This window comes from Pinus tabuliformis, chromosome 2_1, assembly GCF_031772625.1.
Source record: "Pinus tabuliformis cultivar Carrire ecotype Pingquan chromosome 2_1, CPIR1, whole genome shotgun sequence".
In the NCBI taxonomy this organism is placed as follows: domain Eukaryota; kingdom Viridiplantae; phylum Streptophyta; class Pinopsida; order Pinales; family Pinaceae; genus Pinus; species Pinus tabuliformis.
In genome coordinates this window covers 76,257,676-76,329,764 of record NC_142299.1, presented here as the reverse complement: position 1 = coordinate 76,329,764, position 72,089 = coordinate 76,257,676, and positions in this window count along the sequence as shown.

Sequence of the window (72,089 nt, the reverse complement as noted above, 5' to 3'; positions counted from 1 at the left end):
CCGGCATTAGGTGAACTTCGTGAGATACTAGGGCATACTGTCTCCATTCTCACACTGAATGTTTCTGAGTTTCGCTCTTGCTTTGGAATTAAATTTGAATTCCACCAGCTCAAAAAAACTCAACCACTTCCGATCTAGAATTCGTGAGAACAAAATATTTCTCGTACAGAGATTGACTGTATGGGCATTCACCGGATATCTCACCTTCCAAAGGAAGGATGAATCCAGAGGCTACCTGGCCCGATTACAAACTCTACCTAAAGAAATGGAATGTAAACACTTCTTGAATAGTAGATCTGATGATCAATCCTCGCTTGATATCCTGTAAAAATCTCTTCTACAAATCAAGCTGCTCTGATACCATGTAGAAATTTTGAATAATTTAACACATATTCACAGAGATTATCCTGATCATACAATTATAAGCAGAACATGTATAATACATAATCTCCTCTACATTGATCATCAATTTACAGAAGCAGAAACATTCACAGGCGCACATAGAAGCATCAATCAAACTCATTAACACAGTATGTATCCCGGGGAAAGCATCTCGCTAAAAACCCCAACTATCTGTATATTATATTGATTGAATCATGTAACATTACAAAGTACAATGCTTATCACAAGCAATCCAGTACCAACTAAACCTGTTACACACAATACAGCTCAGATCTGATCTCCAAATCTCCCCCGCTGCTTGCCTGCCTCCACTGCTCAATACCTGCTCAAGAACTGATGAGAATGGCTCACCAAACTCGTTTTTCACCTGCAAAATAGTCACTCACACTTTGTTGGACGTGAGCACAAGCTATAATGTGGGCAAATACGTGAGCAAACTCATTGGCATACTCAATCCCTTTATTGTGCAAGATCTAGTGCACAACTATAGTCACAACTGATAGCAATCTGATTCTCTAACACCTGTCCCTACTGAACTGAACATGCACTGACATGAAACTGAGTTAACTGATGTATTCATTAGTTGTATTATGAGTTAATAACTTGTGAATTAATTAATAACTAATTCACCCAACTCATCTCTAGTCTATTGATCAGTTAGACTAAATACAACCAGTTTAACAAAGCTAAACTGAACACAACTCCATCAACTGCACCAAACTCAATTGATTGAGTTCTAATTGAAGTCATGCATGCAAATATTAGTCATCCCATAGGTAACCACGTATTTCCCTCTGGGATTTGCATGTACCACATCTGTAGCTCATCCTGAAGTGCTCCAAGAGAATAAGATTAAGTTTATAGTCCAAATATTATTGTGAGATAATAATATTTGACTTTTCTATTTTTGACTTTGATCACTCACACTGTGATCACTCACACTGTGATCACTCACACTTTCATCAAAAATAGAAGTCCATCTATTTTTTTCCCAACTTGATCAATCATCCATAAACAGCAACCTGCAATCCATAGACATGATCCATATGTCTAAAAATAGACATAGTCTAAAAATAGACTTGTGCCAAAAATAGCCTGCGGGCCCACTTAGTGAAGGCGACTCTTTTCACTAAGCTCCATCATCTTGTTGCACTCTCAACAAGCATTTCTCTCATGGTTGAGCAAAAAGAAAACCTCAATCTCATTATCTACAACGAAAGCATAATACATTGCAGCGACAGCTTGTTGTACTCAAGTCCTTTGGATGAAACAAACTTGGCAATATCTTCAAGTACAATTCAGTGAGCCTATTCCCATCTTCTATGATAACACCAGTGCCATCAGCATCTCCAAGAATCCTGTCATGCATTCCAAAACAAAACACATTTCGATAAAATATCATTTTGTTAGAGAACAAGTCGCTGAAAAGAATATCAAACCTGAATATGTTGGTACAAAAGAAAAAATCGCTGATATCTTCACTAAACCTTTACCTCGTGAAGCATTTGAATATCTTTACCAGAAGCTTGGGATTCTCCCAAGTTCTCATTAGATTTTCCTTATTCAGAAAATAAAGGGGGAATGGAAGTGTGTGCAGGTTCGTAGGATGGTTGTGTGTCAAGGGGAGTTATCCTTTGCCATTGATGTCAAAGGGGGAGAGAAGGCAATAGGAAGAGGTGCCCTGATCGTAGGGGGAGTACTTGTGTTGCCATCAATGCCAAAGGGGGAGATTGTTGATCTAAAGATGATTTGAGGTTGTCATTGATGTCAACCCAAGTAGCACCAGGGGCTATCCTGATCTTGAAAAGTAATTTTGACTTGGAAACTTACTCTATTTTGAGTCAAGGATCTTCTAGATAGATTCTACTCGTCGAGATGTTTCCATTGATATATGGCATGCCAAGTAATTCTTCACGGTTTGAGAGATATTCATGTTTGAAGTTAGTAACCTCAGTTAGTGGGCTAAAACCCTATGTGGTTGTGGCATGGCACTCATAATTAGTTTTGGTCATTGAATAGTCAATAATTAATAATTTTTTAAGCTCCTAAAATCCCTCCAACATTCTTTATAGAAGCCCCTCTCAACTCTATAAAAAGAAATCTCATATCTCCTGCAAAAGTAGTGATCGTGGAATTTTCGCTATAACTTCATTTTTGGGAAGTCTTAGATTCTGAAATTAAAACCCATTTGATTTGAAATCCTGATGAACGTCTTGACCGAATTTCAGATCTTGGTGAACTATAATTTCAGAGATATGATCTGTGGAAGTTAGGGTTTTTGCAGGCTACCGAATTTCATCTCAAAGAAGTCACCTTGGGAAAATCACCATAACTCTCTCTCAAAGAAGAGGATTGGAATTCTGTAAAAAGTGGCAGACAACGCACAGACTTTAGGTTTCTTTGTAACAATTTCAGAGCCGAAGGAGGATGCAGTGACACGTGGTACGTCTTACAAGTTCACTCTACTGAACTAGTCCATAATTAGGTCATTGTGAGAGATTGGGCATAACTTTGTCTTGAAGAGTCCAAATCGGGTCAAACCTATGGCATTGGGAAGAAGACTCAAAGGGATTCTATAGGACCGAAGATCACATGTTGGGGATCAGAAATCACAGAGATACATCAGATTAAATAACGTGCTCCTAAAAGGCAAGAAAAACTAAATCAAGTGTTGTCAAGGGGTGAAAAGGACCAGACTTTCTAGGGCGGAAAAGAGCAAGGTGAAACAAAATGATGCAACAGAGGTAAGTTACAGGTAAGTATCTTCTGTATATGCATGCCATCTCTTAATTGCATTAGGTTATTTGTATTCTAATTTGTTGTTTTTGTTTAGCACTGACATATGCTCTGCAGGATGAGGTAAGTTTTGCTATTATCATGTCATGGGTATTTCCTTGAAGACTTTTTGCAGGTATTATATATTCATCAAGAGAAGACTCAATGCATAATCTAATGTTCTAAAGAATGAGAAAGGGTAGCATGACAAGAGAAGCAATCAAGGTGCATAACAACAGCAAGAATTTCACCACATGAAGTCTTCAAGTGGGCAGCACTGCATACAGACATTGTAAAAGTATCATTATACAGAGTCATTGTAAAAGCATCTTTGTAAAAGTTGTACAAGTGTATATCTACTAAAAGTTGAAGAGGCAGCGTCGGGAGGTCTAGGATCATCATTAGGTGGTTGTGTCATAGTTGGGGTTATGGTCTAGTGTGTTGTCTTCTTCTACATCATTCTATATCATTATAAAGTGGACCATTTTCCATGGTACGGGAGTCCATTCTTCTTTTATTCTTCTATAGGGTGGTAGGATGGTGATAGGCTGGTGCATGAAGTCACCAACAGGTTCAAGCCTGTGAAAACTTCAGGGTGGTAGGGTGGTGCTAGGGTGAGTTGTGGCTCGTTGGGTGTTGGGGCATCTGTTTAGTTGACTACTGAAGAATCTCAGGCATTGGAGCATCCATCCAGTGGGAGCTGGAGAAGAATTCTTTTCTAGATTCTCGGAAGTTGGAGCTTTATTTTCAATTGGAGTTGAAGATTAAAGAATTATTAGAAAAGCATTCAGTGGTTTTTGACCCTAAGGGGTTTTTCCACCTAAAATGTTTGTGCCTCCTATGTTCTTTTATTCACTATTGTTACTGCATAAACATTAATGATAATTGAAGATTAACTAATGCTCTGAAAAGATTTAAAAGTGCTAATTGCTAAGGAATAATGATTCACCGCCACCCCCCTCTCAGTATTTTCCAACATAGGATGTATGAGGCTTTTAATTCCACTTTCATATCTCTCATTCCTAAATCCAATGATCCAAATACATTTAATGATTACCTCCCTATATCACTATGTAAGTGTATTTACAAAGATCATAGCAAAAATAATTACTAACAAGATAAAGCCGAAATTATCACAACATATTTCAAAGGAACAAATTCCTTTCCTGGAGAATCGCTACATACATGAAGCCATTGGTGTTGCTCAAGAAGAGCTGTATAGTCTAAAGACCAGGAAAATGAAAGGTATGATTCTAAAAATTGATTTATAAAAAGCATATGATAGAGCCAGTTGGATTTATATTATAATGTTTCTTACACATTTGGGCTTTCACATTAGTTTCATTAATTGGATAATGTGTTGTATATGTTGGGATTTTTAATTAGTGATTAAATCTCTTAATGTTTAATTGTCAACCAGGACTCGTAAGCATGAGTTGTACTGCGTTTTTGGCTCAAGATTAAATTTAGAGTATGTCATTTTCATTTGATCATTAAGTACATAATGATGGAAAAGAAACAATACTAATTAAGAACTCATCTCATTCTTAGAAAACATAAGCAATATGAAAGAAATCTACTTAATTCAATCCACTCTTCTCTTTATTCTAATTCTCTACAATTGAAAGACAATCTTACTAAAACTGAAGGCTAAATGAAATTCACTCCAACTACAAATCTTAAGCAAGGATTCAGACTTCTAGCTATTAAATAAATCAAGCATCTATTTACTTGTAATGAAATATGATAAGGAGGCTAAAATATAATTATAAAATCAAATCCTGAGCTACTATCTTCAATCCATTCAAACCAAACTACCCTTACTTGGAAATGAAACACCTTCCAAACTTCACTTTGAATGATTACATAAACTAACTCTACAGAGATGAAACCTTTGACAAAGTTATCTAAGTTTGTTGCTATCAAATCCTATGCTACTGTATTTAAAATGGGAATCTAGTCTATTCTATAATTAACCATCTTCAAACAACTCAAAGCAATGTAAAAGATCAAATCACAATAGAAATATAAATCACACAGTTCAATGCTTGAAATCAACCTTTATTCTACAGTACTGGAAATGAAAATCAATCTTAATCTATTATGCGAGAATGGATCTAAATTATCCTATGATAATTTAATCACTCAAATAAATGCTCTTGAATAAATTCTTTACAATAAATCACACTATGAAAACTAAATCATAATGCCTGAAATGAATAAAAAAATTCAATGGTGGAAATGGGAAATGCAATTTCTATTGTTACTAACTCAAATTTGTTTGAAAACACAATCCAAACTCATACCATAAATCGATCTCTCAATTATACATAAGGCAATCCACACTCACACTCATACCATTCATCATAAATTTCATTAAAGGGACAAACCAGTGAAGTAAACACACAAAGACCGTGTTATATCGCTTAAAAACACAATTGATTTTCCTATCATGGATATTCCGATCGCAAATAAAAATGAATGCGCTTTCAATGAAAGAACAGAGCATGTCTCTGTATCGAAATACAAACTCAACGTTTTATGAGGAACAAAGCATAGCTTTGTGTTGATGATTTACGCACAATCTATATGAAAAATAATAGTTTATGCACTCAGAGTTCTTGATCAAGTTATCTATCAATGAATGCAAGGTTGTAATGATTATGATCAATCCAAAATCAAATGGAATTTCTCACGCATTTGTACAAGAAACCTTAGCGAATTCACACCAGAACTGGATAGAAGATGAATGTAATGAACTATCACATAATGATACACCTACGAACTAACAGTGAAGATTGTTCCTAGATGATGGTGGGCCCTGCCACACCTGGGTAAGTGTTAAACATCTTGCAGGAAAGAAATATTTAAAACATTCAAATTAAAAACTCACAATAAACCATAACTCGAAACGATTTGGGCTCAAATCACACCAATGGTATTAACTGGAATAGAGTCTTCAATTACGAATAATAATGTCTGAACAGGAACCTGATAACTCAATAGTTTTCAATAATAACCTTCTTAAATCTAATTCATTACAGTACTGGCCTTTATGGGCAATGATTCAAATTCAGAACGTCAATAAACCCATACATGGCAAACTCGGTGAATTTACTAAATCAGACTTGAGATCTGATTGCTTGAACAATTTTGCTCTCCTTGGCACAACAGATTCCAATAAATTCCAACATTGGCATGGACCTGTTTCGATGAGGATGTAGAAAATATTTGTTGTGGAAAACATCGAGCTTGGGCTCAGTCAAAATATTCAGTTGTGGTGTTCGAGCCTCTAGAAGTACGAAGTCATGGAAAGAGTCTACTAGACCTCCATGATTTTGAGTACAGATCATAGACTAAGTTGTTGAGTACAAAAATGGCAAAACAAGACTGTTGACAATAATTCCCTCCATCATTAGCTAACCTGTCCATATTGCCGCAAATATTCACACTTAAACCATAATGATTAGTCATCTTATTAGGAATATAACTTAGACTTACTCAAACTTAACCAAAAATAGAAAAATAACACTAATGTAATGCATTTACCTCATGTCAGGGCCTTAGTAGGGTTTAGGATAGTGATGGTGATAGAAAGGTAGGTGAAGGGGTACTTCCTTTGAAAAAATTGGGCAAAAATGGAGGTGATAAGTGGTAAAATTGGGGACAAAACAAGGCACCAATAGTATATTCTCTACATATTTTGCTATTCTGATAAATGGTTCAGCATCGAACTTTTTTCATTCTTGGAGGGAGGTCTGACAGGGATGTCCCCTATCCCCATTACATTTCCTATTAGTCATGGAAGGCCTTAGCAGACTTATTGTTGAGGCAAAGAGTAGAGGCTTCCTGAAAGGAGCTTTGATGCCAAGAGGCATTTATCTAACTCATATCTTGTTTGTAGATGATGTGCTTATATTTCTTGATGAATCTCGTTGAGATATTGCTTCTCTCAAACATGCTATAATTATTTTTGGGAAAGCTATGAGTATGGAAATGAATCAACATAAATCCACTCTATTCATCACAGATTGTTCTAGAAATGAGATGAATTTTTCCCTCAGTAAATTCTGTGGCGAAGTAAAATTATAAGTGCAGATACAAACAAATTCCTCTAGCCCGATAATGGGCCTAGCCACAACTGATACATCCTATGGAAGATTTCCTTAGGTTAGAACCAATTAAGAGGGCCTACCTCTTAGTACGCTTATCCTGTTAGATGATGTCCTTGCTTTCTCGCTCCAGCTATCTCTCGCTTCCTTCTTCAAACACCTGAAACAAGTAAACAACAACAAACAACAACCGTGATAATAGACAAATTGTAACTCAACTTACTTAACAAGTCAAGAAACATTAAGCCATTAATATGTAAGATGACAAATCATGTAGGAAATGAATTGATAGTTTCATATATATTGAATTAAGAAGAGATTACAACCATTGTCTTGATGTTGTCATTCTCCTCTCACAAGACAAGGTTCCCACACACTTCTGCTAGCATTCCATGATGGCATCAACAACAATAGTTTTAAGGCTCTTCCCTTTAGGCTTCACTCCAAACCAAATCAAACTTCTCCCTCACACAAATAGAGAGCTACAACTATGAATAACTTGTTGTTTTACTCCAAACTTAATTAGCACTAGCACACCAATATTAACACTCAACACTAACACTAGCTTGTGCTTGGAAAAAAGGGAGGTTTATCTAGGATGAATGAATGGGAGATGGATACTCTTCTCATGGGAGAAATTCTTATCTCTTGAGGTAGTTCAATCATTATAGGGGAAAGGAGCCCAAACTGACATCCTCGACCCCATCCGGCCAAACTATTTACCAGACTTTCGTTACGAAGCTTCTAGAGTTGGAAGCTTCAGCTCTTATTTAACAAAATTTCCATAAGAGGACCGACGCGACTGGAAAAAATCTCAGTCGCTCCAGCCGGTGCTATGGATAGTGTTAATCCCTACATATTAGTGTGAGGAGGACAAGGGCCATTAGCATTGGTCTTGTAAACCGGGAAAAACAGAGGATTTTGGAGAAATTGTGCACAAGGGAATTGTTTTGCTCATGAAGAAGGACACAATGGGAGTTTCTTCATGAAGGGTAAGCATGTAGGGTTCACTGTAGAGGTCCTCCAAGATCAAGGAATGGGGAGTATAGGAACAGTGACAAAATGATGTGTAACAGATGCCCCCTAAAGCGTCAAGGCCGAACTAGAGTGAGGGATGAAATGCTTTATGAAACAGTGCGGGGAACCATAGTCTGCCATCGAAAAACCTGCAAGAAAGTACAGATACATATACATAACTGAGAACTCTGTCAAATGATACATGAATCATGGCATGGATGCAACCATCCAAAGAATGATCATGTAAACGGATTCAGGTATGGGCGTAGCCATCTGTCAAAGAGGATCATAATGAAACCAAGGTATGGTTGCAGCCATCCAATAATGAGAAGGATCACATATGATAACTCATGATATAGTCGTAGCCATCCATCTAAAAGAGACATGTATATCAACATAGCCATGTCACATCACTTCGTAACCTGGACTTTTGTAATCTAGGCCCAGGGCCTTACGCTCCAACATGACCCGATCAAAGTACAAATTCTAACATGTGAATAGATGTGTTGACGTCGAACATGCTAGAAAGTCACTTGATTACCAGTCAATGATGTAAACTATTAACAAGCGCGAAAGAAACCACCAATAATGATAATGATCGTCAAGGTACTATCAGCACAATCCACGGAATGTGAATAGAGGAACTGAATTCGAACACTCGTGAAATCACTCGATCGAAAGCCAATGATGTGAACTTGTCATCGAGTGTGAAGAACTTTCCAGTAGGGCATGCAAGCTCTAAGGTACTGGAAGGGAGTATCTCTGTCAACTTCTCGTATAATGAGTTGAAGTCAACAGGGAGCGACTGTGTCGAAGGAGGGCCATAATGTATCCCACATCATCGACACGAGACAAAAGGATGCAAAATGATTTTGGGTGATACAGAGAATTAGGGGTAAGTGTAACTGTAGAAGGAAAAATCTTGAACATATCAGTGACACGACTGGAAGTTTGGAAGCTTTGAGATCCATAGGATCAGTAGTCATGATGACGTGGTAGAGATCAAATGGGAGGAAAAAATGAACAGCCCAACCCAGGAAGGTCGATGATACAAAGGAGGATATCCCAACCCGACATAAAGCAGAAAGTGTCATGTTCAAGAGTGAGCTGCTGACACAACTGATTAGAATTCCAAATTTTCCCCCACCATTTCTAGCAAGTACCCTAATTATTTTTTAAGCACAAGCTTGAAGGGGATAGCATATGCTTGCACTGTAAGTTCATCCTTCATATGAATCCGACCTAGTAAGTTTAACGAGCCCTAGGAAGGAGAAACTCATGTTCGTCATGACGATGAATCTGATGTCGTTTAATATTTTAACGAGTCCGACAAAGGTGTAACTCAATATCTTTTTCATGTTTAGAGAGTTTGAAAAATACATGGAAAAAAAACTCCACATCGTCCCTTTTCGTACATTTGTGTCTCTCGAGCCCGAAAAGGTAGAAAATGATACTTGAGAGAACCGCTTGACCATTTCAATCAAGGAGTACCTTTTTCATAAATAGTGCATTCCAGCTTGAAAAAGGGGTAAACTTATACTGGGCGCACAACATTTTGCATCCATTAAGGGGTTTGAAAGGACAAGGGCTCGGCTATATTTTCGCTTTTAAAGGGTTGGAAAAGAGCTTGAAAGTGGATCCCCCCTTTTATTCTTTTTTACGAGTCAAAAGGGAAAAATACTCGGCAATCTTTTCATTTGAGTTTTACGAGTCGAGAAAAGAGCTGAAACGTGACTCGGCCTGGAGGAACAAGTGGTATACAGGGTAGCAATTGGTTCCAGAAATGGTGGAACTTCTCAAAACATGTAATGGTCAAGAGGCTGGCTAACAAAACCACTCATCGTTGCATTCTCTCAGGAAAGGAAAAACAACCAGGTGAAATCATATGATCGGCCAAAGAGATGGTGGCGATGGAATGAAACAACCAAGGCACATCTACCATAAATTAGCTAAAAAAAAATGGTAATCACGAGATGTAAATTGGGCATGGGTTCATTTTTACACAAGCTGGTACCATGGAGTGTTGGCATTATGATGCATGTGTTGTACTTGATGGCAAACAACTCATAGAAGATCAACTCACTTATATATATCTAGATGAATCTACAGAAGAGATATCAGATGACAATTCTCAGTATGACAAGCCCAAAGGGGGAGATTGTTGGCATTATGAGACAAGTGTTGTCCTTGATGGCAAATCACACAAATGATAAATTATAGTGCAGCAAATTTATTTGATAAATTATAGTGCAACAAAGTTTCCTTCATGTAGAGAAAAGTTCACGCACTTTTATGCAGAGAAAAGTTTATTCCATGTAGAGAAAAGTTCACACACTTTTATGCAGAGAAAATTTTATTCCATGTAGAGAAAAGTTCACGCACTTTTATGCAGAGAAAATTTTATTTCATGTAGAGAAAAGTTCACGCACTTTTATGCAGAGAAGAGTTTATTTCATGTAGAGAAATGTTCACGCACTTTTATGCAGAGAAAAGTTTATTTCATGTAGAGAAAAGTTTACGCACTTTCATGCAAGAGAAAAGTTCACACACTTTCATGGTTGGTTCATGGTATTAGTCCGACAATTTTTGATCCTATGGTTTTGGCCCGTGGTATTGCATCCAAAAGTGTTGATCTCACGCACTTTCATGGTTGGTTCATGGTATTAGTCCAACAGTTTTTTTGATCCTATGGTTTTGGATCGTGGTATTGAGAAAGGACTAAGGCTATAAAAGAGGAAGGAGATCATTTGGCAAAGCATCATCTGAATTATTGAATATCTGATAAAGTGCTAGATCTAGAATACTGTGATTGGGTTATGGTGCAGATCTGGATCTGAGCTAAAGAGGGATCTCACCGGTTGATGGAAAACAAGATCTAAGGATAGATCGAGATCAAATGGTTTGAAATGAACTATCTCTATATATTTGATTATGCTTATTCTAGATCTGTATATTGACGCGTGTAATGATCTGAACTGGGTATAACTTGAGTTTGAAATCGCTGCAAGTCATGTTTGAATATTTATAGATCTGTACGCGGGTTGGCTTTGGTGTAAGCGCGTATGTATGCAGGTTTGGTTCATTGTAGTAGCATATACAATTTGAGCTATGATATTTGAAGTCACAGGTGGTTCTGGTTGTTGATGGGTTCTGATGACAGTTTAAAGGTGTCAGTATTCTGCATATCCTGTTTGGTTGATTGTGTTTAGCTCCAGTATTGATGGATGAGAACTAATATTGGATCAGTATCATAATGGCTAATATTTATGTGATCTGATGGACTAGATCTGGGTGCTAACACATATATTATCCTTGTATATGTATTGATCTAGTGTTTGGGTGATTCAGAAGATTGATTGATTATGTGCTTCAATGATATTAATGGGTCCAGTATGAAAATTGGATGAAACGTGGCCTTTCAGATTATGTGTTGTGCTTCAGGAGTATCCAGTATGAAAATTTATGAAACGTGGTACCTGGAGGAGAGAAGATTGTAGGCCGATGCCTACGTACTAGTATCTTAGCTAGTACAAGAGCTAAGGGGGTGGTAGCTCCCTTCCAGTAGCAGTTGAAAACTTTGGAGCATTGTAGCAGGTAGCAGCCTGCGTACTAGTAAATGGATCGGCTAGTACAAGAACTATGGGGGTTGTAGCTCCCTTCCAGGAAAGACTGGAGAACGAGAGAGGGTTGTAGCTCTCTGCAGGTAGAAGCCTGCGTACTGGTATAAGACTGCACCAGTACATAAATATTGTAAAAGGATTTTCTTATTAAGAAGAAGATTGAGATGACTTGCAGCAGGTGGTTTTCTCCCACATTGGGTTTCCACCTTATATCATGGTGTTCATGTGTGTGGCTTATGTGTGATGATCTGTTCTATTTTACTGCACCTGTTTACTGTTAATATGGTTGATAATGTTCTAATGCACTCATTAAGGATCAACTAACTGAATCATAAGAAGTTGTGGAAGTAGCATATATGAATCTGAATATGGAAATGAAAAAGTTTTATTGATGTGATAACACTGATTCACCCCCCCCCCCACCTCTCAGTATTATTTCCAACAATTGGTATCAGAGCAGGTCCTTTGGTAGAAGCTTGATCGCTTGAAGGAGATCCGTGGAACAATGGGAAAGAAGCTTAAGAAGAAAGCTCATAAGAAGAAGAAGACATCTCAGAAGAACTATGACAGTGGGAGAATCGATTGGGGATTAGGTATAAGAAGCTCTTCAGATTCAGATTCAGATTTAGAATCATTTCAGAATGAAGATGAACTATCAGGTATGAATTTGCTATCCTTTGATGTTCCAGCTATCTATCCATTTGGAAAAGATGGAAGTGATAACGAAACAACTGAATGTGCTCTTATGGGTGAGGAAGAAGGATATCAAATAGAAGCAGAATTTAACAGGCTGACAAACAAAATTAGTGAACAAGAAAGACTTCTGAACATAAAGAGTGGTGCCCTCAAAGAAGCTGTTACTAGACAAAAGGCTCAACGAGAGTTATTCAAGGAGAAATATCAAAAGTTGCAGGTTGAAGCAACATCTCTAAGAAATGAAGTCAATGAAAAGAACACAACCATCAAGAAACTCAGAGATAGATCCAGTTACTATGAAATTCTTGAAGCCACGATCCACTCTCTAAAGGAATATCTTGAAGAATCAAAGAAGCAGAATAAAGATCTAGTCCAAGATATTGAAAAACAGGGAAACGAAGTTATCAGCTTAAAATCTCAGCTAGAATGTGCCTTCATAATTCGTCAAATACAACAAGATCTGAATGAAGAACAAGAAAAGGAGATTCTCAAGCTAAAGCATCAGTTGGAAGAAGAAAGGAAAGCTGAAGAAGACATGAAGAAGCAATATCTAGAAAAAGAAGAACAACTTCAGGTTGAGGTAAATATCTTGAAAAGTAAATTAGAAGAAAAGGATAAGATCTTACGTTTTCAAGATAGTACTAAAGTCTTGGATGATATTCTTAATAGTCAAAGATCTCCTGCTATCAAAACTGGTCTTGGCTTTCATGAATCTGTTGAAGGTGAATCTAGTTCACAAGGTGAGGCAAGGAACTCTAAAGAGAAATCTAAAATGATCAACAAGGAGATAAGAGAGATGAAAGGTCAATCTCATCATCAACCAAGGAAAGAAATTCTTCAAAGAAAATCTTTTACTCCTCCTATGAATAATGTTGAATGTTATGTATGTCATAACCTTGGACATGTTGTAGCCAGACGTAGAAGAAGAAGGATTCAAGATCATCAAACAAACAGATCATCTCAGTCAAGGTACTTTAATGGATATTGCTTTGCTTGCAATATGTTTGGTCACAAAGCTGTTGATTTCTACAAAAGGAATATGAAACATGTAAGATGTTATGCATGTAACAAGCTTGGACATATAGCAAAGGAATGCAGGAACAAAGCATGGACATCACACCAAAAGGAGAAAACATCATCACACTTGAAGATATGGAAGAAAAAGGAAGTTCAGTCAGAAAGTGGCGGCACAACACATTATACAGACATAATAGAGGGAGCCGGAAGTGTAAAACTTCAATCTCCTACGCCAGATTGATAAAGGGAAGTTGCATATATACGCGAATTTGTTACTGCACAGTCGCGTATATGTTTGTTTGAAGAAAGGCAGTAGGGACAGATTCAAGAAAAGGATCAGTTTTGCTCTAATTGATAATGGTTGCATTTTGCTAATGATGTGTGGATATGATGATTAGAAGTATTTTGGTTCTAACTTGATATTGCTGATGTCTTGATACTTCTTATTAATATGCATGATCAGATCTGACAGATGGCACAGGTTTAGGGGGAGCATATGCTCTTAATGCATTGTTGGCATTATGGTTAATAGTCCTTGGTGATGATTCTTATATGGATAAATGATTCATCTTGCTGTGATATGGTTATGAGTTGTTCAGATGATTCTTGGGGTTACATAGTTGATATTTAGATTAGATTTGTGGTTGATTCTCTAATGGTGCTTACATGGTGATCTTCATAAGGATAAGGAGAAGTACATAGCTTGATTTCACATCTTCTTTACTTGATGATGAGTCACTCATATGCTGTTGTCGTCATATGCATAAAGATCATATATTATGATTGTTCTTGGCACATATATGGATGAGGATTGTTGGCTGGATACATGGATGATTATTCAAAGTTGCATTGTTGGAGACATGATGAGGATGAGTTCTTACCTATATGATAGGTTGTTTCGTACATATGTTGATTAATGCAGATATTCCCAATTGATGATACTTGGTTCATGCAGATCTGGATGGATATGGTGTTTCTCACATATGATAGAATGTGAATGATTCTGTATATACAGAATTCTGTTCAAAAGGATGAGTTGATACGGACATACATTGATGATTCATGCACTAATACAAGTTGCTGGTCTAGTTGTTGTTGACATATGCTATGGAGCAGATCATACAGTTTCGTTGCTGATGTTTATCATGATCTTATTTAGGTGTTTGGTCTCTGTTATAAATGTCATGTATATCATTCGATGTAAAGGTCATATCAAGACTCATGATGTAATAGTGTGTCTCCATCTATTGTAGTCATTTGATGAAATATTTCAGTCATATCAAGGTCATGTAACGGCCTATGTTGGTTTCCCCACTATGCCTAGGATGAATGATGTAATGTACTTGGTTGTCATTTTCTGGTATATCCCCACTTGGTTGGGAGATGGATGTATGAGTATTTGGTGCTAGGAAGGTCACGTATGATGTATAGAGTCATGTTCTTGTAGAACACCTTTTTGCAGACTTTGCTTACAGACAGGGGGAGCATGAACAGCACAATTCAGCAAGAACATAGCTTTCAACATGTAGCATGGACAGATTGGTACACCTTGGCATATACAAAGGGGGAGCTCATTCAAAGATTTCAGCAGGTACTCAGGGGGAGTATGGACAGCGGAATGTTTATCTAGGAAAGAGAATATCTTGGTTCGCCCTTTGCCCTTGATGTCAAAGGGGGAGAGTGATTTGGTGTTGTTGCCATCAAGTCCAAAGGGGGAGATTGTTGGCATTATGATGCATGTGTTGTACTTGATGGCAAACAACTCATAGAAGATCAACTCACTTATATATATCTAGATGAATCTACGGAAGAGATATCAGATGAAAATTCTCAGTATGACAAGTCCAAAGGGGGATATTGTTGGCATTATGAGACAAGTGTTGTCCTTGATGGCAAATCACACAAATGATAAATTATAGTACAGCAAATTTATTTGATAAATTATAGTGCAACAAAGTTTCCTTCATGTAGAGAAAAGTTCACGCACTTTTATGCAGAGAAAAGTTTATTCCATGTAGAGAAAAGTTCACGCACTTTTATGCAGAGAAAAGTTTATTCCATGTAGAGAAAAGTTCACGCACTTTTATGCAGAGAAAAGTTTATTTCATGTAGAGAAAAGTTCACGCACTTTTATGTAGAGAAGAGTTTATTTCATGTAGAGAAATGTTCACACACTTTTATGCAGAGAAAAGTTTATTGCATGTAGAGAAAAGTTTACGCACTTTCATGCAAGAGAAAAGTTCACACACTTTCATGGTTGGTTCATGGTATTAGTCCGACAGTTTTTGATCCTATGGTTTTGGCCCGTGGTATTGCATCCAAAAGTGTTGATCTCACGCACTTTCATGGTTGGTTCATGGTATTAGTCCAACAGTTTTTTTGATCCTATGGTTTTGGACCGTGGTATTGAGAAAGGACTAAGGCTATAAAAGAGGAAGGAGATCATTTGGCAAAGCATCATCTGAATTATTGAATATCTGATAAAGTGCTAGATCTAGAATACTGTGATTGGGTTATGGTGCAGATCTGGATCTGAGCTAAAGAGGGATCTCACCGGTTGATGGAAAACAAGATCTAAGGATAGATCAAGATCAAATGGTTTGAAATGAACTATCTCTATATATTTGATTATGCTTATTCTAGATCTGTATATTAACGCTTGTAATGATCTGAACTGGGTATAACTTGAGTTTGAAATCGCTGCAAGTCATGTTTGAATATTTATAGATCTGTACGCGGGTTGGCTTTGGTGTAAGCGCGTATGTATGCAGGTTTGGTTCATTGTAGTATCATATACAATTTGAGCTATGATATTTGAAGTCACAGGTGGTTCTGGTTGTTGATGGGTTCTGATGACAGTTTAAAGGTGTCAGTATTCTGCATATCCTGTTTGGTTGATTGTGTTTAGCTCCAGTATTGATGGATGAGAACTAATATTGGATCAGGATCATAATGGCTCATATTTATGTGATCTGATGGACTAGATCTGGGTGCTAACACATATATTATCCTTGTATATGTATTGATCTAGTGTTTGGGTGATTCAGAAGATTGATTGATTATGTGCTTCAATGATATTAATGGGTCCAGTATGAAAATTGGATGAAACGTGGCCTTTCAGATTATGTGTTGTGCTTCAGGAGTATCCAGTATGAAAATGTATGAAACGTGGTACCTGGAGGAGAGAAGATTGTAGGCTGACGCCTACGTACTAGTATCTTAGCTAGTACAAGAGCTAAGGAGGTGGCAACTCCCTTCCAGTAGCAGTTGAAAACTTTGGAGCATTGTAGCAGGTAGCAGCCTGCGTACTAGTAAATGGATCGGCTAGTACAAGAACTATGGGGGTTGTAGCTCCCTTCCAGGAAAGACTGGAGAACGAGAGAGGGTTGTAGCTCTCTGCAGGTAGAAGCCTGCGTACTGGTATAAGACTGCACCAGTACAGAAATATTGTAAAAGGATTTTCTTATTAAGAAGAAGATTGAGATGACTTGCATCAGGTGGTTTTCTCCCACATTGGGTTTCCACGTTATATCATGGTGTTCATGTGTGTGGCTTATGTGTGATGATCTGTTCTATTTTACTGCACTTGTTTACTGTTAATATGGTTGATAATGTTCTAATGCACTCATTAAGGATCAACTAACTGAATCATAAGAAGTTGTGGAAGTAGCATATATGAATCTGAATATGGAAATGAAAAAGTTTTATTGATGTGATAATACTGATTCACCCCCCCCCCCTCTCAGTATTATTTCCAACATGGAGAACTCTGCTTGGATTCAGTTTCATGTTTACACAAGATTGAAATGAAAAATTATGCTTGTTATAATTTTTCATGCCCCCAGCATAATGACTCAGTTGAGGTACGTGCCCCATGCCCCCCAAGCTTCATTTCAGTCAATTAGGTGGATGGAATGAAGGTTCACTTTTGAGATCTAGGAAAGACTCGAATGGGATTTTACGAGATCTTAATCAAAGACTCGATTTGGGAATGGGAGGTGCTTCATTTTTTAATGAGGTTGACACAGTAAAAGAACTATCCTCATGACTCCTTGCTTCATTTTTTTACGAGGTAGACACAAGACCAAGAACTATCCTCATTCATCTAATCATGGACCATATGATAACATGGCTCCCAAGAGGTCCTCATGGACCATATGATAACATGGCTCCCAAGAGGTCCTCACTACATGGAAGAACCACACTTTGGGAGGAACACAGTCAACTAGTACAAATGACAGATCAGGTTCCAATGCCCCCAATACATACTGTACTATACCATCTGTGTGATCATCAGCAGATGTGGAGATGGAACGGGTAGCCACATAATTGACTTGTGGGGGGAAAGGCACTACTTGCAAACAAGAGCCTATAAGGGACGATGGTTGCATAAGAGGCACCTAGTGACCAATGAATGAAAATTGATCAATAGTCACAATTCTCCATTCGTGTGAAAAACAAACTACATGGAAAAGCAAAGAAACAAGGGCTCCCATGATATAAACATAGTCACGTCAAGGAGAATATTGAAATCTAACGAACCTTGGACTACCATCACAGCTATACAGACGATCTCCCCTTCCAAAGTAATAGGGAACTTCGGAAGGACCCCCAAGGGTTGATAGGTTCCTCTGTTGAAAGCCAACAGATTTTGAGTGACAGGCACAAGCTGTGGGAAGCCCAAAGATTGCCAAGTTGTAGAAGACATGATGCTAACAGATACACCTTCATATAATATAGTACCATGTAATACCATAGTATAGGCTTGTACTGTGATTTGGAAAGGCACATAAGATGACAGGAGGAAAGCAGTCAATGGACCCCAATCGAAACAGATGACAAATTTACTTGGTGGGAGTATCATATGATTGCCTCCATGTTGTACAGGAATAGGAGAAGGACTCTCCTAAACAACTAGGACAGGAGGGTCACTCTTCGATTCATGAGAATATGAGGAGACGAGAAGAACATGAGCAATATGATCACTACTCTTTTCCAGAACATAGTGAGTAACTGGTGGCAGAACCAAGTCGACATTCTTTTCGACCAATGGTTGGTCAGAAACAAACACAAGAGAGTCTCGCTCAGGAAGAGTAGGATGGGAAAGAGATGAATCCAAGTCAATCTCTTTACCAACCGAGAGATGGTCAGAAGAAAGCCTCTGATAACCAACATGAAGTTGGGGTTGAGGAGCTATAAGGTTTTCCAAAACTTTGGAATCTTTATCCATAAGAGGAAAAAGGTGAAGAAGATGCTCTCCTTCACTACATGGGAATCTAATCTTCCCTTTCTTCTTACTATCGCTAGCTGAGGGTGTAGCATCGACATGATCTCCAGAGGTTGATGGGAATGGTCGATCTATATTTTGAGACCATACCTCTATGACTCTGGGAATTCCAGGACAGTTTCGAAGGAGATGGTCACCCTTACATAGCTTTCAAGGGAATCTAACCTTCCATGGAGGATCAGAAGGTTTGTCAGCAAGAAGTGCATTTACAGAAATGGCTGCATGTTTGGCCTCTCACTTATCTAACTTCTTCTTCTTCCTCTTCTTCTTCTTCTTCTTAGCCTCCTCGTTACTAGATTTCAAGCTTTCACCGGGCAAAGTAGAAGAGGAAGAGAAAGAAACAGGGGAAGAAGGGGAGAGGTAAACCTTGGAATCAATGTGACGTGATTAAAATGAAGGAGATGTTTGGATAGGAGTCGGGACACTCGGGATCACCGAGGTCGAAAACAACCAGATAGGTAGACCAATGGTTAACCCAGGGAGGGACAACATTGCCATATAAGGAGCACCAACATTTTTGAAAGAAGGAAAAGGACCAAGATTCCCATCCGAGGGGAACCATTGACTTGTAGACTCTGGGAATGTTGCCATTGGAATCAACTTTTAAAGAAACACTAGGGAATATAACTTTAACCAGGAATATTTCATGGGAAGTTAATTTTAAGACACTGAAACAAAAAATTGCCTTTTCATATTTTAAGAGTCAAGAAAAGGATGAATGGTGACTCTAGTCGCTTTCGGAATTAACAAGCTCGAAAGGACAAGTGCTCGATGATATTTTAAAATTTAAAGAGTCAAAATGATCAAAATGATTACTCAGGATGATCTGGGTAAAAGGATTACCAGGTAACCTTGAACTACAGAATACCTCCCTGCAAACCGAGAAGTACGGGCAGGAAATCTTCTCGAATGTTGTGTTCGGTGTATCACGTTTACAAGGTGACCGACTTGGCTTCCTATGGATAAATGATTGCAGCATAGAGGGGTCTCCTATTATATACTCAATGGTACGGGGAGCACAAATCTGTACTAGCACTGTCTAATGTTGAAGCTAACGACAGCTGCTAGGTTTAAAGACGCTGGAACACATCTCTAGCCTAGACCACTAAATGTGAGCGTTAAGTTTCAATGCTTCCTTAGGTTAATTCAATAAATTTTAACGATTGATATTGAATTAGGTCTCAATTACAAGGCCCTACTGATATCATCTAACAAAACTCATACATGCAGCTATATGAGAAAAGAGATCTTTGTCTTCGATGAAAGTTATCTCTAATTGAGAAATAGGGAACACAAAATCAATGCAACAATCAAGGAATGAAATCTTTCTCTAATAAATCTCATAAATGCATTGAATCTTCCTATAACAACAAAAGAAGTTTCATTTCATTTCCAATTCTTATGATGATGCAATTCTAGCTTCTCAATGATGCTACTAGTACAACATTTTCACATAAGTGAACTAGAATGATGTTCTCCTTTTCATAAAATGAAAAATTAATCTTTCACATAAAGCACTTTAATGAAAATTGAACAAACAAGCATCAATCAAATCCAAAGCATTATAAATGAAACTAAAAGAAACAATTTCCCTTCTCAATTAGTAGATTTTGATGACGATATCAAATATTTGGTTTTCCACTTAAAAATGAATGATTATAGGAAAACTGATTATATGTGGTTGATAGAAAAAAATGGAAAAAGACTTAAAGTCTAGAGATACAGGTGGTTATCTCATGCATGAAAGCTTGTCCTCATTAAATATATCATTGAATCCATTACTATCTTTTGGATGGCCCTATCATGGATATCCATAAAATATGATATGGCTATTTATGGATAGGATCAAAAGAAGGAATTTTTTTCATGGGTTAGAAGGCATTGGATCACTCTGCCCAAGAGATGGGGTGGGTGGGGCCTTAAGAATTTATTTTGTTGTTCTTAAGTCCCTGCCACAAATTTTATATAGATACTAATTACTACTAAGAGCCTTTGGACACAGGTGGTAATCAGAAATTATATCTTCCCATTCTCAGTGGAAGAGTGGGTCCGACTGGAAAATAAGAGCAAAGAAAATTTATCATTGATTTCGAAAGCATTGGTGGCTTCCTTTAACATCAATGAAACCAGTCTTGCATGGTGAATTGGTTTTGGTATGAGGGTGTGGATAGGGATTGACCCTTGGCCTAGATGTGGTGACATACATATTCTTCCTCCTGATCAAGTGACGTTTCTATCAGAACATGGTAAGAAAACTCTGAATTAGATAATGGATCCTAAAAACACAACCATTTTGGGTCAAAGGTGGTTATCAACATAGTTTTGAAATTTACCAGCTCATTGGCACGAAACTTGGATTGATTACATAAATTCCTTATCAAATTCACATGTAAGGATACTATACTATGAATATGAACTCGTATGGGTACACTAAAAAAGGGGGATTTATAATCCTAAGGAAGGTTATTTATATAATCATGCTTATAGAGAACTGGAAGAATACATATGGTGGTTGAAGCTCATTTAGAAGTTAAACGTTCCACCAAAAGGAAAGTTATTATTATGGCACAAATAAAATCCCTACAAGTGAAAATCTTCAAAATATATATTTTTTCAGGGCCCTTCATGGTGTACATTATGCAACAATGGTGAGGGATTGTTTGATCATGTATTCATGCTATGTCATGTTGCTACTCAGATTTGGAACTTGATATATCAAGCCCCAAATATACGCTTCAGATGGCAAGGTGTTTCTTTAACTAAAGCATGGCAGAATTGGTGGAAAGGGGTAAATCCAAAGAAATTGTGGAATAGCTCGGTGCTTATAGGTTGGGGCATTTGGATTGGAAGGAATAGAAAAATATTTGATGATAGACCTTGTTATCACTTAGAACTAAAATTTTTTTATGCATATAGTTGTTTGTCCTAGTCCAATTACAAAGGTCTGCGTCAAGTTGATTTCGTTTTATATGTCTTACTTAGGATTTGGAGTTTTAAAGTTTTTGATTTAAACTATACTCGAATCCTATTGGTTCTCCTCCACCCATCATTGTTCCATAGCCATGTCTTGTCTCATCCGAGTCACCGTGTCTTTTAGTGATTTCGCAGCGTCATCCCATTTGCCAGTTTCGCAGCGCAATTATGGTTAAGCAATTTCGCAGCGCGTCATGATTAGGCCGTTTCACAGCGCATCATTAGAATTTAAAACTAACAGCGCTGCGAAATCGTGGATTCGTGCATTTTGCAGCGAATCTTTCCCGAAATGTCAAGTCCGTAGGTGAGTCACCAATTGTGTCCACTCATGTCAGTTTATGTACCCCTCGTTTCACGTTTGAACGCTCATTTGCCACTACCCCACCAATAGATCTGTTAATATGCACAGAAATATCATTCCCAAGAGATTTTGCCGTGCATAGACCTTAATGATGGTCGTAAGTGCTGCATGAGTGACAAGTCTGCCTGATTATGTATTGAAGTGTTTCAATGAAACAATTTGAATTTCAAGCGAGGCTGATTTCAAGCGAGCCTGATTACAAGCGAGGCTGATTTTTAAAAAAAAAAGAGCTGAATCACCATTTCATCCAGAGCTGTTAGACTTTGTGTGTGAAGATCTCAAAGGGAAAAATGGAGAGGAAAGAACACAGATCCGGTAAATGCCAGAGGACTGAACCTGAGGGCCTGGATATAGCGTTGAGGGATGAAGGCGTGAAGAAAGCGTTCAAAGATGCCGGGTGCTGGAACTTTTGCAAAAAGCTTCAAGGAGGACATGCGCAGGTAACCAAAGAATTTGCGCTAAACTTCACTGGTTTAAATTCAAAGATAGCTATGCTAGAAGTACAAGTTTCTCCAGAAGCAATATCCGCTGTGACAGAGATCCCAAGAGGACGAGAAGAATGGTTTAAAAATTTTAAGTTTGATATGAATCCTTGTAAAGAGTTTTTAAAGGAGGCATATGTAAACGAAGACTTAACAAAAGCAGTGCCCAGAAATTATGTCAAGGAACATTATGCTCTTCTTCTCACCTGCATACAGAAATATTTGACCTGTGAAGGAAGGTACAATAAGGTCTATTCTTACCATTTCAAACTGCTTTTGCATTTCACTGGGAAAGTCTCCATAGACATTCCTTTTTATTTATTTCGCAGTTTGAGTAAGATGTGTGATAAGGTGCAGCTGAGGAAAGAGGACTGTGAAACCTCTTTGTTTCATCATGGTTTAATCAAGTTGCTAGTTTTAGATGGCCTCCAAAAGATAGGCAGAGACTGGAATTCGTTTATTTTCATGGCTGGATTCCAAAGCAAGACTGGCCTTACTCCACAGCCAGCCAGAGAACTCACAATAGCTGAGCTTCAAAAAGAAGCAAGAGTTAAAAAGCAAAACAAGTCACAGCTAAGAAAACCAGTGAAGCCACTAATCATTCAAGAACAACCTCAGCAATCAACAAAGGAAAAATCTCAGGATAAGAAGACTGTACCTGAAACAAGCAGATCTGAAGCAGTCTCAAGGGTAAGGACAAGAAGCCAAATAAATAAGGAAAAAGGTAAAGCCATAGCTGTTGAAGAGAGCCCAGTGTCTAAGGCAAGCTTGAGTGATTTATTACAGGCCATTGAATTCGAGCAATCTGAACCAGTCCATATTGATTTAACACAGTCATCACCAGAAGGTACCAAGAAGTCTAAGGCCTCAAAAAGGCTTAAATTCGATGAACCAGGTGAAGAATTTATTTTTAAACCCAGAAGACCTATTACAAGGAATCAAGTAAAGGAAGCGCTGCCCAGAACAGAGGAAACCGAGAAAGTTAGGCAAAAGGATACAAGCAGAACAGTCATCACATCTCAAGGAGACAATATAGCAGCCATAAAGAGCCAATTAGAAGCAGCTAAATATGAGATTGCCAAACTGAAGAAAGCCGCTAGGGAGTATGCAGTCGTGTATGCAAATTATCGTAAAGCTGTGTGGAAAGGAACTGAAACCTATGAAAACCAGTTGAATTCAGTAGTTGATGGCCATGCACAATTTCACACATGGACAGTACCAGCAATTAAAGAGGCCAAATTCATTAGAAAGATAAATATGCACCTAAGAGCTGAGAATAAAGCTATGAAGAAGAAAATTGAAGACTTGAAGGCACAGCTAGGCCAGTTAGCTGCTAAATGAATTTTCTTTTCAAAGAAAGGTTTTGTTCCAAATTTTTGTCAAATTTGCTTAGTCTTATTGTTTTTGAAGACATGTAAATCCCTGCTATATATATGAAAAGTCGAAGGGAGTTTTTGGCAATCAAATGTTTCGGTGATAAAGGTCTCGGGTTAAAGGCAAGCTGTTTTAAATAATTCAGCAGTTTCGAACACAGACAGGCAGTTTGGTATTATGAGCGGGAATTTTGAAAAGGAGACACCTAAAGGATATGTAAGACATCAGATGGAGCTACCATAGCCATTCAGATCAAGACAGGTGTACGTTTAAAAAGGTGGAATATTTTAACCCAAGTTCAAATTTCTGTTGTAAAGCCCCTTTATCACCGTTCAAAGGGTATTTAATGATTTGCATACAAGGAACTTTTGCCTGCACACCTGCTCATCGATGCAGCCTACAACACATCAAAAACGTGGCAGTGTTCCATATTTTGGGTCATTAAAGGCTAGAAGACATGCTGCTGTACATTCGAGCAATTTGAGGAAAACTGGAACCGAGAAGCAAGGGACATCTCCTAACACTACTGAGCAGTTAAAGATTCAGCGTTCAAGGTCGATATGGAGTATTAAACATCCAGCTCAGCCAAATTGAAAAAGAGACCAGGTGTCAAAGAACAAGGAGAAGTCATTATGCATAGAAAATAGAGTTAGAGTCATAGTTAATTTAGAACTCTTTAAAACTCCAGTCAGCACTTTATTGTATTTAATAGTTAGTTGCATAGCTGATAGGTGTCATTAGAGGTAGTTATCGAATTCCCCTCATGCTGGAGGAGGAAGCTCGAATTAGTTAGAATAAGGATTCTATATATAGCTGAAACAGCAATGTAATGAGGGTTGGATATTTTATAAAACAGAGTACTGTTTTGGCTTATGTAAAGACAGAGTTCAGTAATATAAGTTGGCTGCTTTTCTTCTCAGGATTCATAAAGGATTTCCATGTTCAGAATGGTGATTTATTTCTTTCTTAATGTCTTTTACAGTTGTATAAATGCATAATCACTCAGAATTCACTGATTGTGCTCTGATTTCCTGTATGCATTTGTAAACTGTGGTTTTATATGAGTTGTGTTCTGAGCACCTAAATGCTAAATGCCCTGACTTCTATGTAAAGGCAGTATCATTGTTTACTGAAGTATGATTGACTCCATAGGCCCAATGGAAATTAGTTTAATGTTTGTCCAGCCTTCATATTTGTTAATGTTATTCCACAAGAGTTAGCCATCTTATTAATAGTCAAAATCAATAACCCTTTGAGAGAGCCCTCTCAGGCTAAGGAGGCTAAGCCTTAGTCAAAAGATTGGTTTGAAACAGTTACTTGAAGTCTTCCTAGTTTGCAGCCTTCCAGGGCTTGATTTTGAGATAACAGACCTTTCATTCCAGATTGTATCAAATCTTAGATCTTGTCCATTTATGAACTTCTCCTAGATGAAGATCAATGATCTGCGCCTCATTCTATATGCACTAAAATCATTGGTCAACCCAAACCGTGGGCCTTTTTTATGGCTCAGCAAAAAATGGCAAATGTGGTGGGGTGATTTGAAATTAAAAATTGGAGGTTTCTTGTAAAATTTTGCAAGCTAGTTTATGTCTTGTGGGAAATGGATCGAAATTACAAAAGAACATAAAATTAGTAAGCTTATTTAAATTTTGCAAATTTTAACATTGAAAAATAGACACGCAACTTCAAAAAATAGCAATTTACTGACAGAATTCCCCCCTCTTGGGCTAGATCTCTGAGTCCAGCTTTCAATGTTGGCCCTTTAAATTATATTCTCAAATATTTAATTACATCAACATACAATGTTAAAAATGCAAAAATAACATTGCCATTGTGTCCAGAACGCCCAAAAACCCCTGTGTTGGCTCTTCTTAGGCTCAAAAATTGCAAAGATAGGCCTCCTTCATTTCCCCACTAATTGTTTTGCAAAATTGATCCTCTGTCAAAACTATAAACGAATTATGTATTTGGCGAATATGCGAGGTGACAAATTTGCACAAGTTTGGCAATAATTCCATCGAAAAAGGTGCAAATTATCGGCTCGTTAAGCGCAGCAATAGGGTCGTGCCCCTATTCCTCTGCACCACAAGCTGGTCATGTGGCAAAAATATGACCAGGGATGTGGGCAAGAGGCCACACACACCGTCGGCCCCAACACCTAGTGACATTATAATTATAAAAACCACGATTTTTGCATGGGCAACCTGCCATGCACCCACCCCTCCCATTGAATAAGACGACAATTTTGTTGGATACGTTGGAACTGGGGACTAGGGGCCAACTCCTCGCCCCTTCCACCTTGGTACATATTGATTCCATATCGCATATAACCCAGGGCTGGGCTGGATGGGTGAGATCGCCGGCTCGACCCCCCCCCCCCCCCCCCCCCCACAAAGGAGGAAACAATTATACCATAAATATATTTGACCCACAACGTATATCAAGAAACATCGTGTTGTTTAGTGGTAAGGCATTGGTCTGTATTTCTAGAGGTCTCGGGGTTGAACCCTGTCGAAGTTGGTCATTCTGTTAGTTTCATAATAGTAAAAAAACAAGCTTTGTGTTTCAAGTTTATTTTGGCAAATGTACATAGGTTTTTCTTTGATCTTCTAGATATCAAGCCATTGGTCTTATTATAGAATAAAGTTTTCATTATTCATTGTAATCATGTCAAAGTGTGTCAAGAGTCATGAAAATAGTCATTGATGTCTTGAGAGGTCAAGTTAGCTAGGTCTAGAGGTCAAGTTACATAAAAAAATCATGAATAAGATCGTGCTTCCATGCCTTGTCATCATGAGCACAAATTTGTAGGTGTCTTGATTAAGTTAAAATTTCATATCATGATTATTCATGACATCAACAATGGTACAATGATCAAGAGGACAATTGATGAACTTTTGCTAAGTGCTGAAATTTGGTCTTTCAAGTTCAAAACCGTAATCATTGCCATAAACATCCACTCTCGGCCACCATGGGAGGTTATTTTCATGTTTTCCTTCATCCAAGATCTCCCAGCTCTCCATTTCTTCCATCGGAAGCTCAGTGTGTGGTCACTCTTGTTCGCTACACAAAGGAGGAAAGGGAGGTGCTGCGCTTTTTCTGTGAGGAATAATTTTTAATAATGGAGGATTATGGTTGGAGTAGAAGTATTTTGATAGGTTTAGAATGTTTTTGTGAGCCATTTTCTACCTTCCCAGTACTTTCAAAATTTTAGAGGATGACCGGAAGCATAATAAATTTGAGGTGTTGTGAATTTAATAAGGAAGCTCATTTTGATGAAGAAATCATGGTTTTTGGCATTTCGTCCTTGAATAAAGACTTGTAGGAGGTTTTTTGTGAACATTTGAATCCTCTCCAAGTCATTTTTCTTAGTTAGAAGATCAGTGTTGGGTCATGTCATGTGGAAGGAGGTGCACTGCGCTTCTGCTGCAAGAAGAAGGTTTGGGGTTTGAAGGTTTGAATTTGGCCTAGGATCATTCTCACAGGTTTAAAACATTGAATGGGTCATTCCATGTCATCCTAGTACCCTCAGCATGTTAGATGATGGCCTGAGATAGTATAAGCTTGGAGTGTTGCGTTTCTGTGATGCACTTTCAAATAGTCATCATATTTTCACCATATCTCTTAAACATTGTACTTGTTTCCATGTAGTTTTTATAGGAAATGTATGGAGGTAAGATTGATAAACCCACTTAATTGCAAGTCAAAACACTTCACGATTTCTGATAAATGCACCACTATCATCTACAACCATTTTCATATTTTCTCGAAATATGTGAGTCAGATTTGACTCAATTTTTTTGTGGAGAAGGGTTATGATGATATTAACTTGATGTCAAAAAAACAGTTGAATCCATCTTACCATTTAGGATATATTAAAAAAATATTAGTCATTGCACTTCTGGTGTTGTGTTTTTTCCTATAGATGAAATGTCAAAGTTCGAGGTTTTTTGTGGTAAAGGAAATCTTTGAAAGGGGAAAGTATCCATATGCAAGTTCATTTGTAGATGTTGGAGCCATCAATCAGCTCAAGAACTGACCAAAATCACCTCAAACATCAAGCATTGTGCTTTTGCATTGTGTTTCTTCATTTTTGGAGTTTGCGTAGCACCAGGTACCGCACTTCCAGATAGAATTTTGTTTTAGCGATTTATCTTAGTAAAAACATGATGTAATCTATTTTTTAGGTGTTATTAATTTTAATAAAACATTTGGATACTCACAAGCTCGATTTGTGGTTGAGGAATTAATGTAAATGTGTAGAAAAGAATTTGTTTAAACAAGTCCCTAGTTTTTAGCAGTTAGTTTTATTTTTCTTAAAGAAGTTAGAAATAATAATGCAAATGAGGAATTCGACCCCTATAGGTGGGAACTGACTCATTTGAGTCTATTTTATGATGTGAATGTAATGGAAAAGGGGTTGGGATGGTCAGATTGGAGAGAAAGGGACTTGTGTATGTGATATATTTTCTGATATTTTTGCAAGTGAATGAAAGACAAAAGATGATTTGGAGGGAATCCTATGTCATATCTTGATGGTGTTGTGCTTATTTCATGTTGTAAGTTTCTCTTTTGCTTTTTACAACTCTCGAATGTATGTCTTCATTCTTGGAAGAATCAGATGTTTAATTCAGAATTCATCTAAAAGGTGCTTTGACCTAGTTTTACCAAGTGATCTATGTTTTCTTCTTTAAACAACATTCATAATTTATCTGCAATTTGATACTCTTTGTGTTGTTTCCTTTTTTCCTCACATTCACCCTCCTACAACGAATTAATTTCATCACCAAGACTATCTACCTTGCCCCTGTGGAAAAACCCTGTCTCTCTTCATCTTATCACTAGAAAGATAATCAATTTGATATGACTCCATGCTCAATGGATCTGTCTCCTTTCTTACCAGGGAACCTTAAAAAATAAAACCTTATTGAATGCTATATCTAGCCTAATATTAGACTATTTAAGAAACCTAATGTTGATCTAAAGATGATCTAAGGTTGTCATTGATGTCAACCTAAGTAGCACCAAGGATAACCCTGAACTTCCATGTCACATTGGGCATCATCATTCATGGTTTCTCGTCTCATAACGATTATAGGAATACTCTACTCAAAAATATATTTCTATCAGTATATAGCTCTCCTCGTAATTCCTCACGGTTTGTAAGTTATTCAAGATTGAAGTTAGTAACCCAAATTAGTGGGATAAAACCCCATGGGGTTGTGGCATGGCATTTATCATTGATTTTGGTCATTGCATAGTCAATAATTAATCATTTTTTAAGCTCCTAAAATCCCTCCAACATTCTCTATAGAAGCCCTTCTCAACTCTATAAAAAGACATTTCATATATCCTCCAAAAGTAGTGATCGTGGAATTTTCACTACAACGTTATTTATGAGAAGTATTATATGCTAAAATTAAAACCCATTTGAGCCACAATACTGATGAACGTCGTGACAAAATTTCAGATCTTGGGTCACTATAATTTCGGAGATAAGATCTGTGGAAGTTAGGGTTTTGCAGTCTCCCGAATGTCATCTCAAAACGGTGACCTTAGGAAATTCGTCGTAACTCGCTCTATGAGAAGCGGATTGGAATTATATAAAAAGTGGTGGATAGTGAATTGATATTATTTTTCTGTATATCAATTTTAGAGCCAAAGGAGGAAACAGTGACACATGGCACACCATACAAGTTCTCTCTATTGAACTAGTCCATAATTAGGTCATTGTGAGAGAGTGGGCATAACTTTGCCTTGAAGAATCCAAATTGGGTCAGATCTATGGCATTGGAATGACGACTCAAAGGGCTACTACCGAACCAAAGATGACATATTAGAGATTTGAAATCATAGAGATACATCAGATGCAATATCATGCTCCTAGAAGGAAAGAAAAAAACTAGATCAAGTGATGTCAAGGGGTGCAAAGGACCAGACTTTCTAGGGAAGCAAAGAGCAAGGTGAAGAAAAATGATGCAGCAAAGGTAAGATCCAGGTAAGTATCTTTTGTATATGCATGTTCATCTCTTAATTTAATTAGTTTATTTGTATTATAATTTGTTGTTTTTGTTTAGCATTAACATATGCTTTGCAGGATGAGGTAAGTTTTGCTATTATCATGTCATGGGTATTTCCTTGAAGACTTTTTGCAGGTATTATATATTCATCAAGAGAAGACTCAATGCATAATCTAATGTTCTGAAGAGTGAGAAAGGGTAGCATGACAAGAGCAAATCAAGGTGCAAAACGACAGCAAGAAGTTCACCACATGAAGTCTTCAAGTGGGTAGCACTGCATACAATCATTGTAAAAGCATCATTGTAAAAGTTGTACAAGTGTCTATCTACCAAGAGTTGAAGAGGCAATGTCGGGAGGTATAGGATCATCATTAGGTGGTTGTGTCATAGTTGGGGTTCTGGTCTATTGTGTCTTCTTCTTCTACATCATTCTATATCATTTTAAATTGGACCATTTTCCCTGGTACGAGAGTCCATTCTTCTTTTATTCTTCTATAGGGTGGTAAGGAGGTGCTCGGCTAGTGCACGAAGTCACCAACAAGTTCAAGCCTATGAAAAATTCAGGGTGGTAGGGTGGTGCTAGGGTGAATTGTAGCTCATTAGGTGTTGGGGAATTTGTTCAGTTGACTATTGAAGAATTTCGGGCATTGGAGCGCCCATCCAGTGGGAGCTGGAGAAGAATGATTTTATAGATTCTAGGAAGTTAAACCCTTATTTTCAATTGGATTTTAAGATTAAAGAATTATTAGAAAAGTGTTTGGGTGGTTTTTGTCCTGGAGGGTGTTTCCACCTTAAAAACAGTGTGCATTTGTATTCCTTTTGTTTACTGCTATCATTGTACAAACACTAATAATAAATGAAGATTAACTAATGATCTGAAAGATTAATAATAATACTAATTGATAGGAATACTGATTCACCCCCCCGGTATTTCCAATAGTGGGTATCAGAGCTTGGTTCCTTCAATAGTAGTTTAACAACTGGAAGGAGATCATGGAGCATACCAAGAATGGTGTACCTCTGTTCAATGAAAATAATTATGCACTCTGGGAAGGAAGAATGGAGGTCTATCTCTTGGCACAATGTTACGAAGTATGGGACACTGTTAAAAATGGATTTACACCAACCGTGGATGAACAAGGTAAGAAGAATTTGGTAAATGATGCAAAATCAAAGAATATTATTATCAATGGAATTATTGAATCTACTTATCATAAGGTGTTGGGTTGTAAAACCACCAAAAATGTATGGGACAAGCTTGAGAAAATATATGTAGGTGACTCAAATGTCAAAGAAGCAAAGCTTCAAATCTACAGAGCAAGATTTGAGCAACTCATAATGAAAGAAGATGATAACATTGCTGCATACTTCCAAGAGGTTGATGAAATAACCAACACTTTGGAAGGACTGGGAGAGCTTGTTGACGAGAAGACTATTATACGAAAGATTCTTAGAACGTTACTAGGAAGATTTAACCCAAAGGTATCGGTCTTAGAATACAATGCAAATATGGCCAAACTCAGCAAAGAGGAATTACATGGAGTTCTCATAGCATATGAAATGAGACTTGATGAAGAAGAGGGTACTTTGCATCTAGAAATTGCATTCACTGCATCTAAGAAAACTAATAAGGACAAACAACCTTCAAAGGAAAAGACCTGGACCTATGAGTGTGAAGAAAAGGAAGATGATGAAGAAGGTTTTTCAGATGGAGAATATGCTTACTTTACAAGAAAACTAAAAATTGGTAAGGGAAAATTCAAAGGTAAAATTCTATTGATATGTTTCGTTTGTGGTGAGGTTGGGCATTTCGTAGCAAAATGTCTGAACACAAGTGATGGAAACTCAAAAGGAAAGAAAGGATTTAAGAAATTCAACAAGAAAGGAAAGAAGAAAGGATTCAAAAGGAACTTTCTCTCTAAAGAAGATAGCTCATCATCTCATGAAGATAGTGACAGTGAAGAAGAAGCCAATGAGAGAGTATTGTTTATGGCCAAGCACAATAAATAAGAGGTATCAAACAACGAAGAAGAAGGGTTGACCATAGAAGAATTTTCTAAGGAGGCAATCAAGCTTATAAAAGAGCTCAAGGTTGAGAAGATCCATTCCAATACTCTTGAAGAACAAGTTCAAGGTCTCAAAATTGAAGTTGAAGAACACAAATGTATTGAAGAGTCACTTCAAAAGAAGTTTGAAGAAAGCAACCGAGAAAGGGAAGCATTAGAAGCCGCGGTAGTCTTGCTGTGTAAGAAAGTGAAGAAGGGAAAAATTGTCCAAAACTATGCCAATAGCTCAAGGGCATTGGAAGAACTCATCAACAATCAACGATCTTACAATGACAGAACTGGCCTCAGTTACAAAGAAGAAGAAGTAGGACCTTCTACAACAAAATACAATGAACCTATGAGATCTAACAAGAATGTAGACTTCATTGGACAAGATTCGTAAGAACAACCTTGGAAGAAAATTCCTTGAAAAATATTTCCATCCAGGTACCAACATATTTTTCATGCCTATTGTTATTCATGTGGAAAATTTGGTCATAAAGATGTAGAATGTCGCACATACCCTAGGAACCAATACAATTCCAGGAGATCTATCAAATATGAACCTCCCAGGGCTCAACGAAACATCAATAGATTTGAACATTTAAGAAATAATATTGAATGTTACAAATGTCGAAACTTTGGACACATAGCCAGAGACTGCAGACTTGAAAATCCTCCAGAAGAATCTTCGAAGCCATAGAATGAACGAACATGGAAGAAGAAGAACACTGATAATTATGCTCTCACTCTCAAGGCTCAAAACAACAAAGATGTGTGGTATGTTGATAGCGGTTTCTCAATGCATATGACTGGAGATAGAAAGAAATTTGTATCTCTGAAAGAGAAGAAGGATGGAACCATGTCCTTTGGAAATGATGGATCTTCAAATGTTATAGGATCAGGTATTGTCAGTCTAGAAGCAAAGATGCTCTAGCCAAGAATGTTCTATTGATTTAAAACATGAATCACAATCTGCTCAGTGTTGGACAAATGTATGATCAGGACACACAATGCCATTCAACTGCACAAAATGTGAAATCAGGAAAGGCAGGTATGGTAAAATTGTGGCTACTGCAAGTTGATCTCCAAACGACATATATGTTCTGGATCAAGAAACTAAAGCATATCTACTAGCTAAAGAATATGAAAGTTGGTTATGGCACAAACGAATGGGTCACATAAACTTTGAAAATATTGTCAGGATAAGATAAAGGAAGCAGTACAAGAAACAACAAAAAACTCAAAACCTTCCAACACACTATGTGAGGCTTGTCGAAACGGCAAGCAGACAAAATTCAGATTTAAAATAAAATAACACTTTGCATCACATCCATTGGAATTGGTACATACTGATCTATTTGGTCCTATGAGAACAAAAGGCTTAGATGGAGAATTATATTTAATGTTAATGATAGATGACTATACCAGGATGGCAGTCGTCAGTTTCCTAAATAAAAAATCTGAAGCATTTGAGTGCTTTAAGAACTCAATGAGTTAGTAAAAAATGAAACTGATTTGAAAATAAAGTGTCTAAGTTCAAATAATGGCAGAGAATTCACTTACAAATTATTTCAGCAACACTGTGACGAAAATGGAATAAAAAAACAATTTTCAATAGCATGAACACCTCAGCAAAAAGTTGTTGAAAGAAGGAACAGAACCATACAGGAAATGGGTAGAACAATTCTGAAGGACACAAAATTGGATGAAAAATTCTAGGTTCAAGCAATTGATATGACAGTCTTCATTATCAATAGAATTCTTCTCAGAAATAATTGCAACAAGACCCCATATGAATTATGGAAAGGAAAACCGGCTAATGTAAAATATTTCTGAATCTTCGGAAGAAAATGTTATATCAAAAGAGAAGATCAAAATTTGGGTAAGTTTGAATCACTTGTTAACGAAGGTATCTTTTTTGGTTACTCAAGCAAAAGAAAGGCTTATGAATGCTATAATCTAAGATGAAAACAGATAGTAGAGCATAAATGTTACATTTGACCAAGATGGTGTTCCAACAAATAATGATGAGGATATAGAATCTTTGAAACTTGAGACAAAGACTGAAAAAGGTACAGAGAAAATTCTAGAACAAGAAGCAACTGTCAACCAAGAAGAGGTAAATAATGATCAACAAGATATACAGGAACAACAACAAGAAGCTCCTACAAAGAGAACAAAATAATGGATTCAAAAGAACCATCCATCAAATCAAATCATTGGTGACATAAATGAAGGAATTGGAACAAGAAAAGGTCGACAACTTCGTTCATCACAACAAGCTCACATTGCTTTTCGAGCAACCTTTGAGCCTAGTGGTTTTGAGGAAGCTAGCCAGAATGAACATTGGGTAGCAACTATGAAGGGAGAATTTTATCAAATCGAGAAAATAACAGCTGGGAATTAGTTCCACGAACAAAAGATAAAAATGTCATTGGGACTAAATGGGTGTTCAGGAAGAAATTGACTGAATATGGATAGATTACTAGAAACAAATCAAGATTGGTTTGCAAAGGCTATGCACAAGTGGAAGGAATTGATTTCGACGAAACATTTGCACCAGTTGCCAGAATGGAAGCCATCTGGGTGTTTCTTGCCTATTCATGTTCAAGAAAAATAAAAGTATACCACTGGATGTTAAGTTAGCATTTCTAAATGGCGAATTAGAAGAAGAAGTTTACATCGAACAACCTGAAGGTTTTCTACTATTAGAAAAAGAAGACTATTTTTGTAGGTTAAAGAAGGCTATGTATGGTCTCAAGAAGGCTCCCAGAGCATGGTATGCTTGTCTTAATGGATATCTACGTCAACAAAGGTTCAAGAAAGGTACTGCTGATAGAAATCTTTAAGTACAAATTAAAGATAATTTAACAATCGTTGCGGTATATCTGGATGATATATCTTTGGTAGCAATGATGATTGACTATGTAAGAACTTTTCTACAAAGATGCAAAGTGAGTTCGAGATGTCTTTACTTGGTGAGTTGACATACTTCTTAGGGCTTCAAAAAACAACAAGAGAAAGGAATATTTATATGTCAAACCACGTACTTCAAGGAAATTCTCAAAAAATTCAAAATGGAAGATTGCAAACCCGCCTTACTCCGATGGTAACAGGTTACAAATTGAGCATAGACAACTCATCTAAGGATGTGGGTCAGAGGTTGTATAGATCTATGATTGGTAGTCTTCTATATGTAACAACCTCCTGACCAGATGTTATGCAAGGAGTTGGACAAGTAGCAAGATTCAAAGCAGCACCAAAAGAATCACATATTATTTTCGTAAAAAGAATTCTTCGATATTTAAAGGAAACAAAGGAATATGTATTATGGTACCCCAAGGGAAACAATCTCATTATTCAAGCCTTTACATATGCAGATTGGGAAGGAAGTGTTGATGATCGTAAGAGTACTAGTGGAGCAACATTCTATCTAGGTGGTTGTCTTGTATCATGGTTGAGGAAAAAGCAAAAAGCAAACCTCAATCTCGTTATCTATAGCAGAAGCAGAATGCATTGCAACAACAACTTGTTGTAGTCAAGTCCTTTGGATGAAACAAACTTTGAAATATCTTCAAGTACAATTCAATGAGCCTATTCTCATATTCTGTGATAACACTAGTGCCATCAGCATCTCCAAGAATCCTGTCATGCATTGTTATGAAACCAGCTCACAAAAAGATAGAAAAGAAAGATAAATACCTTAGAATTCAGCCTCTTCGAGGGGGAAACCCCCTTTATATTACAAAAATGAACAATTCTTGGATGATACAAATGACAATACCTCTCTTCTATATATAGGAGTCTAAGGGGTCATAATATAATCAGAGCCGACATAAAAATAATAATGTAAGGGAACAATAATAACAATAGTGGGCTTCTATGGGGCACAATAATAAAAATATTGGAACTACATGGCCACAAAAATATAATAAGGGGGTTGCACAAGTAAGAAGAAGGGGTTACACTAGTAGTATAGGGACCTAACATTCCCCTCTTTCAAAAAGTGTTGTCCTCAACGCTTGAGTAGTTCTTGATGCCTCTGTATAAAATTCTTGTCCTCCCATGTGGAATCTTTAGCAGGTAAGTTCTTCCACTTGATGAGATATTCTAAAATTGATTGATTTTGTAGTTGTCGGGTTCTTTTTTCTGTGACTGCTCCAGGTTCCAATATGATTTTTCCTTCCTTGTCAATTTCTGGAAATATTGTTTAAACTGGGATCTTCTCATTATGTAAGGCTGCCATTTCTTAAATGCATGTAACCTTGCCAACATTTCCTTCTCATAAATATCTTTGTGTAAATACTTTCCTTTTATTGGATGACTTTTGAAAGAAATGGGTCTTTCTTCTTATGTTAAAACATCACCAATTCCATTTCCTGATGCATCATATTCCACAATAAAGATTTTTGTGAAGTTTGGCATAGCGAAGACCGGTGCTTGGCACATTGCCTCTTTAAGATGTTAAAAGGCCTTCATTTCTTCTGGAGTCCATGAAAATGCATCTTTCTTCAATAATGTTGTTTTCGGAATGTATTCAGTCTTCATTCTTATTTGATGATATCCTGAACAAAGATCCAACTTGGTGAAGTAAATTAATCCATGCAATTCATCCAATAATTCATCAATGACAGGAATGGGAAATTTATCTTTAATAGTGAGTTTATTGAGCTCTCTATAATCCAGACACATGCACCATGACCCATCCTTCTTATGCATCAATACTATTGGAGCAGAGAAAGAACTTTGAATGGGTTGAATTATACCATCCTCTAGCATTTCTGCAACCATGTGTTTAATTTCACTCTTTTGGGCATATGGATATCTATAAGGCCTGATGTTTGGAGGTGTTAGCTCTTGAAACTGCCTCAAGCTGAGGAAGGCAAAAACTCAAGGCAACATCAAACCAAGCTTAGCCTCGTAGCTAGCCCTACGAGGACAGGAGAGGGCTCTCTCCGGGTCTATCTCGGCAAAAGGTCTTCAAAGGGGCTGAGATGACCAATAAAGAATACTGATTTTAAGCTAGTAAATTGATAGGGAAAGTTTGATTTCAAATTTTTAGGGTTTTGTTGCACAACAGGGCAAGGCAATTTTGGGTGCGGGGATGAGACACAGGTTTTGCAGAGGTCTTTTTGGGGCAAGGTAGGTGATTGTTTTGATGCCTTTAAAGGAATTGAATGGAAAGGTATGACTGGTGAGGAGCTAAGGAGAGCAAGAAACTTTCAGGAGTTCTCCTTAAATAGATGAAAACATAGATATTAAGCAAACTTAAAGGCAGAGCATAGAAAACCATGAATTCTACCTTAACACTTCATTTTCTTAATTTGCAAAAGAGAATAGTAGGAAAATGATACACATAACAAAATTACAAGTACATGAGAGTAACACACCATCAACACAAATAACCACAGGAATCCCAAATAGTGCTACAAAACCCTGGTCTTTCCTTTGCCAAAATTGCAGAGATACAAAGTGTAATACAGTCTAAGCTTATCCCTCCAGAGTCCAACCCTGAAAATGACTAAGAAGATACATAATATAGGCAAGCTAACACATTTCCTTGCCTCTAGGGGTCGAGCTCATCATCCTAGCAGCTGTTTCAACCAATTCTAAACTGAGCACTACAATCTAGGCAATCAAAACAACTTGCCTCTATAAGCTAGGAAACCAATTCATTCATTAATTTTTTGCCATTTTATGAATGAATCTTCTAGAATAGATAAAAAAGTGTCATGTCAACATGAAAATACATTAATTACATCAAAGAGGGTGAAAAATCCCATGAAAAGTCAAAACTGGTCAAATAGCTGCGTTGTCCTGTACTGTAGATGAAAAACTGGAAAATTTCCTTGATGCGTAGCGCGCCAAATCTCTACGCATAGCGCGCCTTTAAGCCCACTTTTGGGGCACTTCCCGGCATCCAAATGAGGCTCAAGTGGGCTTTTGGGAAAGGTCTGGATGTCTACTTTCCAACCCAAGTGGAATTTCTCAATTTGGTGCCCATTTGCCCCTCCAAAAATGAATTCTCCCAAGACTGCTTCCTGTGTGTCCAAAAAGGGGCAGAAGGTCATTTTTTGCATGTTTTTTGACCTTTTGGGGGCCCAAAACTTGATGAAATGTCTTGGTAGTGGCTGAGCAGGTGTATTTTATCATGAAAAATCCAAAAATTCAAACCTTTCTTGAATTGGGCCTCCCCATCTTCAGGGTAGCGCGCGGCGCGTTACGCGTTGAGGGCAAAAACCTGTTTTCAATACAAAAATTTCAAAATTGACCAAAACTTCTCCAAATTTTTTGAGATTTGAGCTGGGGGTGTATCATCAAGTACCATGCTCCTTCAAGGAGGCTTCGGCGAAAATTTGGAGTGGATCGGGCCTTTTTTTCCGTTTTAATGTCGTGCTCAATCGCCTCTTAAGGATCTTCATTTTCGCTTTGCAAACATGCATGCGGGCCTAGTAATGATTCTTCATATGGCGGAGCATATCTTTGTCTCTATTTGCCTTGGCTAAAAATTTCTCTAAATGAGTGTTCACCCGGATGAGCATAGACCCTTGCTCAATAGGTGTCAAATCACCGGGTCTCTTGCGGGCCAAGTTTCGGTCTTCTGGATTCGCCGCAACTCATCAAGAGTGTGTTCATATTCTAGCTGCTTGTTACGCTGCTCCAAGTAGTTGATTGTCCAATTGGATGTTTCCAATTTCTGTTGCAACAAGCGATTTTCAGCCTTCTGTTGTTGAATGATATCCTTTAGCTCCACGCTAGGAGAGCTGATATCGAGGTCGATAATATCTATGTCCGGATCTCCTGATGGTTCCTCATCAAACATGGGTTGCTTGCCTTTGTCCTGTACCTGTACCTGTGCTGCTGTTGAAAGCGAGGCCCCTTCTACACGAAGTGGAGATAACACTCGCTGTTCTGATGAAGAAGGCGAGACCCCTTCCACCTGATGTGGAGATAATACTCGCCGTGCAGATGCAAATAAGGCCCTGTGGCCTCTCTGATATGTAATACATGCTGGAGTGCTGACATGCTCGGGCTCTGGAATGTCAAACTGATGTGAAAGCCCTCCCTCATCATGGACAATCTTAGGAGGTGGCCTTGGTACCGTGAAAAAGTCGCGAGAAATGAAATCCTCCCAAGCAATACCCTGCTGTGCCAACTGATGCATCACTATGATTTTAATCAGTGAATAATGATAAATACTCTTGTGCTGCTGTGCTGGGCTCTTCCTTTGTACCAAGGGCACCATCCTTTCTATATTGCAACACATGAAAAAAGGAATGTTCATCATTCGTACCCTTGTGAAATGCATCAACAAACGAATATGGTATGAATAGAGACGTGAAAATCTGCCCTCACAAGTGAAATAGCGAATAATGAGTCTCATCAACGGTGCATACTCATCCCTTAGGAATCTGAAAGGAAAAACAGCAGTTAAGTGTCTCATACACCCGGGTTTGATATATGGCTCATAGTGAAATCTGTCTAACTGCTGGCGCTTATTCCATTCCTCCCCTACATGTTGTATCCCGGTGGCTTGAGCAACAATCTCGGGTGATAGGGTGAAGTCCACTCCTACAAGGTTCACAGGACCATTCTGCAAATGTAGGACAAACAAGCGAGCTAGTTCTCTGTGATGTTGAATTTGTGAGATCCGCTCACAATATCCAAAACATGATTGGTACTGAAAACAGTTCATTGCAAGTGGACAAGCTTGCAAATGAGCCAAAGAAGTGGGCTCCTCCCTGACATGCCGACCACCTTTACCACCCTTGTGATGCCTCCTTGGCACTTCTATCTCTGGTGTTGAATCACTGTCATAACTCTGCTCATAATCTGATTCGGTTTCTGACATAGTTTTGAACACAGGATGGCTGAAATGGATATGCTGACTGTGCACACAATTGATTGTTGTTTGACTTTTTCAAATGCTGTTACCAAGGGGACATAAATACAAGGGAATTGTTAGGGAAAGGGAAACATGAGGGAATTAGGGACAATAAAAATAAACAAGGAATTTAGGGAAGGGCAAGGGCATAGGAAATTATGATAATGTAGGGTTTGGGATTTTGTGGAGGGATATTATAGAATTTTATGGGCAATTTTAAGGAGAATGTTGGTGAATGTGGGGAAAAGAAGGATCAAAATGGGAAAACCTTGGACAGCATAACACCTTGAAACCCTAGCACAAACTAGGTCTTTAAATTTCACACAGCAATTTAGGGTTTTTACTTCTAATTTTCATGGCATCTTTATCATATTTCTTTCACATTCATCTTGGAAAACTGAAACTAGCCATGGAAAAGAAGCTTACTTGTATTTTTCTTGAGTTAAGAGAGAATTTGAGAGCTTGCTGGCAAGTCACTGGGCGAAAAACCCAACGCGTAGCGCACCTTGCCCAACGCGTAGCGCCCCTCTGGTGCGTAGCGCCTGAACAAAATTACACTGAGAAAATCGCGCTGATGCGTAGCGCGCCCTGGGTGCGTAGCGCGCCTCTGCTGATGCGTAGCGCGCCCTTGGAACTGCCCGATTCGCTCACTGATTTGTGAAATCGCCTTTGCAAGGATCCACTTTGCTTGTAAGAGATGAATGAGGTGTTAATGAAGAGGAATGTGCTTATATAGGCTCCTTTTTAATTTTTACTTGACCAAAACCCACTTTGTAATGTTTGAGTATTGACACTTTTTTGAATTAATAGGCTCTGACTTCTGGTTTCACTTTTTAAAATAAGTTGGTTGAAATAATGATTTCTTCTGATGATTTTTGCAGGGATAGCTCTGAAATGCTTTGGCAAAGGAAACCAAGGCCGCGCTTCAACATTTGGAGAACTTGAAATTTTGACAATTTTTTACAAAAACGAGATGGTGACTTGTGTTTTTGAAAAACAGAGTTTTGAAAACAAAGTCCAAATTTAGCTGTACAATGATGAGAATTATTGAAATGATGCTCTATGAAGGAAATCCCTCTGGCCTGCTGGTCGTTTATGACTTCTTAAGACAAAATTGACTCAACCCTAGACCTAAGACCTCGAAATTTAAAACAAGATGATGAATGACCCTTGAAGACTTTATTTACTTAAACAGACCTGAACCAGCAGTGCCAAACACGAGGGGAATAAATGACACAAAACTACTCCACCAGAGTTATGGCATGCCTAACGGAATGCAACTGATCACACTGATGGGACACCTAACCATGAAATGCAAAGAGCTTTGATCTCTGGTGAAGGGCTAGTAGACCGACTCTAAAAGGAGGAACACTTCCTAGAATCAAATGAATAGAATGATCATGATCATGAATAGGTGGGAGGCCTTTGGGAGTCTCAAATAACTTAGAATGATTGTCCAAGACTTTTTGGAGATCTGGAGAAATAGATGATTTCAATGTGGGAACCTATAATGAACATAATTGTGCAATTACGCCTTGTTTTTCTTTCTTTAGAAGCTTTTTCATTATGTTAGAAATGATTATCTTTCCTGGTTTCCCTGTGATACCCCTTAATTCAACTTCCTTTCCTTCTGAAGAAAATTTCATGAAAAGTTATTGAAAATTAAAAGCTATTGTACCCAAGGATTTTAGCCATTGGACTCCTAGTACAATATCTACACCACCCATTGGAATGGAAAGCAGTGGGCTATTTAATACATATTCTCCGATGGATAGCTTGATATTATGGCATTTTATAGAGAAATTTATGGTTCCTCCACTTGCAACCATCACTTGACACTCTGGTGCTAGATATAGGAAGAAATTCAATTCCTTGGCTATCTTACAATGAATAAAATTATGGGTACTGCCTGAATCAATCAACACTAATACCTTTTTATTCTTGATATGTCCTTCTATATTAATAGTTTGAGGAGTGGTAATTCTTGCCAATGCATTACAAGATATGGTTGGATTCATTTCTTCTTCCCCTATGTGATCTTTCACTTCTTGAACCTTTTTCTTCTTCATATGTCCTTCTATCTTGAGAGTTTGAGGAGTGGTAATTCTTGCCAATGCTTTACAGGATATGGTTGGATTCATTTCTTCTTTCTTTGGGGTTGGTTCCTGGTGTATATCCTCTTCTTTTGATGTTTCTTGATCCTTTTCTTCCTCCTCTTCACAATATATGTAAAATAATTTCTTCTCAGCACACTTATGACCTTTAGTGTATTTTTTATCACAAATGTAACCAAACCTTTTTTCTCTTTTTTCTTCCAATTGTTGTGGTGTAAACCTTGTAGGTTGTGGAAGGCTAGGAGAAAAAAAACTTCCATATTTATATTTGTGAGTGGTGGGATTCCTTGTTTCCATAATTCCGCTTTCAATTTTTCTTGCCAACCTGAATGCCTTCTCCAATGAATCAGGCTCCGAAAGACGAACCTCATGTTGAATGTTATCCTTTAAAGTCCCTATGAAGACATCAATCCTTTGCTTCTATGGAATATCTTTTACCCTTATATTCAATTTTTGAAAGTACTCAATGTGCTCTACCATTGAACCCTTTTGTTTTAGATTTATCAATTGGCTAAAGAAGGTGTTTCTCTTTGTATCCTCATAATGTGCTATCATTTACTCCGTGAAAATTAACCATGTGACAAGTGGTTTACGATAAAAAAGCCCTTCATACCATAACAGTTGTTTCGGTTCTAAATATAAAGATACAATACGTACCATTTGTAACACTTGCACCTCATGTAGATCAAAATATTGCTCCATCTGTAGTATCCAATTTACTGGATCCTTGCCATCAAACTTCCTCATATCGCTTTTTCTTGTTTTTAGGATCTCGATCTTGAAATGACTGTAACTCTGTAATTTTGGCTCTTTAAGTTCTGAAATTGTGGTTTGTTATAGCCCTCTAATTCCTCTTTCTAACCCTGCAAGTTTGCTTGCAATTGGATTCCTGAAGAAAGCGTTATGTCCAATCTCCCGCGATGACCTAATTATAGATTGGTTCAGTAGAGCGAACTTCTACAACGTGCCACGTGTCACTTTTCAACCTTAGGTTCTGAAAATGATACCCAACAAACCAAATTCCGTCTCCTTTCTATCACTTTTTATTCAACTTGAATCAGATGCTCTGGGAGAGAGTTATGACGATTTTCCCAAGGTCACCTGTTTGGGGTTTAATTCAGGAGCCTGTAAAAACCCTCAATGTCTCAGACCATATCTCTAAAAATATAGCGAAACAAGATCTAAAATTCGGGCTCGAGCTTCACCAAGATTTCGGCTCAACTTGGTTTTAATTTTAGAATCTAAAACTTCTTAGAAAAATAATTAGAGCGAAAATTCCATGATGACCTGTTTCAGATGGAATGATGGAGCTTGCAAAAACCCTAACTTCCTTAGATCATATCTCTGAACAAATAGCGAGACAAGATCTGAAATTCAGACCCGAGGTTCAGTGAGATTTCGGCTCAACTGGGTTTTTTTTTTAGCTTCTAAAATGTCACATAAAATAAGTTATGGTGAAAATTCCACTATGACCTATTTGGAGCAGTGAAACCATAGAATCCAAAGCTCTGATACCAGATGTTATGAAACAAGCTCAAAAAAAGATGGAAAAAAAGATAAACGCCTTAGAATTCAGCCTCTTCAAGGGGGAAGCCTCATTTACATTACACAAATGAACAATTCTTGGATGATACAAATGACAATACCTCCTTTCTATATATAGGAGCCTAAGGGGTCATAATATAATTAGAGCCGACATAACAATAATAATGTAAGGGCACAATAATAACAATAGTGGTCTTCTATGGGGCACAGTAATAACAATATCGGGACTACATGGGCACAACAATATAATAAGGGGGTTGCACTAATAACAATAAGGGGTTTAAAAAAAAAAACACATTCTGATCAAATATCATTTTATTAGAGAACAAGTCGCTAAAAAGAATATAAAAATTCAATATTTTGGTACAAAAGAACAAATCGCTGATATATTCACTAAACCTTTACCTCATGAAGCATTTGAATATCTTCGCCAGAAGCTTGGGATTCTCCCAAGTTCTCATTAGATTTTCCTTATTCAGAAAATAAAGGGTGAGTGGAAGTGTGTACAGGTCCACATGATGGTTGTGTGTCAATGGGAGTTACCCTTTGCCATTGATGTCAAAGGGGGAGAGAAGGCAGTAGGAAGAGGTGCCTTGATCACAGGGGGAGTACTTGTGTTGCCATCAATGCTAAATGGGGAGATTGTTGATCTAAAGATGATTTGAGATTGTCATTGATGTCAACCCAAGCAACACCAAGCATGACCCTAAACTTCCATGGCACATTGGGCATCATAATTCATGGTTTATCATCTCCTCGTAACCATTATAGGAATACTCTACTCAAAAATATCTTTCTATCGATATATAGCTCTCCTCGTAATTCCTCACAGTTTGTAAGTTATTCAAGATTGAATTTAGTAACCCTAATTAGTGGGCTAAAACCCCATGGGGTTGTGGCATGGAATTTATCAATGATTTTGGTCATTGAATAGTCAATAATTAATAATTTTTTAAGATCCTAAAATCCCTCCAACATTCTCTATAGAAACCCCTCTCAACTCTATAAAACGAAATCTCATATATCCTCCAAAAGTAGCGATCGTGGAATTTTTGCTATAACGTTATTTCTGTGAAGTTTTAGATGCTAAAATTAAAACCCATGTGAGTTGAACTCCTGATGAAAGTCTTGACTGAATTTCAGATCTTGGTTCGCTATATTTTTGGAGATATGATCTATGGAAGTTAGGGTTTTTGCAGGCTCCTTAATTTCATCTTAAAGAAGTGACCTTGGGAAAATCGTCATAACTCTCTCTCTGAGAAGAAGACTGGATTTCTCTAAAAAGTGGCGAATAGTAAATGGACTATAGTTTTCTTTGTATCAATTTAAGAGCCGAAGGAGGAAATAGTGACACGTGGCACATCGTACAAGTTCTCTCTACTGAACTAGTCCATAATTAGGTCATTGTGAGATATTGGACATAACTTTGCCTTGAAGAATCCAAATCGGGTCAGACTTGTGGCACTGGAAAGACGACTCAGAGGGATACTATAGGACCAAAGGTCCCATATTTGGGATTTGAAATCATAGAGATACATCAGATTCAATATAGTGCTCCTAGAAGGCAAGAAAAAAACTAGATCAATTGCTGTCAAGGGGTGCAAAGGACCAGACTTTCTAGGGCAGAAAAGAGCAAGGTGTAGCAGAGGTAAGCGTCAGGAAAGTATCTTATATATATGCATGTTAATCTCTTAATTACATTAGGTTCTTTGTATTCTAATTTTTTGTTTTTGTTTAGCACTGACATATGCTCTGCAGGATGAGGTAAGTTTTGCTATTATCATGTCATGGCTATTTCCTTGAAGACTTTTTGCAGGTATTATATATTCATCAAGAGAAGACTCAATGCATAATCTAATGTTCTAAAGAGTGAGAAAGGGTAGCATGGCAAGAGCAACAATCAAGGTGTAGAACATCAGCAAGAAGTTCACCACATGAAGTCTTCAAGTGGGTAGCATTGCATACAGTCATTGTAAAAGTATAATTATACAAAGTTATTGTAAAAGAATCATTGTAAAAGTTGTACAAGTTTCTATCTGCCAAGAGTTGAAGAGGCAGTGTCTAGAGGTATAGGATCATCATTAGGTGGTTGTGTCATAGTTGGGGTTATGGCCTAGTGTGTCTTCTTCTTCTACATCATTCTATATCATTGTAAAATGGGCCATTTTCCTGCGTACGGAAGTCCATTCTTCTTGTATTCTTCTACAGGGTGGTTAGGTGGTGCTAGGCTAGTGCATGAAGTCATCAATAGGTTCAAGCCTGTGAAAACTTTAGGGTAGTAGGGTGGTGCTAGGGTGAATTGTATCTCATTGGGTGTTGGGGCATCCTTTCAGTTTACTATTGAAGAATTTCGGACGTTGGAGCATCCATCCAGTGGGAGCTGGAGAAGAATGCTTTTCTAGATTCCAGGAAGTTGGATATTTTTTTTTCAATTGGAGTTGAAGATTAAGAATTATTAGAAAAGTGTTCAGGTGGTTTTTGTCCTGGAGGGGGTTTACACCTTAAAAACTATGTGCATTTTTGTTCCTCTTGTTTACTGCTATCATTGTACAAACACTGATAATAATTGAAGATTAACTAATGCTCTGAAATATTAATAATAATACTAATTGAAAGGAATATTGATTCACCCCCCCCCCAGTATTTCCAACACCTAAGTGAGAGATCCCTCACCAAGGCTAGAAGGGATAGATTCTAGCCTAAAATTGGTATGTGGCTACCTTTATTATCCTTTTTCATCCTAAAGGAAATTACATGGTGCTAGCACGTTCCATAACCATAATTTTGGTGCAGAAACTAGAGCCACATGGCATCCTCCCATAGGGCCACGTGGCAGCCTTTCCTTAGGCCACGTTGTGGCTTGTGGTTGGCCCAATCAGAATCACCACAACCAATAGAATCTCACCACTTTTCCTATTCTAATTGGTCCTCTAATAACTGTACTACACAACAACATGCTGATGTCAATGCCATGTAATCGTAGGGGCTACCCAATTAGCTGCCCAATCAACCCTGTAAGTTAACTTTTTAGTTGTTTGTCAAAAACTACAAAACACAATAACTTTCTCATACAGTGTTATATTGAGGTGATTCAAGTGTTGTTGGAATATGAATGATGAGATATATGATTTGGCACTAGTTTTGGGAGAATCTGAGAACTTTGATTTTTGAGCATATTTTTTAATCCCCTTGATCATTCCTCCCCACTAGAAGCTTTTGGACCACCAAATTTTTTTTTTTACTCAGAAAGTAAGTGAGGGTACAACTCCCTCACTTTCCCAATCTCAATCCACCTTGCTTTACTTGTATTGGTACCTTTGAGCCCCAATTGAAGATACTCCACATTGCCTCTATGTGAAGTCCTTATCATCATGTCAAGAATTGAGTCTTCCTACAACTCATTTAAATATTTAGGAGAAAAATATTCAACAAAATCTTAACATTCTCTTCATGATCATCAATCATTGGAGGCTCATACAATCTCAAGTTTTCCACATTCATAACAAAATAAATTTGCATGTAAGGTGGAAAATCTAATCATAAATCATTGTTACCAGTCTTCTCCAAGATTTTGAAAAGACCATATCTGATTGGCTTGATATTTTTACCTTCACCTTGTAGTATTCCCTTTCTGATGTACACCAAAATTATTCTCTCACTTGGAAATCATGATCACCCCAATGCTTGTCATGTCTTTCTTTGTACTTGTCTTTTATTTTCTCTAGTTGTTCTTATACTCTTTGATACTAGTTGAATTTTTTCAATGAAGTGCTTGCCTTTGTCCACATCACTATGCCCATCTACTACAACATCTTTACAAAAGATGAAATCCAAAGGAGACTTTGGTAAATAACCCAAATAAGATTCAAATGGAGATACTTTTGTAGGTGAATTCTTGGCGCGATTATAGGAATGTTGGATGTAATGCAAATGTTCATCCAAAAGTTTATGATGCTTACCACAATATCCTAAAAGGATATGCACTATTTTTCTGTTCACTACTTATATTTGGCTATTAGTTTATGGATGAAATGTGGTGCTTTTATTCAACTTTGTGTCCATGAGTTCCCATAAAATTGACCAAAAATTCCTGACAAATTGAGAATCTTGATCATAAATAATAGAAGTGGGTAACCCAAAGTGAACCCATACATTTTGGAAGAACATATTTGCGGTCTATTTAGTTGTAACTTGTTTCTTACATGGCATCAACACACACATTTTTCTAAAACGATCCACAACAACATATAGATAATCATGACCTTTCCTAGACATTGGTAGTCCCCAACAAAATCCATAGAAATAATTTCCCAAGGATGAGAAGGAATAGGAAGTGGAGTGTACAAACCCAATTTCCTATTTCTTGGCTTGCTAGTAGGACACATGGAACATCCTTTCACATATTTTGAAACAGTTTCATTCATGTGAGGCGAATAACATTACTCCTGAATTTGAGCAACTATTTTTCCTACACCAAAGTGACCAACAATAAGAGAAGTGTGGGATTTCCTTATGACATTGACTCTTTCACCCTGTGGAACACACAAATTTCCAAGATAATACAACTCATTACGAACATTATAATCCAACTCTTCAACATGATTGCCTTGACTCAAAGTAGCATAAACATCTTTAAAAACTTCATCTTGAGCATATTGTTCAATATAACTTTCATGCATGATTGAGTTATGCTTAAGAAAAATAGATGCATTAACAATAGGCCTTGATAAAATATCTACAACTTTGTTGTATATACCTTTCTTATACCTAATTACCAAATGAAAATGTTGTACGAATCCCCTTGAAATGTATAGCTTGTTGTAGCTTGTTTTGCGATTATAAATATTGCAGAGGTTGATGGTAAGTATTAATAATCGTTTATTTACCCATCAAATAATGCTTCCATTTCTTCACGCTTTGTACCAAAGCATACAACTCTTTATCATAAGTTGGATGGTTAATTACTCCATTGGTGAATGATAACAAATTGGCTTACCATGCTACATCAAAACAACTCCCATAGCACAATTTCTTGGATTGGTTTGAATCTCAAATGGTTTCTTAAGATCTGGAATTGCTAGAATTGGTGTTGTACTAATTTCCTCTTTCAAAGTGTTGAAGGATTTTTTCTGCTTGCCTCCCCACTGAAAGAATTGTTTCACACTTGTCAAATCATGTAATGGTGTTGCAATGAGTGAGAAGTTAGCAATAGATTTTCTCCAATATGGGGTTGCTCCAAAAAAGCTCCTAACTCCTGTTACATTGTTGGGTTTAGGCCAATTCACAATAACATCAACTTTTTAGGGATCCATATTCAATTCACCCCCTCCTATAATATGACCCCAATAAACCAAAGAGGTTTTCCCAAATTCACATTTAGACATCTTCAAGTACAAATTTTCTTTTTTCAACACATCTAGAAATTGTTTCACATGCTTGAAACACTCCACAAGTCTTACTGAAAATCATAATATCATCTAAGTAGACGATGAAAAAATAATCAAGAAATGGTTGCAACACATCATTCATAACTTTCGTGAATGTTGTAGGTGCATTGCAAAGACCAACTGACATGAATAACCATTCAAACAAACCTTGATTTTTCTTGAAAGAAATTTTCCAAATATAATCTTCAGCAATCATTATCTAATGATAACCGCTTCTCAAATATAAATTAGTAAAGTAAATTAATTCCTTTAACTTATCTAGAAAATAATAAATGCAATGAGGAGGATAACAATTCTTTACCGTGATCTTGTCCAAATCTTGGAAATCCACACACGTGCCATGTACCATCTTTCTTTGGAACCAATACAATAGGAGACCCGCAAGGAGATGTGCTAGGCCTTCTTACCCCTTTGTCAATCAACTCTTGAATTTTATTCTTGATCTTTGCATTCTCTAAAACTGACATTCTAAACATGCCAATATTTGGAAGTGGTGCATCTTGCTGCAAGTGAATCTCATGTTGGATTCCTCTTTTTGGGGGAAAACCTTTAGGTTCCTAAAACATCTTGTCATAAGTGTTAACAACTTCAAAACCAATTCATGCTTGAGTTTAGAATCACATCCAGTCAAAGCTTCAGATTCAAAAATATCTTTAGATATAATTATCAACAACACAAAATTCTTACTAACATTTACAAGCCTTTTCATCTGACCAGCACTAAAAAGAGATAAGTTCATCTTGTTGCGATGTGCTATGACAACATACTCAACTCCATATTTAAAAATATGATATTTTTTCTCATGACGACAAAATATGGATTTTCAGCCATACAAGTATAGACTCCCTAAACAATCCCACATATATCAAGTGGTACAACATCAAGCTCTACCTCATCTATAAAATTAGCAGTGATGGAAAATTTGAGTTTACATTTTCTTTTCACTTGTAATTTGGAATCATCATATACCCAACCCAAAGGGTAAGGTTTAGCATGAGTTGTAGTTTCTATATTTAGTTTCTTGACAATTGCTTCAGAGATAAGATTAACTTGGGATCCACTATCAAATAATGTATCAACTTTTGTATGTTTTGTAATGACCCTAATATGAAAATTCTCACTTCTTTCTTTATCATTTTGAGATTCAATAGGCTTACTAGAAGAACTAATACTTGCATTAGAATCTTTACCTTTCATTCCCATGGTTGTGATTTTGGTTTCATCACCTAAATCAGATCCTAGATCTTGTTGAGTTGTAGTATTAGTCTTTTGTTTCCCCTTGTTATTAAACTTCTTTGGTCTCATTTCTAAATGTAATTTACAACAGTGGTCTTCATCATGGCACTATTTTGAACAATGTTTATAGGTAAGTTTCTCTCCCTCTTTATTGACTATAGAATTCTTTTTTTTTTATTTTCCTTTAAACTTTCCCTTTCCTTTGTATCTAGATTTGAAAGGTTTATTTCTAGTATCTTGAGGAACATTCTTTCCTATTGATTCTAAATGAGTTTCCTAAACACATACTTCATCTAGATTGGTGGGATTAAACATAAGTATAGTATGCATCAAATAACTATGTAATCCACCTATGTATTTAAGGAGAGTATCTTGTGAAGACAAATCAAGACCCAAGATTAAAGATCTTCTTCTAAATTCTTGTGTGTAACTTTGGATACTTTGACTTTTAACTTGTCCAAAATTTTTCCAATCCATAATTTATTTTTGCGTGTAAGCCAATTGATAAAATTTCCTTCTTAATGCAGTTATAAAATCATTCCAAGAAGAGAAAATTTTACCACTTTTCATAAAAACTTCTTGAGTTTTGTCCTCCCACTAGATGAGGGCTACACTTTCCAAATGAAGAGAAGCAAGCTGGATATTTTTAACATCATCATCAATCTTTTGAATCCTGTAATAGATTTCAATTTGACAAACCCAATTATCCAACTTTTCAAAATTTATGTCCCCATTATACATAGGAAATTCAAACTTGAAATCAATCTTAAGCAAAGGAGACTTAGCATTTCCTTTTGGAGATCTGGGAGGAGTATGTCTAGGTGATGAACAAGGTGAGGATAGAGGTGAATATGGGGATGAAGGAGGAGGTGGAGGTGGAGTCTTTCTCCCATAACCACCATTACCTTTTGGTTGATTATAATTTTCTCCTTGCAATCTTGTTGTTCTCTCTTCATGTAATAATTTCACCATATTAGAAATATCATAAAAGGCCTTTCTAAAAGCTCTCTCATCCTCAGACATCAACTCTTGTCCTGGTTCATTTCCCATGACTGGTGGAGTTTGTGACCTCCTTGAACCAATTTGAGGGTTTGATTCTTCAAGAACTCCTCCTCCTCTTTTCAATTTAGACCTTGTAACCATTCAAGAAAACACTTGAAAAAATGTCAAACCTTCACAACAACCATGCTCTGATACCAAACTTATATAAAATTAAAAATTGAATTTTTTTTGTAAAATTTTGCAAACTAGTTTATGTCTTATGGGCAATGGATCGAAATTGCAAAAGCACATAAACTTAGTAAACTTGATTAAATTTTACAGATTTTAATAGTGAAAAATAGACAACATGTAGCATCACAAAACAATAATTTGATGGCAGAGTTCACCCCTCTTGGACTACATCTCCAAGTCCAGCTTCCAATGTTTGCCCTTTAAATTATGTTCTCAAATATGTAATTACATCAACATGAAATGATTAAATTGCAAAAATAACATTGCCATTGTGTCCAAAACACCCAAAAACCCCTATGTAGGCTTTTCTTCAGCTAAAAAAAGATTAAAAATGGCCAAGATACGCCTCCTCCTTCATTTCCCTACAAATTGTTCTGCAAAATCGACCCTTTGTAAAAAAATGGCAATGAATTCTGCCTTTGGTAGATATGCGAGATGGAAAATTCATGTGGGTTCGATAATAATTCTACCAAAAAAGGTGTAAATTATCATATCGTTAAGTGTGCCAATAGGGTCACGCCCCTATTCCTTTACCCCTCGGTTTGGTCACATGGAAAAAATATGACCAATGGCGCGAGCTAGAGGCCATGTGCCTTGCCGGCCTTGGCACCTAGTCACACTATAGTTATAGAAATAATAGGTTTATTCATAGGTAGGATGTTAAGCGCCTGCCTCTCCTATTGAATACACTGATGGTTTCGATGGATATGTTGGAACTGGGAGCTAGGGGTCAAATCCCCACCCCTTCCACCTTGGTACATGATCATTCCATAACACATATAACCTAGGGTTGGGCCATATGGGTGATCCCATCAGCTCGAATCCTTGCCAAATGGTGAAACAATTATACCATAATTATATTTGACCCACAATATATATCAAGAAACATCGCATGGTCTAGCGATAAGGCATTGTTTTGTGTTGCCAAAGTTCTAAAGGTCGAACACCACCAAGTTTGGTTAGTCCATAAATATAATTTTGGCACCAAAACCAGAGCCACGTGGTAGCCTCCCATAGGAGCCATGTGGTATTCTTTCATTGTGCCACGAGGTGGCCTCTAGTTGACCCAACCATAATCACCACAACCAATATAAACTCGCCATTTGTCCTATCCCTATTGGTCCTCTCACAACTATAATACAAAGTCACATGATGATGTCAGTTCCACATCATCGTACGATATGCCTATTCAGCAGCCCAGTCAACCCTGCAAATTGACTTTCTAGTTGTTTGTGAAAAATTTCAGAACACGATAACTTTCTCATACGGTGTCAATTTGAGGCGATTCAAGCAGCGTAGGAATCAAAATGATGCAATCTATGATTTGACACTAGTTTTGGGAGAATTTGAGTGCTTTGTTTTTTAAGCATAGTTTTTGACTCCCTTGTTCATGGGGGAGGTGTCCTCTACCTTAACAATACTCATTTATTTAAGATGAAGATTGGCTTAGGCCAAAGCACAAATAATTTTGCAAAAATATTCAGTTTAAAGTTACTCCTCCTCTTTTCTTTAGAGAAAATGTGTCGACAACTACATGTATCTGGTGATTCCAAAGTAATCATTGACTAGTTGAATTATACATTCACTTTTCAATCACACACGCTCAAAAATTTATTGCATGAAACTGTGTTGATTAAAGCACAATTTGACAACATTTATCATGTCCACATCTACAAGGAAAGGAATACAATTTTTTATCAATTACCCAAAGAGAGCACATGGCAGGGTCATGGTACTTGGATAATTAATGAACACAATGGTTCAGATCACTTCTAGTATTACCATTGCTCATCTATTGGACAAAATATAGGACAAAATGTCAGAGAGTAATTGCCTGCTATTTTTTGATGAGACACTTCTGCATATACTTACAACCATGGATATTTTTTTAACATGCTGACATATGATTTTTTATACTTGTTGACATATGAACTATAATTATATACAGATGATCATGATTTGATATATATTTATATTTAGAAGATTTGATATATCAAATAGTTTATTTTCGAAAATAGAATTAATACTAATGATTGTTGGGTGATCAACAATCAGATTTTTGATATGCTTTATAGCATCCACTTGTTACACGTCATTTTCTCACCATTAGGCAAATGCACACCAATCCAGATATCTCGTTATTTGATGTAGTGTTGCAAAGCAATCCCCTACGATGTTGGAAGTAAAACAATCCCAAAGACAACAAGAATTTTGAGTTATCTTTCTTAAACACATATTTTTAGGCACTGTCGCACTTTTCCTAGTCACTACTTGCACAAATGAAGTTATGACCATTATGGCCTACAAAATCCTATGCTATGTTCTCCATTACAAGGTGCAACAACATCTTAATGTAGGTAAAAATAAAAACAATTTCTAGAAGCCTTGTTGGGGGAATATTTCCCAACTAGAAGGCCTCGAACTCCTACCTACTTGGGCCTCATCCCTTGACTTATGGATCAAACTCCCTCTCTTTGTGGAACCCTAATCCCTCTCTTTATGGATCTCATCCCTTGAGAAGAGGTTCTAAAAAACTCCTCTTGGCCTATAAATTCAACACAAATGAGAGGAAAAGGGTTGAATTTGATGTAAATTTATGCTGTCAATTTGAGGTTAGAAGCTTGTCATTTAAGGGAGGATTAGAGACTATTGGAAGGAGGCTTTCAACATCAAGGCTAGGTTTTATCTCTGATTTTCATTCAATTATAATACAAAAGAGTATTTCTTAACCACTATATTTTCCATTAGATCTTATATATTGGATGTTTATTTTGATTGTCCATTGGTTATGATATTAGGTACTAGTCTCATTGATCACTAGTATAGGTCGTATTGAATAATTTATATATCATATGATTTTGATCGTTTGTTTGTTATCATGTTTGTAGGCCTGAATTCTAAGCATTGGGAAGTTGCATCAAACCATAGTGAGGAACTTCATCAGGCATTTTTGTTTGAAAGGTATGGATATCATATCCCATTATTCTTGTTTATGATTCAATAGAAATGAACCTAGGGAAAGATTTACTAGTTTGTTTGTTTGCCACTAGATTCACTCATTGATTCTAGGGATATATCATATTGCAGACAATACAAGATCTCCCTAGCCTCAATGACTGAATCTAGTGGTAACCAAACAAACTAATAAATATTTCCCTAGGTTCACTTCTATTAAATCATAAACAAGAGTAATGGGATATGAAATCCATACCTTTCAAATGAAATTTTTGATGAATCCTCACTATGGTTTGATGCAACTTCTAAATGCTCAAAATTCATACCTACAAATGTAATAAAAAACAAAGGATCAAAGGCATATGATATATAAATGATTCAATATGGCCTATACTAGTGATCAAGGAGACTAGTACCTAATATCATAACCAATGAACAATGAAAATAAATGTCCAATATATCAGATCCAATGGAAAACATAGCAATAAATAAATACTCTTTTGTATTTAATTGAATTAAAAGGAGAGATAAAACCTAGCCTTGATGTTGCAAACCTCCTTCCAATAGTCTCCAATCCTCCGTTCAGTGACAAACTTCTAGCCTCAAATTAACAATGTAAGTTTACATCAAAAGTCAACCCTTTTCCTCTCATTTGTGCTGAATTTATAGGCCAAGAGGAGGAAGTTTTAGATCCTCTTCTCAAGGGATGAGATCCATTAAGAAAGCGATTAGGGTTCCACAAAGCGAGGGATTTTGATCCATAAGTCAAGGGATGAGGTCCAAGTAGGTAGGAGTTTGAGGCCTTCTAGTTGGGAAATATTCCCCCAACAAGGCTTCTAGAAATAACTTTTTCTTTTTACCTATGCTACGAGGTTGTTGCACTTTTTAATGGAGAATAAAGAATAGGATTGCATAGACCATAATGATCATAAATGCATTTGCGCAGGTAGTGACTAGGAAAAGTGCGATAGTTCTTGAAAATAGGTTTTTAAGCAAGATAACTCAAAATTCTTGTTGTCTTTTGGATTTCTTTTCTTCCAACATTTGTTAAGTGGAATAATCCCTCTTGTGGACAAGACGGATCTTGCTAGACCTCAAATAAATCTAGTAACAAACATGAAAGAACTGCTACCTTTCATTATCTTACGATTGATTGAAACAAACAATATGAGAGAGATCACTTACCATTTTATCGAAATGCCAGTTGAATTCCCTTTCAATGCCTTCGAAGTTAGCTTTCCCTTGATGCTTTAGAGATCGTTCCAGTGCTTCCCACAACTTCTCCATGATGTTTCAAAGGAGATCTGCATAGACAGAAACACACAAAGGATCAAATCATCTAGTGTATAGAATGAAAGATAAATGAACTACTTAACTTAACATATATCATAAACTGAATCAATAACCAATCATAACTTATGTGAGTTATTAAGGAATCCCACAAATGATATTATAAGAGACATAATTAAGAAAGAATAGATGCTCTTTATTACATAAAATGGATAACAAAATTACAACCTCAAAGCCTTGATGTTACAAGCCTCTTCTCTAAATATCCAACCCTCTCCTTGGATGGAAAGCCTCCTAGCATTATTTCTGCAACATAAGCCTACCTCCAATAGTCCTCCCCAATCCTTTGGCCTATGTTTGATTTATAGGCCAAGAGGATGAGGTTTGGGATCCATTTCTTAACAGATGAAATCCATAAATGGTGGGATAGGGGATCCACAAAGAGAGGGAAATATCTCTATGATGGGAGGGATCAGGCTTGAATATGCATCCATTCGAAGTTGTTAGTTGGGAGAGATTAAACTAACAAAGCTTCTATACTGTGATTTTTATTTTTTACTTGCATTAAGTCATGCGCAGGCCATAGTGTCAGACAGAGTGCACTTTTGTGCAGTTTCTAATGGTCTCTTCTGCGTATGGGTAGAAATGGACTAGGGAACTGCACATGAAGCCAAAAATAGGTTTTTGAGCCTTGATATCCAGGAATTTCATTCTCTTTGGGATTGTTTGGGTTCCAACCTTGCAAGGGGATGCTTTGGAACACTTTGATGGATAATGAAAGATCCATACTGATGGTCATTTGCATAATGCGTCAAAATGACTGTAACAGATCACCCCTTAAAGTGCAAAGTCAGAAAATATGTTTGATGACTGTAGCACTTTATCATGCCAAGGTTTAGGTTAGAGACTATAGTCAGAGACCTGAAACAATCAAAAAATGTTACAATCCAATATAAAATCATCGCTAAGGTAGGCATTCACATACTCAGAGCGTAAATGTCTCAAAGAACCAATATGGAAATACATCCGAAGATCCATGTCAATAACCAACATAGTATGGATGCATCCATTAATAGATCTATGTTTACAATCATGAATATTTAATAAATCTATGTAGCCTGGATGAATGAAACTAGATCCAGTGTCTCAATCTCAATCTCTTGATCCGTAGTATGAATCTAGCCATGCGAGTGAATGTCTCATAGTCGAACATGGTAGAAACCACTTGATTACGGTCAATGATGTGAACTGTTAACAAGCGCAAGAAAAATCACCAATATTGACAATGGTTCTCAAGGTACTTCCAGTACAATATATGAAGTGTCAATAGATGTGCTAAAGTCAAACACTCAGAATCATTTGATTTAAGGTCAATTATGAGAAGTTGTCGTCGAAGGCAAGAAGCCTACAATTAAGGAATGCAAGCTCCAAGGTATTAAAGTTTTCTAGATCAAATTCCTAGATAATGAGTTGAAGTCGATAGGAAGTGACTCATCACAGAAGGGCCTACGACATGAAACTCATTTCATGTTTTGAATAACAAAAGTTTGGAGTAATCTAGGACTGACTCAGGGATGGTCGATGTGATTGAAGACCATGAATAGAAAATTAATTTTAACTAAGGTTGGAATTTTATTGAACATATCAGCGACACGACATACTAACTTGGCAACATTTGACTTAAGAATAATACCCAAACCAATTGAATACTTTTAATGAGGTATGGTGAACTGAGAGACAAATGGACTTCCAAACCTGGACACAAAAGTGAAGGAGTGTCATGTTCAAGAGTGACGTACTATGTTTTACAATATAAAAACAAAGGTTCTTTCCCAATTTAGCCCCACTATTACTATCAAGTACCTCTTTATTTTTGGAAATCTTGAGGAGGATAACATATGCTTGTCCTTTAAGTTTATCCTTCACATGAGTTCTTCAAAGTATTTGTAACGAACCCTAGGAAGGAGTGGTTCAGTCTCGTCATGATTGATGAGTCCTGCACTATTTAAGTTTTACGAGTCCAGTGAAGGGGTAACTCGATGTCGTTTTCATGTTTAAAGAGCTTGAAAAGGCATAAAAAGAAAATCGTTTAATTCTTTCAATGTCAAATTTTAACGAGCCCAAAGAAATTAAATCTTAGTGTCTTTCATTTTTAGGGAGTCAAGAGAAAAACATATGTAAACTTCACAGTGTCCTCTTTTGTAAATTTAGTCTCTCAAGCCCGGAAAAGGGTAAAATACTACAGGAGAGAACTCTTTTACCATGATTAGTCAAAGTACACCTTTTTTGTAAATAGTCCACATGATCCGTAAAAGGGGTAAAATTATATCAGGTAGACATTTTTTTCTTTTTTTTTTTTAACAAGTTTGAAGAAAACAAGCATACTCGACAATATTTTCATATTTCAAGACTCAAAAAAGAGCTTAAAGGTAACTCCAGGGTTTCAATTTTGCGTACATTTTAGCAAGTCTGAAAAAGCGATAAAAGTGTACTCATATCACCATCTTTCAATTTAATTAATGAGCAGGAAATGATGGAAAGAACTCGACATTTTCATGTACATTTTACGAGCATGAAATGATAGCAAAAGATGCTTGGGATTTTCATGAGTTTAATGAGTCTTGAAAATAATAACCAAAATGGACTCAAGATAGGTTTCATTTTTATACAAGCTTGAAATAGAGAAAAACTATGCTTGAGAGTGGTTTCATTTTCACACAAGCTTGAAACAAAAGAAAATTGTGTTTGAGATAGGTTTCATTTTTACACAAGCTTGAAACAGAGAAAAATTGTGCTTGAGAGTGGTTTCATTTTTACACAAGATTGAAATAAAAGAAAACTATGCTTGAGATACGTTTTAATGCTCCCCAAGCATAACCTATAGAGGTGCATGCCCCCTAAGCTTCATTTGATCTGCCTAAGTAGACTACTAGTTACTAATAGGCAGATGAAATGAAGGTTCATTTACGAGATTAGGTGACAGACTCTACTTAATTAGGGGAGGATTTTTTCTTATTATTTTAACGAGCTCGATACAAGAAAATAATTATGCTCATTGAACATTGTTTCATTTTTTAATGAATTTGACATAGGAAAAGGAATTATTCTTATGGGAGTTGTGTCATTTTTTAACGAGGTTGACACAGTAAAAGAACCATTCTCAGGGGTTGTTCCATGTTTATGTGAGCTTGAAACAAAAATAACTATGCTTGTAAGAGCTTGTTTCTTTTTTCAGTGAGGATGACACAATAAAAGAACCATCCTCATGGGTGTTGTTTCATTTTTTAATGAGCTTGACACAGGAAAATAATTATGTTCATGGGTTTATGTGAGCTTGAAATGAAAATAACTATTCTCGTAAGAACCTGTTTCATTTTTTAACAAGGTTGACATAGTAAAATAACTATCCTCCTAATAACGTGGATCATGGCTTCCATTTGTAAGAAACACATTCTGAAGGATACTTCCTGACCATGGCTTCCAAGAGGTCTTTATCATAAGGAAGAATAGTTCTCTGGAAGAAACAAATGTTAAGGGAATCAATGGGGATAAGAAATTATTGTCTTGAGGCTTCTACGAATTGTATTTTGTGTTGAATTTTCTTCCGGGATTATCGCATCCATAATTCAAATGTCCCCATTGAAGGGTCCACCATGTCAATTACTGGATATGAGTTAAAAGAAGTTGAGAAAACAGTGAGAGGCTTGCTTGCACCGGTAACTAAAAATATGGGAGTGGTTGCAATATAATTAACCCGTGGCAGGGTAGATACCACTTACATATAAGGAACATTCAAGGATTTCAAATGGTTGGTAGTCGAAACAATATCAATGAATGAAACCTGGTCAATCGTCACAATGTTTCCATTGTGAGGAAAATACATCACTCGAAAGAATGTGGAAACGATAGCCTTCATCGCATAGACATAATCTTGCCCAAGGAGAAAATTGAAATCCAAGGGGCCTTGGACTACCATAAGATCAATGCAGATGGTTTTTCCTTACAGAGTAATAGGTAACTTAGGAAGGATCCCTAAAGGTTCGTTGATGGTTCTATTAAAAGCTAAGAGATTATGTGTAATAGGCATAAGCCGAGGAGAACCCAAATCTTGTCAACAGGATGAGGATAAAATACTAACAGAAGCACCTTCATCTACATTTGTGTGTTGTACATTCTTAACATATGATTTCACAATGATTTGGAAAGGGGTGGAAGAAGGAAGACAAGGTCTTGTCAGTATAATCCAATCAAGGGAAATAACCTCATAACTTGAAGGGGGATGAATGGAAATAGGTGAAATGCCCCCATGTGTAGAAGAATCTAAAGTAACAAGAAGAACCTGAGTGGTGTTAATTTTACTCTCTAAAGGGATATTTGGATTGATTGAAGATGGTATCACGTTGACCACTTGATCAACCAATGTCTCATCAACCTAAATGATATGTGTTTCAATTTCCAATGGAAGAGTGAGGTTGACTGTACTTGGAATTAGATCAATCACTTGGTCAACTAACGGTAGGTTGAGATAAAGTTTAGGTAACTAGTTGGAAGTTGTTATTGTGCAACAGTAAGTTTTTCCAACAATTTTGAGGCTTCAGACATATGAGGGAAAAGGTGACTATGATGAATCCCTTTGCATAACCTACAAGGAAACCTAGCTTTACCCTTTTTCCTGACAACCTCACAATCACTAGTTGATGGATCAATAGTAAGTTGATAACAATTTTTATACCATACTTCTAAGACCTTAGGAATACCAGGACAATTGATAATTAAGTGGTCACCCTTACAAAGATTGCAAGGGTGTCTGGGCTTGCGATTCATGTTGGAAGTTTCCTCAACATTACCAATACTTACAACCACTGTTGGCTGGTTGATTTCTTTCTTAGCTTGCTTCTTCTTCTTCTTCCCTCCCTTATTATTCTTAGTCACCTAGTTACTAGCATCAAGGCTTTTACCAAGTGAAAAAGAAGAAAGGGAGGAGGCCATGTTGGATGAAGAAGGTAAAGGGTCAACATGAGATTGGTGATGTTAAGATGGTGGACTTGTTTGAGGTGTAACATTTTTGGTATTCAGGATTAAAGAAGTTGAAAAAAACCACATTGGTAAACCCATCGTGAATCTGTGAAGCAACATCATAGCTATATAAGGAGGACCAGCATTTTCAAATTCAGGAAAATGACTAGTATTCCCATTAAAAGGGGTTTATTTATTGATAACTTTTGGAATTGTTATCATTAGATTCAACTCAAATAAGTTTTATTAAGAATTTAATTAATATTCACAATTCACACCTAAGGTCTGTAAAAAGTAAAAACAAGCAAAGAACACACGCTAGTTAATTTAAGTAGTCAAAACATTAAAAAAAAAACTTTTCACAACAAAATCACTAGTTGGTGATGAAACCCATTGTCACAGATATCAATGTGAAAAGTGGTTAAAGATAGAGCAGGTGGAACCAATTACGCTAACAACTTGCTCAATGTACACAATCTGTAGCAAGTAATCTTCATTTACGCCATCTCGAGTGAAGAATACCTTCCAAAAAGGTCCAAGTGAGTCTAGCCAACGCCTGTTATAGGTACAACAGAGACTTCCCCTTCACCGTCACCTTGGGTAATAGCCCTAATATTATGGTCTCCAAGGTTACCACTTGAAACAATTTAACCTAGGGGGATAGTCAAAGATCAAAAGTACATGCAAGGGTAGAGTAACAAAGCTCAATCCCCTTGAAAGTTCCTCAACATGTTTAATCTGAGGTTTACTTCCAAGTGACTCCCAAGTACCTTTCAACACTGTTTTTAATACGTGTAAATCACTCTACCATAACCAATGAAGTGGGGTCGATCACTCCACTGGGTCTGACATGATCTCGTGCTTAACTCCTTTATAAGGGGATCTTCCCAGAGCCAAATTGCAGTAAATGGATTTACTCCCTATCACAAGATTCTAATGTTTGTTTGTAGCTTTGGAAAGTTAACTCACTTCCCTATTACAAAGCCCTACAACTTGATCTAATGTAGGTGGAAAAGATCCCTAAAATAATAAAATTTCTAAATTGATTTTATTAGAGTTGTTTTTAAAAGTTGTTATGTATTGAATGGGTAAATGGATGTGAAGGTGATGTGTTATGACCTGAATCAAAACTTTAATGCAATCAAGCATGATATTGTGATCTTTACATTTTGATGAATTCTAGCTAAAGTAAGGAGAGAGGTTCTTCTTTAAAACATTAATTCCAAAATGCACCATTACTAATTTTCCAATGCAATTCGAAGCCCTAAGTGCCAAACCATGAAATGTAATCTATGCACAATTTGCTTGAAAACTATGAAAATGTAATCTATGCACAATTTATGTTCATGTTATGAAAATGAGAATTTTAACTATGCAAATGTAATCTATGCAAGAGAATTCTTCAAAGCAAACATAAGATGATTCCAAATTAGCGAAAGAACAACAAAACTAATTTCCTTCACCAATGTAACTAAAGAACGAATCGAGTGTAAGTAAAGGAAATTAGGTGAAAATTACGAAGATCAAAAGCGATTACACTCAAAGGCGATTAACACTCAAACACAATTCAAACCACCCCCGCCCCCGACAATTGAGTGGGAAACGTTTTTGCAAAAATGAAAGTAAAAATGTGCAAAAATTATTAAGAAACTAAGAAAAACCTTTGAGTAATGACCAAAGGAAATCAAATTAAGAATTTCTCAAAAAGAAAATTCAAAACACCCAATCAACTTGACAGATACTTACTGAAGGTGTAAACAAGTGTAATTAAATAGGAAAAACAAAAATTTCTAGACTTGGTGAAGAGAAAACTCAAATTTTCAAAAATTTCAGGTATGTGCGTAGGAAATAGATCAATCTAGTGCACATACACACTATTAGTAATAGATAAGTGCGCAAAATATGCTTTGTGCCTAAAGATAAAGTGCGCACAGAGGGGAATTTTTAGAAAAAAAAATAAAAACAAGCCAAACAAATCATAAAATTCAGACTTTCAATATTTTCTAAACACTCAGAGAGGGCTATGACAAAAGGATAAAAGGTCAAAACAAAGAGAATGATGGAGAGTGAGATGATCCCCAGTGGAGTTGCCAATTTGTTAGGTAGACTAATCCCTTTTACAAACAAGACGGACCTTCCTAGACCTAAAAGAAATATAATAACAAGAAATAATTGCTACCTTTCCTTAGCTTATGATTGATTGAAACAAACAATATGAAAGAGATCACTTATTATTTTATCGAAATGCTTATTGAAGTCTCTTTTAGTTTCTTCGACAATTAGCTTCCCCTTGATGCTTTAGAGACCATTCCAATGCTTCTCACAACTTCTCCATGGTGTTTCGAAGGAGATTTGCATAGACAAAAACACACGAAGGATCAAAGAATCTAGTGTATAGAATGAAAGATAAATAAACTACTTAACTCAACATATATCATAAACTAAATCAATAACCAATCATAACCTATGTGACTGATCAAGGAATCCTACAAATGATATCAGAAGAGACACAATTAGGAAAGAAAATTTGTTTTCTATTAAATAAAAAGGAGAACAACCTTACAACCTCAAAGCCTTGATGTTACAAGCCTTTTCTCACAATATCCAACCCTTTCCTTGGATGAAAATCCTCCTAGCCTTATTTCTGCAGCATAAGCCTACCTTCAATAGTCCTCTCCAATCCTCTAGCATGTGCTCGATTTATACGCCAAGAAGAGGAGGTTTGGGATCCATTTCCTAAGGGACGAGATCCACAAATGGTGGGATAGGGGATCCACAAAGAGAGGGGAGTAGCTCCATGATGGAAGGGATTAGGCTTATATATGCATCCATTCGAAGCTGTTAGCTGGGAAAGATTCGACTAACGAAGCTTCTAGGCTTTACTTTTTATTTTTTACTTGCATTAAGTCATGTGTGCAGGCCATAGTGTCACATAGAGCACACTTTTGCGCAATTTCTAATGGTCTATTTTGCGTATGCACAAAAATTGACTAAAGAACTACACAGGAAGCCAAAAATAAGTTTTTGAGCCTTGATATTTAGGAATTTCATTCTCTTTTGGATTGTTTGGGTTCTAGCCTTGCAAGGGGATGCTTTAGAACACTTCGATGGATAGCGAAAGATCCATACTGATGGTCATTTTCCTAATGCGACAAAATAACATGTAACAACATTGTAGGAGATTTCTTTGCAACACTTCATCATATAATGAGAGATTTGAATTAGCGATCATTTATCTAATAGTAATAAAATGATGTGTAAGACTACTATATGTAATTTTCACTAATAAAAGTTATTATTTTTCCTTGAGAAAAAAACTTTTTTATTATAATAAAAATCTAACACTAAAAACACAACATAATTGATAACTTTGTCATGACATTATAAATTATTATAAAAATCGATTAGTGTTTTCCAACCTTTTTATGTAGATTTCTTCTCAATCACAATCATAATTTGACCGCACCTTATTTTATCATCTTGTAAACATTATTAAAGTTAACAAACTTCCACACCAATATAAATACCACATTAAGGTTCACAAACTTACACATTAGAAATCAACAAATGTTTTCCAACCTTTCTATGTAGATTTCTTCTCAACCCCAATCATAATTTGTCCACACCTTATTTTGTCATCGTGTAAACATTATTAAAGTTCACAAACTTCCACACCAATATAAATACCCCATTAAGGTTCACAAACTTACACATCAATATATATACAACATATATTAAAATTCACAAACTTGCACATCAATATATACACATTATGCATAACATATATAAAGTGTATATATATGATGGGTACGAATGCATATAATGCAAATCAACATTACACTGATTCAAACTATGAGACCGAAAGTGGAGATGAGACGCACTGAACTTTTGACTATTTGAGACTCCCTCTCTGTACATCAAGGTAAACCTAAGAGATATTTGGGACTCTGATGTTGTGTATTTTGGACTTTAATATGAAGTAAAATATAGATAATGCATTTTTATTAAAAAAATACATCTTAGAAAGAAGTCATATTTTTATTGACTTTTTCCCTTTCACAATCAACAAATATACTGGATGTGTTATATCACGTTGAATAAAATCATATCGAAAGTGAATATGATTTTTAAATAACAAATAACATAGGTTATTAATCTTTTAATTTTAAATTCGAAGTTTGTTATAATGATATTTTATTATAATTATAATTATTATTGAAATTTTATTTTAACTTTAAATTTTCATTATAATAATATTTTCTTTTATAGATAATTCACAATTATGATGAATTATTAAGGAGATTTACAAGGATAGAGTGGTGATTAGGGTGGATAGTGTGGGTATTAGGATTTCAATTGCAATTTTGGATGGTGATATTCTAAAATGTTTTCGTTGTTCAGGGAATTCCAATTTTTCTTCTTGATGGTGATGCTCTATGATGTAGGGTTTATTTATGGTGTTAGTGGTTCTCTAAAATTGGCTTCTCAACTTGATGATAATACACTATATTTAAGCTTCTAATCTCAACGAGACACTTGAGTTGTGAATATGTGGGGTTATGCTCAATAGTGGCACGGTTATTATCCATAATGGTACTCTATCATGGCTTTTAGATGGTGGTATGTTGATTGTGAAACTAACATGTCTATGCATGGTGTTGGAAATTTTTTTAGAGTGGATGCATATCTTAGGAATGGTTTATTGTGTGGTTGCTTAATGGATGGTTTGTTTACCTTGTGTTGTGGTGTTTGGAGAACTCAAGTGGTGGCAAACTTCCTAATATGACCATGGTTTTGGAAATGGTACTTTGGCATGCATCTTTGCCATTGATCCTTCCTCTCTACTTCTCTATGGACTTATTTCAAGCCTTAGAGGACTCATATTATCTATTGGTTAGGATTCCATTCTCATTATTAAATTTATATGTGTCTCTCTATTATCAAGGTGACCTATCTTTTCAATATTGGTTATGCAGTCCTTCTTAAAAATATTGTTATTAGGTCCTTTTTTCCTACACGAGAGCTTGTGGGCAATAGGGTTTTCCCCTATGAGGGAGTATGTGTCTTCACATGGCTCTTTAGCTTTAGTGTTTAAGAAGAGTATTTGTTAGCCTATGTTCAATAGATAGATAGCCCATTTTTTAGGTTTGTTAGAGCCCACTTTTACTTCCCTATGTGGGAGGTTCAGGATGATTAATTTGTTTTTGTGGGGTTTCATAATCCTATTTACTTGAGCTTAAGAAACCTTATTAAACACTCCAGTGTCCCTTCGAGTTCAATTGATATTGTAACCACTTCAATGCTTTTGGTATATGTATATATATATATATATATATATGACTTTTTTCTAATGGAAAAAATTACATTATGTTATTCAAATAATTCACAATGACAACTTTAAAATTAAGATAAATAATTAACTTTTAATTATTTGATTAATGAAATAATGTCTAAAACAATTATTTGAATATATCTATCTATATTTATAATTGTTTTATCTATTTATCTATTTTTTAATAACTATTTTATTTGTTCAACTATTATTTTAATATTTAAATTAGATATATTATATTATTTCAAAAAAACATATATATATTAAACAAGGAGTGTGAAAAGTTTGCATTAATTGCATATAAATATTTGATTATCATTAGTCACAATTTTGATTTGATTCTTCCATATCCATCACAATGTCTTATTTGATCCAAAAAAATCAAATGAAAATTGCTTATATCACAGAAGCCTTAACTTAGAAATTATTCACAATTGTTGATCTCTTTTCCCATCAAGGACACGAGTAAACCTCCTAGGGAGTTATTAAAGTTCCCTTTATGTTTTTATAGAGGTGGTACTCATTTTTTTCATTAATATTTTCTTATTAACTGAAAACTAATAATTCAAGCATTCAACACATTCATTTGTGAGTGGATGAGGTGGTAAAAACAACAAAATATTGAAAACAAAATTATAATAACAATCCCACCAATGATTCATTCCAGTATCCATCCATTCACTAATCATGAGGAAGACACTTTTTGAAGCAATATACATAGACAACAAATAAATGAGATGGCTAAGGCATTCAAAGGGCTTTAAATGAATTTCATTTATTTAAAATCATAAGATTAATAGGAGAACATTCATGAGATCTCACACTTAATAAAAGTCTATGAAAAAATGTCATGCACTCCTAGAATAACTCACTGCGAGAGTAAAAAATAACATTATTGATTTAAGTTCGAATAAAGTGTGCCTACAAGATTCCATAGAAATCCTTATACTTGAATGTAACTTGAATGCATTCATCCCTAAAGAACTAGGATGGGGCTCTTATCAACCAATAAGTAATTTAATGATAAAATTACAAAATAATGGTCAGTGGAATTAATCCTACCCTTATTTTGCAGCATCAAATGTCAGAGTATATATGGGATTTTCATATGTTGTTGATGTGATTGTTGGTGCAATTACTCAAGATGAACAATTTCATTTAACAATATTTTAATCCATTCATCAATATATTCTTTCATACACAGGACAATTATATCTTTCTTTACTCTCAATGCAAATATTTATTCTTGAGTTTCCTTTGAATCTGAGCATAATTATTCAATGATCAACAATTGGTCTTCATTATTACCGGCAAATGTAGCTAACCATTTTCTAATCCTTTCTTTTGGGAAATACATGAAAGTGTCAAACTCATTACACTATTTTGTCTTAATGATGCTCAATTGCTCCTCTAGCTAGTCCTTTGGAATTAACATGGAATGTCTAATTATTCATGGTCCTTCTAAGTATTGGATGACCTTGATTTCTTTAAGCAAATCATTGCTCCTTCACTCATTGATTTTTTTGCATTCAATAATAGCATCTTTTAACATTTGAAACCTCACAGACCATCCTTCTTTGATACACTTTATTTGATTCCCAAATAGAAGCCCTTGCTAAAAAAAAGAAATCACTAATAATAGTGATTTTTGTAATGAATGTAATTAAACCATACTAAAAAAAATTACAACCTTGTTTAACGTCTCTATGAAAGTAGTCGGTGAAAGAGGAAATACTTTAAGAGATATTTGTTAGGTATAGGCATATTGTTGGATAGGTGTCATTGCCTGGATGGCTAGTAGCAACAAGTGTGTTGGAATTCATGCCAATAGTCATGCTAGGACATGTGTTGGGCACAGTAATGTTGGGATATGTGCTAACAGTTGGCGTTGTCAGACAATTGGAAAGAGTGTTGGCATTGATGTCAACCAGACTAGCATGTATTCTTGTGGCAATAAATGTTGACCTTCATGTCTACTAGCCTAGATGTGATGGTAAATGGGCTAGCATTGATGTGAATGGTGTGTCAAGATCAATGGGAGTCCCATGGTTGTTGCAGTATCTAGTAGATAATCATCATAATAGAAGGCGTATTAAAGAATCCATAAAAATATTGTTGTGATGGATGGGAGTCCCAGAATTTGGAGGAGATTACTCCCTAAGAGATCAACTAAGATACTATTGGAGATGGCACAGCTAGATAGTGCTTAGAAATATATTTCCAACCATATGTGGAAGTCTACAAATGGCCTCCTCGATTAGGAGTTATTTCCATTCAAATTTGAGGTGTCCCAAAGTCAAAGTGGTTGGAGGACCCCTTGGAGCGTGTTAGTTTGGTGTTTTTCCAAAAGGAGCAACAACAAAGTTAGTGGAGTAGCCAAAAACGAGGACCGAGCTAACTTGGTTTGATCGCGGTGTAGTGGAGAGGCTTCCCATTGACCATAGGCGGAACCCACTAGGACAAATCATCCCATAAGGAAGACCCCAAGGGATAATGAAGGGTGCACAGAAGGGAACAACGGGCTAACTAGGCATCTGGCCAACATGGAAAAGAAACAACCAATAGGAGAACAGGAAGGGCTTCGGGCAGACCCCACACTATACATCATCCCGTAAAGGTTCATCTTGGAGGATTGCAAAGGGGATACAAAACGGAAGCATCAAGAGATATGCATCGGGCCACATGGAGACATTAGGATGGGCCTTGATATGGAAATCTTTTTAGGCTTGAAGGCCACAAGAAATGGTTTCACAAACTACCGATTGCACACATTAATGACGGATAATCAACCTGGGACCTCTCCTCCAAATAACACAAACTATAATGGAGTGGTGTCAAGTACTTGAACCCGACGGTTTTTGATAAATGACTTTAACAAAGGAAATATGTGAAAAACAAGGCCTTGGACCCTTCTCTCTCCTCCTTGATAGCTGGACACATGGTAGCATTTGATTGGCTCATAGGAGATGACGATGGTTAATGATGTCAGCATGACCCAATAGTACAAGGGACACATGGCAATTAGATTCAACATTTTTGGGTGGCCCAATGGGCCAAATCTGGGTGACACGTGTCACCACTCAGGACGCACCATGCAGTGGGAGCTAGGACATGTTGGCATTGATAGCCAGGAAATCAACAACCAATGATAAGCGAGCGGGCGAACCCCGCCAAATAACTCAGCTCATAAAGGGAAGGTCGGAGGTTATTTAATGGTGCACAAAGTGGAAGCATCAGACGACAAGTGCCAGGCTGACTAGGCATCATGATGACATGGGTGTTGTAAGATAAAACTCACCCTGGTAGGAAATCAATTAGTTGGTGACCACAATGGGTGGTTCCATTTAAGACCCTGGCCCGGTGGGAATACCCCGACGGAGATAAACGAGAAACAAAGAAAACTGTCGAGAGGAGGATGTCGGGCAAACATATTAGTGTTAGAGAATGGGTAAATGGAAAATGTGTTGGGAAGCCCTCACAGGACAACTAATCCCACCAAGAAGAGCCATGAGGACTTTTAAGATAAAGCATGTGAAAGTGCTAGGACTTGGGAGGTATGGGCTAAGCGTTGGAACGAGGTTACGTGCAGAAAATGAGACCAAGGGCATGGATAGTTAACAAAGGGAAATAAGCCCTCGAAGGCCTTAAATAAGCTAAGTGATTGAAGGCTTGAGCCAGTGGTCACAACACCAAGTCCCATGGTAGGAAAACAAGTAAAGGTGCTAGTAAAAGGAGCTAAAGGCCAAAATCAGTGGATTTGGCAGTGATTTTGTTCAACAAAATAAAAATGGGTTGTGGCAATATATTTGGAAACAAATTTTGAAAATGACGTATTAAAATGGCTTTGGGCCCATGGTTAAGAGCATGAAACATATTTTGAAGGTGTTGAACGGGTTGACAACTACTTTGGAATGGTTCCACCATATTTTGCAGTTGTGCCATAATTGGTTATGACCATATTTGGAGTGAGTGAAGCTTGGAGCACAATGTTAGAGGCATGGAAGAGTCGATAGCTCTAATTAAAAATTCTCCATATTTGGCAAGTGTGTCATATGTGGCATTGCACCACATTCTTGGTTAACATGCATAGAATGGGTCAGAAGCTAGATTTGTGATTTGATGTTAAGGGCAATTGAAGAGAGTGCTAGTCCAAGGACCACGAACCGCAGATTGAGTTTATGAGATTGAATCAAACAAAATCAAGCCACCTATGATCTTCCCTGCATGACACGAAGAATTTAATTGAAAATAATATTGAGTTCATAATATTTGATCATAGTCCAAGAGATTCATGTTTATAGTAAACTCAGATCTCTGTGGGAAATCAAGAAGCATGGAGGACCTTGTTGTAGTGTGCATTTTGACTCAAGATGGAAAAATGCTCAAGAGCCCATTCTGAGTGTTTAATGTAGTTGCAGTGGCCAACTTTTGGACGTAATAACATAATGGAGACCCACGTTGAGAGTATGATCTCAAGTAGTGTGGATGGAAGCAAAGACAATATCGTTCACTATGTGACAGTAGAACAAAACTCAAGATTACCATTGAGAAATTGGGGGATAGCAACATTGTTGAGAGAGATGTGTGGGGAGCTCTAGATGTGTGAAGTAGATTAGAAGAGGCAAAGTGAGCCTAGGCTCAGAGTTAGGTTGTGTGTACCTATGTTGGAGAGGAAAGAGGTTGAGTGTACTGGTGCTACTATGTGAGGCTGAGAGCGAAAGTATGATGCTACAATGTGGATAGAGTATTGTGTGCATTATACATGAGTGATTTCTGCTATGCAGAAAAGATGGCCAAAGACAAAGGAGAATATAGAGATGAAAATAGGGAGAGTGGTTTCCAACTACAAAGAACATTAGTTCCTTATTAAGTGTGGGTTGGAGCCTACATACAGGAAGTTGGTGCTTCCATATATAGTAGGTGTATGATTAAGGCTTGGGAGTTGGTGCCTCCTGCATGTTGAGATTGCAACAAGATGATGGAGCTTAGTGAAAAGAGTCACCTTCACTAAGTGGGCCCGCAGTCTATTTTTGGCGCAAGTCTATTTTTAGACTATGTCTATTTTTAGACATATGGATTATGTCTATGGATTGCAGGTTGCTGTTTATGGATGATTGGTCAAGTTGGGAAAAATAGATGGACTTCTATTTTTGATGAAAGTGTGAGTGATCACATTGTGAGTGATCAAAGTATATTTTTAGACTGGCTGTCAAAAATAGAAAAGTCAAATATTATTATCTCATAATAATATTTGGACTATAAACTTGATCTTATTCTCTTGGAGCACTTCAGTTTGAGCTACAGAGGTGGCACAGGAAACTGTCAGAAGGAAATACGCTTTTCTTATGAGTCAGTTGAGTTGTTGCATGCATGAATTCAGTTAGAACTCAATCAGTTGAGTTTGGTGGAGTTGATTGTGGAGTTGATGGAGTTGTGTTCAGTTTAGCTTTGTTAAACTGGTTGTATTTAGTCTAACTGGCAAATAGACTAGAGATGAGTTGGGTGAATTAGTTATTAATTAATTCACAAATTATTAACTCATAATACAACTAATGAATACATCAGTTAACTCAGTTGCATGTCAGTGCATGTTCAGTTCAACAGGGACAGGTGGTAGAGAATCAGATTGCTATCAGTTGTGACTATAGTTGTGCACCAAATCTTGCACAATCAAGGGATTGAGTATGCCAATGAGTTTGCTCACGTATTTTGCCCACATTATAGCTTGTGCTCACGTCCAACAAAGTGTGAGTGACTATTTGCAGGTGAAAAACGAGTTTGGTGAGCCATTCTCATCAGTTCTTGAGCAGGTATTGAGCAGTGGAGGCAGGCAAGCAGTGGAAGAGATTTGG